Genomic DNA, 72,089 nt, shown 5'->3' with positions numbered 1-72,089 from the left:
CCAAAACTGAAAAGTAGCCCCTGATCATCAAAAAGTAGCTCTTAAGGAGTTAAAATTACTGCATTCATTTTGTTTTTCTCAGACTAGAGTTGGTAAATGTGTTTGATATTGTCAGAAAGTTCAAGTCTCTAGAGAAGCCCTCAAAAATACTATTGACTCATGACATGCAGCTTCCAAAACCTATTTAGATATTTTCGAAGCAGATTAATATCATACTATAAAGCTATTGTAATCACACGATTATTATCCAATATTTTAAGCATTTTAGCATTACAGTGGGGAACAAACTCAAATGCAAAACTCAGGAACTCCAAAATTTAGAATTATTCAACTTCTTGATGCTTTTTTTCAAATAGTAGATGTCCATACTCATCTTCTTTCACTGGGTTGACAATATCCTCTGGAATATGAAATACCCATGGAGCTACTTCGAACTCTTGTTTGGTGAGAAGGTCATTACCTAGGAGGTAAAAGGAATAAGTTACCCAAAATTGTTTGCAATTGACAGAAATTTCAACATTCTTGCTTCACTCCAATAGGAAGAATCTGCATGCAGCACTAATGTCAATATGAAATCTGACTCAGGACTTTTTTTTTCTGGAATTAAAAGGCAAAATAAATGTGATCAGCTACTCTCTGAGCTGATCTACTGGAACCATTGAAAATGGATAACTTAAACACTAAGGATGTGCAAAATAATAAGTTTTCTCTAATCTGGGAAATAATAAAATATGTTGGTATATTCAATTGTGGCACATGCTGGTAGGTCATAAAGACTGGATGGAGTCCATTGAAGGCAAATTACAGAATATTTGGAAGAACAAGTCTGTGATGTACATAGACCTTTTCATGTTTTATACTTTTTAGTTCAAAATATGATCAGAATATATGTAGAGTTCACTAAATGACAAAACATAACAAATTACTTTGCAAGCTGAAGAATGCAAATAACAATTAGAGAAAATCGTATCTGTTTCTGAACATGGCAGTTTAGAACCTGATATTGTCATTATTTTAGCAACAGGTCTCATTACAAACTGCTATTACCTTACAGTTTGATATCACCCCTAATTACACGCATTTAATTGCTGGATATCTCTTGTGTGAAATATGTCAAATTAATCACTGCATTGAGAATTTTCCTCAGCCTAATGAGAATGTAAATGTGTGTTTACTCAACATTGATAGGTAGCTCAGATGCAATGAGATATCTACATGAAATTTTAAAACGTGATTTTGTATCCATTTTTTGGATCAAAACTGCCTACTTTCAAATTTCACGCTCATTATTTCAGGGAGATTTCATTTCAGAGAAACAGGATGGGTATATTTTTGAGAAGTCCTTTCTTTTACTACTTCTCAAATTTGAATCCCAACATGATGGATGAACATTAGGTTATGTGCCAAAATCTGACGGTAATTTCTGGAATCTTCCCACTGGCAGGCAACAGGCTGGACTCTTCAAAAAGCAATGCAAATAGACAAAGAGAAAAACAGGAGTTACTGTGGAAAACAAAGAGATCTCCCTCAGCAAGCTAATGTCACAATGTTTGTTTTTCGATGGGTCAAATTACATGTGTACTTAAAAACAACCGCGCAGAATACTCCCACACTTTCATGTTGCTTGTGGATATCAATCCGATGAAAAGAAAATTCTATTTGCTATGGATTCTTTCACAAACAATGGTTCTATGTAGTGTCTTCCAATTTATAAGTAATCAAAATGCAGTGACACAGACTATTTTCTCATTGGCATCAGTTTTTGTAAAATATATTTTAAACATTATGGTACATGTTGATTATTTGTATTGCTCTAATTTTAAAGATTTTCATTTGTAGTTTTGTGGGGCACATCGCAATGTATGACTTTGACTAATATTGCTCAAATAATTAAAAGTAGAATGTTCGTTTACCGTCAATATCAGCAGTGTGGAATGGTTGGATAGCATCATTTTCATTTGTTTCGGTGATATCTGATAGCTCATTGAGGCTGATTGATCCATCTTTGTTCACATCATACATTACAAATTCACTTGGTATCTCTGTGGGATATATACAAAGTGTGAGTTTGTAAAACAATAGTGTTTTCACTTGTGTTTCTACTTTACCATTAGTGTGGACAATTACAGTTGACTGTAAAAATCTTGATTCATTTCTTTCTTGAAAGGATGACCTCATGCAATCAGAAACACCACAGGAATGAAAGTTATGTGAAAATGAAACCCATTGGCCTCTTGAATGGATGTGAAATATCCTCTGGCATTATTCGAAGAACAAGGGAGTTCTCCGGCCTAATATTTATTCCTGGTCACCAATGCTAAAATCAGATGATCTGGTCATTTAGCTCATCATCATTCGTGGAAGCTTGTGGTGTGAAATGTGACTACTGTGTTCCATTCTACTTCCAAGGTATTTTGTTGGCTGTGAAACATTTTAGGACATCTTGAAGAAGTGAAAGATTCTCAGTGAATGTAAACTGTTTTTAAATTATGCAGGCAAAATGTGCACAATAATTCAATTCAACAATTCAAGCAACATTTTCAGATATGTAAATAGTTGATATGTCCAAAAATATTTTTGTCATTATTTCCAATTTTATGGCTTCAATTTTTCCTATACTCTTTCTAGAAATTAATCTTAAAGTTGACATTCTCCCAGATGCATAGACGTGGATGTCCTAGTGAATGAGTCAAAGAAGACTAGTATGCAGATACTGCAAGTAATCAGGGAACCTAATAGAATATTATGGTTTATTATGAGGGGAGTTGAATGCAAGAACAGGGAAGTTACGCTTCAGTTATACATGGCATTGGTGAAATCGCTTTCTGGAGTACAGTGTACAGTACTGGTCACCGGAAGGATGTTTATGCCTTGCAATCAGTTCAGAGAAAGTTTACTAGATTCATATCTGGCATGGGTGATTTGTCTCATGAGAACAGGCTGGACAGGCTAGGCTAGGCCTGTATCCCCTAGAGCTTAGAAGAGTCAGAGGTGACTTAATTGAAAAAAATAGAAGGAATTCTTAAGGGAACTCTATAAGATCCTGAGGGGTGGATGCTAAAAGGATTTACCTCTTGTGGAAGAATCTAGAACTAGGAGTCATAGTTTATTAATAACGGCACCCATTTAAAAGGGATGATAAAACATTTCTTTTCTCTGAGGGTTGAGAATATTTGGAATTCCCTTCCTCAAAAGGCAGTAAACATAGAACCTTTAAATATTTTTAAGGCAGAGCTAGATAAATTCTTCATCACCAAGGGGGATGAAAGATTATCAGGTATTTGCAAGAATCTACAGTTGAAGTTTAAATCAGATCAGCCGTGATTTAATTGAATGGTGGAGCAGGCTTGAAGGGTTGAGTGGCATACTCTTGTTCCTTGTTTGTATATTTGTAAAATAATATACCATGAACATAAGACTAGACCCACAAAAAGATGTAAATAACTTTCTCCATCCAAACAAATCTCCTCAGATTTCAGATTAAAACATATGGATGATACCCATCTCTGTAAATGTTGAGCCATACTTGCTCAGTAAACTGGTCACAATCAGACGCAATTGGCCATAATCTGGTTTGATCTTGCATCTAGCTTAGCCTGATCCTCCTTTTTGGAATGGGTGAGAATTTCAGAACCTCTACCTTAAATTGTTGATTCCATGTGAGGATAGGTTGAACAACAAACTATATTTGTCACAGAATGACCATAGTTTATAACCACTATTAAAGGCATGAGTTATTCATTCTTTCCTATTTATTTTATCAGTTCTTATTTATTTTTCAACTATTTTCTTATTTTCTCTTTATTATATTTACTTAAATATTTCATTTTATAATAATTCATCCATACATTATACTTTATTCATTAAGTAGAAGGTCATGGAGAAGGTCAATCCCTGCTGTATTCTACATGGCAACATTCAAACCAATCAGAGTCCACCTATCTGTTCTGAGTTTTTCAGCTGAGGTTGACAGTTAATATTTCCGGCTGCATCTCCATACCAACAACCGTTCAACCAATAAGCATCTACTTATGTTGTATTATGGGTATTTGATTTTCAAATTGAGTTTCTTGCACCTCAGTCATAATGAGTGCTGGACAAAAAACTTTAAATTCATGCCTTGTTTTACCAGTCTTTTGTACCATCAAGCAATTATTTACATAATCACTAACACTCATTTTGCTGATTCCTGCTTATTCCTAACTGCCCTTCTCTAATTTACCTCCTCGTTGGCTCTGTAATTTGTGTTTTTTTAAGAATTCTTCTTCACCTAATCCTGCATTCTTTTGCATTTTAAATATTTCCTATCCTCTCTTTCCTCAGTGTTATTAATTCTATGTTGGCTTAATTACTGCTCATGTCTATTTCTTGTTACCAATGTCCTTCAGACACAGAGACTGTTGCTGGCAATGCACTTTACTGCAGCTGTGCAAACAGGAAGCAATGGGCCAGCTGTGAAGATCAGTGCCAGGACTGCACTTGGACCTACAATAAACTCATGGCCTCAGTGCCAAGCTGGAATGAGGCCAAGGCAAAGTTTTCCCAGTACACCGAGTAATGAGTGTCTGTGAACAGAGAGAGAAAGAACTATGATTGCACCTCCAAATCCACTTCTTTCTGTTTCTGTCAAAAATACATGAAAGGCTCCTGTTCTAATCACTGACTTTTTGCAATATCTCCACTGTTCTTTCATATATATTTATATTCACATGTATTCACATATTCTCAGCACATATTTAAGCCCCGGCTGAGAAAATATGGGTTTCCTTTGCTCCCTTTATCTTTTAAGAAAACACTTGTCAAAGCATCATCTTTGGGTTCAAGTGATCTCAATCTCAGGTGCATTTTTGTTAGTAGTGCAGAATCTAACCAGTACTTTGGATCCACAAAGCGGAGATACAGGTATGGTGCAGTGATGGGCTGTTTCCTATAAGGTACAATAATACCAAGGACTTAAGAAAACAAGTTCAGAGGTCAGCCAGCCCTTTAGTAACATCAACCCATGACCACGTGAGTGTTAACAGGCTGTTTGTTTTTGTTTGTAGAGTATAAACCTTACACTTTGCAGAGTGGTGACTTGCTCTGCTCTCCTGAATAAGCTTTTCATCGATACTCTGGATTTGACTACATGGTTCACTAAATACCTTGGAATTTGGACCAGCAGTGAGCAGGCATGTCTGGTGCTGTATTAGTCTCAATGGGTGTGAAATGTTTCATCATTGCTTAATCACGAAATGGTCCAGATAGTAGTGAAATATCATAGCATAAACCCTGCATAGGGTTATTGTAGCACATTGGGAATATCCCTACCTTAGAGGTGAAAGGTTGTAAATTCAAATCTCACCTGTTCTCTGCTCTAGGGATATGCCATGACATAGTTGTATGGTTGAAGAAAATATTTGTATTATGTGGAAGTTGTAATTTAAATGGGCTGTATTTGCAATTCAGATGCCAAAGGAGTTATAGATGTTATCTGACTCTCACCTGCTGACTGTGGATTAACTCATATCTGACTCAGCTGAAACCAGAGTGACACTTTTACAGCTTAATACTCAAGTTAATTTACAGCTAATTTATATTTTATAATTTCCTTGCCGTTAACTTTAAAGTGACACATTACAACGTCTGACTTCGATCTTATCTTCTAAATTTAAAACGGGAGTAAATAAAGCGTCCAGATTTGAATTCCACTGTACCCACACATCACTGGCTTCCCTTCCCAGGGTGTGAAAATGAATGCACATTTTACCAACAATCTGAAAGACGCCAGGCTCTTGTGGGGACGGCTTGATTTCCTGTAGTGGGGGACTGAAGGTTTCTTCCTGCTCGTTAACGGGGAGAGGGGTTCCGTAGGCAAGAGCCGCCCAGGAGACGGAAACCAGCCAGAAGTGACGGAAATTCATCGTGAAATCTGTAAACAAAAAACAACTGGAAAGAGTGTAGCCTGAGACTTAACTTTTCTCTTTTCTCTGCCTGGGCCCTCTGGCACATAGCAATGATAAGTGTGTTGGAAGCAGTTCCAGCAATTCTTTCCAGAATGGTTCAATCAGTTGCCGAATGAAAGGGCGAAATGACTTTATTTCCAATCAAAACACCAGCAGACAAGTGAAGAAGGGGGCGGGGGATGGAAGTTAACGTTCTTAGATTTTCGACTGCATTTAACTTGTCTTGAAAGCGAGATGGACTGAGGTACACATTTATGAATCTTGCCGAACAACTCGCAAACGGGGACAACACAGAGGGAAGCTATTCGGCCCATCGTGTCTGTGTCACCTCTCTGAAAGGACTGTTAAATAATCCATTTCCCTTCCCGTTACCGGTGTCCCTGCATTCTATTCAAAGAACTACAAGTGAATCTGCTTCTACCACAGCTTCAGGGAGGACAGTCCTGATCGTCAAGCATGTTATCTTCCAGGTTTTTGAGCAGATTTGTCGCTTGAGTTGTTGACTTGCTTGCCGAGCTGGTAAATTTATTTGCAGCCATTTCGTCATCATACTAGGTAACATCATCATTGCGCCTCGGGTGAAGCTTCAGTGTTCTGTCCTGCATGCTATTTATGTGTCTCAGTTTGCTGGAGTGGGTGGCATAACTTCCAGATTTGTTTCTTAGTGCTTGGTATATGGGGTCCAGCTTTACATGTTTGTTAATGGAGTTCCGGTTTGAGTGCCAGGCCTCCAGGAATGTGCGTCTTTGGTTGGCTTGTCCTAGGATGGCTATGTTGTCCCAGTCGAATTGGGGTCCCTCTTTGTCCAAGTGTATGGAAATGAGCACTGGTTGGTCATGTCTGTTGGTAGCTAGTTGGTGTTCCTGAATCCTGATGGCTAGCTTCCTTCTGGTTTGCTCTATGTAATGTTTTTGGCAGTCTTTGCATGGTATCTTGTAGATAACGTTGGTTCTGTTAGTTGTGGTTGTCGGATCCTTTATTCTCATCAATAGCTATCATAGTGTAGCTGTAGGTTTGTGGGCTACCATGATTCCTAGGGGCGGAGTAATCTGGTGGTCATTTCAGATATGTCCTTAATGTATGGTAGGGTGACTAATGTCTCTGGATGTGTTCTTCCTGTTGTGGTCTGTTGTGCAAGTATTGGCAGACTACGTTTTTCAGGTAACTGTTGTTTCTAAAGATGCTGTACAGGTATTCTTCCGGGGCTTTGCGCAGGTCTAGGGTGCTGCAGTGTGTTGCGGCTCACTTGAACAGATGATAGCTATTACAGTTGAGTACCTGATCCATAAGGTTGGCCTTCCTGTGTATGCTGATCTGGAGCTCACCATTGGCCATACGTTCAACCATTATGTCCAAGAAGGGAAGTCTGTTGTTGTTCTCTTCCCGGGTGAATTTTATGCTGGTGAGGATGTTGTTTATGAGTACAGGTTTGCTCCAGTTTAGAGCATTTGATAATAACAAAGGGGTCATCCACATAGCGGATCCATAGTTTTGGTTGGGTGATGGGAAGGGCTGTCCATTCCAGTCTTTGCATTATAGATTCCGCTATTAGTCCTGATGTTGGTGATCCCATGGGTGTTCCGTTGATTTTTCTGTATATCTTGCTGTTGAAGGTGAAGTGGGTTGTGAGGCACAGATCCAGTAATTTGAAGGTGCCGTCTTTGCTGATGTCTGTATCCCTGGTCTGCCTAGTAGCTAGTCATAAACAACATCCTCACCAGCAAAAATTCACCAGGGAAGAGGAGAACAACAACAGACTTCCCTTCCTGGACGTAATGGTCAAACGTATGGACAATGGTGAGCTCCAGACCAGTGTACACAGGAAGGCCACCCTTGTGGATCAGGTACTCAACTACAATAGCTATCATCCCAATATGCGCAAACAGAGCTGCATCAAAGCCAAGTGAGCTGCAACCCACTGCAGCACCCCGGACCTGCGCATAGCCCCAGAAGAATACCTGTACAGCATCTTTAGAAACAACGGTTAGCTGAAAAGCGTAGTCTGCCGATACCTGCAGAACAGACCACACAGGAAGACACAACACATCTAGAGACATTAGTCACCCTACCATACATTAAGGACGTATCTGAAATGACCACCAGATTACTTTGCCTCCTAGGAATCATGGTAGCCTACAGCTACACTATGATAGCTACTGATGAGAATAAAGGATCCGACAACCACAACTAACGGAACCAATGTTATTTACAAGATACCATGCAAAGACTGCCAAAAACATTACACAGGGCAAACCGGAAGGAAGCTAGCCATTGGGATTCATGAACACCAACTAACTACCAAGAGACAAAAACAAAGTTGCTGGAAAAGCTCAGCAGCTCTGGCAGCAGCAATGAAGGAAAAAAGAGTTAACGTTTTGAGTCCAGTGACCCTTCCTCAGAACCCTCACTGGACATGAAACATTAACTCTGTTTTTCCCTTCACAGATGCTGCCAGACCTGCTGAGCTTTCCCAGCAACTTTGTTTTTGTTTTTGTTTTTGTTCCTGATTTTCCGCAGTTCTTTCGGGTTTTTAGCTACCAAGAGACATGATGAACTATCATGCATTTCAATACACATGGACAAAGAAGGCCACCAATTCTTCTGGGACAACAGCCATCCTAGGACAAGCCAACCAAAGATACACACGATAATTCCTGGAGGCCTGGCACTCAAACCAGAACTCCATTAACAAACATGTAGAGCTGGACCCCATATACCAAGCATGAAGAAACAAATCTGGAAGTTATGCCACCCACCCCAGCAAACTGAGACACATAAATAGCATGCAGAACAGAACACTGTTGCTTCACCAATGGCGCAATGATAATGTTCCTTAGTGTGGCGACGAAATGTCTGTGAATAAACTTACCAGCTCGGCGAGCAAGTCAACAACCGCACATTATCTTCCCTCTGGGCTCCTTTGTCCATCACAGTGTTTTCAAACAACCAAAAATTCTGCTGGGAATCATGCCCCAGAGCTACAGCCCTTCAGAGACACATGTGGAGCCCAGGGGTAGAACCAAAAGGGGGGCTGGTCGCCAGTTTACCCTCTTACCCGAGTTCAATGATGTTTAACATCACCTCCAGTGCAGTCACTCAGAGTGCAATCATTTAAATGGCACCCCTTAATTATGAAGAAACCCAAGGCTAGTGTTTACTCTTTAATTGTGAAGGCAGAGTTTATATATATATATGTATATACATGTGTTTGTGTGTGTTGGATCAGTCCTATAATTGCTGCTGACACAATGATCAGATTTAACTTTCTACACAGAGGCTGCTGCTCCATCTCACAGACTGACAGAGAATTGATGTTCCTGTCTGGATGTACCCAGAGCTCTCAGGGAGACTCTCTCTCTCACTGCCTGCTCTTAACACGAGTATCCGAGACACTCCGAATCGACAACCAACCGAAGGGATGTGGAAATCACAGGGGTTGGGGGCGGGGGAACGTTAAAACCGTCTTTAAAATGAGCCAACAAATACAGAAAGGGGATTGATTTCCCCCTCTTACCAGCTGCTGCCTCAAACTTTTTTTTTGCGAGGTGCTGTTTTTTAAAGACAGGATTTCCAGCTCGCTGCGAACACAATACCCGGCGATAAACGGCCTGTTCTAACTGCACAGTGAGCTTTAGGCTCAATAAGAAAGCAGCTGGAAAGAGACGGGGGGTGGGGGGTGGTGGAAAGTGTGTACGATCTCAGAATGACCCCGAGGCCAAGAAATGCGAGCGTGAACTCCGCCTGGGGGGAAGACAGTCTCTGCAATAGGATCATTTAGACACCTTTCTCCATGTGGCTCCGCTTGAAGAACGTGCGTTTGGAACCAGTCTAACTTTGCTTTGTTGCCTTACAGTGCGGCAGAGAGACCTTTGGAACGCAAACATTTCACTAGTTCAGCTCATCCACCCACTTGTTAAATTTTGAACTGCACAATTTTTAATAGCGAGAGAGAAAAACCATTTATCGATTGGGGGCAGGATAATTGAACAGCAGCCGCCACTAACTACTACCTGCTCCTGGGGTGATGTTGGATTTTTTTGTTTGTTTCCCAAACAGGACCCCCTAGCAGCTCCAAAATTCTGGCCTTGATTCTAATTCTGCACCCCCCGCTCCTTCTGTACGTGCCGAACAAATTCCAGAAGCACAAGGTGGGGTGGGGGTGATGGTGTTGGGGAACAGTCCTAATTTTAGGGTGAATGTACGCGGTCATACGGTTGTAATTTAAAACTTATTCCTCTCTGTCTCTGTGGAAAGAGGGAATTAGGTCCTCTTGCAGAACGAGATTTTGTGCCAATCATGCCAACAGCTGCCGGTGATAAAACATCTCAAACTTCCAAACAATTGGTAAGGTTGTTACTTTGCAAAGTAAAATATATTTCATATTTCATTCCTTTGACTTCAACTTTTTGAATGTGACTAGCGTTTGTAGCTTTAGAAATGTCAATGTTATCACACACCAAATTCTCAATTGGCCACTTTGCAAATTACTTAAAAATGAAAATCAATAAATTGTTTTCTAACGACATTACATTTCACACTGTCCTGAGAGTTGAGTATCCCTCAGCCTGATTATACTGACAGAATTGTTAGATTTTCCTGAAAATGGATCCTCTTTCTATTTTGTAGCTAACACGTGTAACAGTTTTGACAGCCCAAACCAACACAAACCTGCACAGCAGGACCTGTTAACATTGTTGGATATTCAGGGAGTAAACATATAGCTCCAATGTTTTGAGAGCTGCAGGCACCTTAGGGGAATGCCTTGATCAGAAAGGATGTAGTTAGACTACAGGATGTGCAGTCCTCACAGCACTATAAAATATTATGTCAGTTAGAAAATGGCTGGAGAATTTTCACTTTTAAGTAATATGCAAAATTCGGGATTTAATGTATGAAAACATTGGTACGTTACAAACAGCAGTCTCATTCAAATTGTGGAGTGTGCCTAAGGTGTCAGTAACCGTACTTCCCATCGTTGTCAGCACTATCTACACCAAAGGATTTAAAACCTGTAGATGTACCTCTACTCTTCCCACAAAATTTCTGCCCCTCTGTGTACCACCTTCTGCAGCATCAAAGAAGGAAATGTTGTGTAATATATTTGGGTGATTTGGCAGACAAAGGATAAGTAAACAAACAAAAGATTGATCCAGAAGAAATGTAGCTGATTACATTCCCACAACCTCCGCTCCATAAAATTGAGATCATTAAAACTCTACTGCTGAAGTCCTTATTTGCACCAAATCCTATTTATAGATATTTTTGATCAACCTGTTCAGAAATGTGACGTCAACCTCTGGAGTGAGTAGAACTTGAACACAGGCCTTTAGACATTACCACAGTTCCACAAGACCTAGTCCAAGTCTTGATTGTACTGTGGTCACCAAACTACTTTGGTTCCAAGTTAGACAACACCTTTTTTAAAAAATCCTCATCTTTGTTTTCAAATCCCTTTGTGTCCTCCCATCACATCCCTCCCTGTAATCTCTTCCAGCTCCGCAACACACAGGTAATTGCGCTCATCTAATTCTGGTTTCTTTGGTAACCTCAATTTTAATTGTTCACCAATTCTATACCTGCCCTCTGGAATAATCTTTCTAAAATGTCCACTTCCCTCCTCCTCTTTCTTCTTTCAAAATACTGTTCTAACCTACCTGTTGATTTTAGCTTTCTGCTATAAACTTTTTTTATGTATCTTGGTGTGTAATTTTGTTTTATAATGCTCCTTTGAAACACCAAGAAATGCGCTATAAATTGTCTTGATTGAATAGCTGCTAGTTATGCAAGCAGTGAATGTGGGTGTGAGACTGAGTCCAGTGCTAAGTGTGTGAAGGTGAGGTAAATGATATGAATGTAAAGTTGGAAGTTGGAAGTGTTTGGCACTCATGATAGTGGGCTCCTTACTAGTGCATGCAGCCAATGAACAGTGTAGAAGCACTGTCTGCCTGTAACAATCATGAAAATGTGCATGTAGCGTTGGGTTGGAATCCTGCTTTCGTTGCAATGAACAAGTTACCATTAATTACACATCTCAGACCCTAACCATATTTGAGGTGTATTCAAGTTAACTTCCACAGCTCCAATATCCAACTCTTTGGGACAATATCCGCATTCATTTATTCCATAGATTATAGTTTCACTAGTAACAAAAACAGAAAATGCTGGAAACACTCAGCAGGTCAGGCAGCATCTGTGAAGAGAGAAACAGGACTAATATCTAACTAAAACTGGAAGTTAGAGACTTCATTTATAAGGAAATACAGAGACAAACAAAGGGCTTGATGGGGCAGGATAAGGGAACAAAGTTTTTCTCACATCACCCTTGCTTCATTTGCACATCACTTTAAATCCATGTCCTCTTGTTCTTGTTTCTTTTATGAATGGGAACATCTTCTCCATATCTACTCTGTCCAGCCCATTCATGATTTTGAAAACCTCTATCAAATCTCCTATTAGCCTTCTTCTCTCCAAGAAGAACAATCCCAACTTCTTCAGTCTGTCCTCATAACTGAAGTTTCTTATTCCTGTAAATCATTTTTGTAAATTGCTTCTGCATTTTTAAAAATGCATTCACATTCTTCTTATATTGTGGTGTGCCCAAAGCTGTGCACCTTGCTTACCTATCATGCATGTGCTCATTTTCCTGTATTGTCTTCCAGATAGACAACACCTCTGTTAGAACTGGGCAAAGAGGTCTGTGGAACGGGAAGAGGACTCTTGTCCAAAGAAATGGGCATGGAGGTAAAGACGATGGAAGAAGAGTTCGATGTCATGTTGTGCCCGAAATTTGTTAAGGTCGGGATGTAGAGGGATAAAGCTGAGACCTTTGAGATAGTAAGAACTGCTGATGCTGGAGTCTGAGATAACACAATGTGGAGCTGGACGAACACAGCAGGCCAGGCAGCATTAGAGAAGCAGGAAAGCTGACGTTTCGGGTCGGGACCCTTCTTCTGAAGAAGGGGAGGGGAGGAAAGTTCCAGATGGCCATGGATATCTCTGAGTTTTTGCATCTTGTGAGCCTTGATGCCTGAAAGAAAAAGAAAAAGTTTCTTGTTAGCACGGTGAACGAGCTGGAGGATGAAGTGAAACTGTGGAGTGGTGCAGCCCTGAACCAGTGTGATGCGATGCTGTTGGAGAGAGAGGTCGAGAGCGTGCATGATGCTGCATGGCACTGAGTGTGGATCTCAGAACGCCGCGAGAGCAGCTGTCTGTGGAACGTTGAACATCACAAAGATATCTGTGATCCTGTCCTATTCCGGCCCCCACCCACAACTCTTTCTTCGACATATCGATGATATCATCGGTGCTGCTTTCCTCTCTCGTCCGGAATTGGAAATGTTCATGGATTTTACTTCCAATTTCCACCCTGCCCTCACTTTCACCTGGTCTATCTCTGACTCCTCCCTTCCCTTCCTTGACATCTCTGTTTCCATTTCTGGGGAAAGACTGGCCACTAACATCCACTATAAATCCACTGACTCCCACAGCTACCTGGACTATACACCCTCGCAACCTGCTTCCTGTAAAGACTCCATCCCATTCTCTCAGTTCCTTCGTCTCCTTTGCATATGTTGAGATGAGGCCAACATCGACGAGGGAGCCTCCGAAATGTCCACCTTCTTCCTCAACCGAGGATTCCCCAGCACTTTTGTCAAAAGTACCCTCAACCAGGTCCGGCCCACCTCCTGCACTTCCATTCTCAGCCCGTCTCTTCCCTCCCACAACAGCGATAGGGTTCCCCTTGTCTTTACCAGCATCCACATCCAGGAGATCATCAGACGCCACTTCTGCCACCTCCAGCGAGATGCCACCACCAGCCACATATTTCAGCCCCCGCCCCCTTTCTTGTCCCTTCAGGACAGCCTGGTCTATTCTTCCTTCACTCTCAACACACCCCACAGCCCCACGGCACCTTTCCCTGTAACCAGTGAAGGTGTAATACCTGCCCATTTACCTCCTCCCTCCCCAGTATCCAAGGGCCCAAACATACTTTCCAGGTAAAGAAACACTTCACCTGCACTTCCTAGAATCTAGTCTACTGCATTTGCTGCTCACAATGTCCTCTCCTCTACATTGGGGAAACAAAGCGTATGCTGGGTGACCGCTTCACAGAACACCTACGTTCTGCTCGCAGAAAAGACCCTGAGCTACCTGTTGCCTGCCACTTTAACACACCACCCTGTTTCCTGGCCAACATCTCTGTCTCAGGCTTGCTGCAGTGTTCCAGTGAAACCCAGCACAAGCTGGAATAACATTTTCCATTTGGGAACCCTGCAACCCTCCCGACTCAATATTGAGTTCAATAATTTTAGGGCCTAAACTCTCCCATATCCTAGCCCCCTATCCCACACACCAGGCCTTGTTATCACATAGCCTGCCATTTCACACTGCCTAACATTAGTCACTAATACTGCCTATGAACAGCTAGTCACTCTCCTAGCTGGATCATGATCAAATCCTTTGTCTATCCAACTGATCTTCTGTCACTTTGGACTCTATCCCCAACCATCGTTTACTCCCTATCCTCTCACACTCCCTATCTTCTGCATATAAACCGATGTTTTCCTAGCTACAGTCAGTTCTGAGGAAGGGTCACTGGACCCGAAACGTTAACTTTGATTTTTTCTTTACAGATGCTGCCAGACTTGCTGAGCTTTTCCTGAAACTTTTGTGTTTGTTCCTGATATACAACATCTGCAGTTCTTTCGGTTTCTGAATGACTGATGCCTTTTTTGTGACTTTCTCAAGTGAATGTAAAATATCTCATTGTACTCCTTCCGAGAAGAACGAGAAGTTATCTCTAGTGTTCTGACCAACAGTTATCCAGCCAACTCACAAAACAGAGTATTTGGACATTAGCATATTTTATGTGGGAGCTTGCTCTTCGGATTGCCACTTTTCCTACTTTTCAGTTATGAACGCGTTTTAAAAATATCCATTGAGTATACACACTTTCAAATGGCTGGTAGTAGTGAGAGTTGCTGTAAAATACCAGTGTTCTTTCTTTAAATTAGTTGGTGGTGTGAAAAATACTATGCATGAAACACCTAAGTATGTGATAGTAGCAACAGAAGGTAATATCAGAGTTTGGCAGTAGTATACCAAAGAATCTGACTACAGGCAGTCCCTGACTAACCTATGCCTGATTTACAAATGCTTGCATTTACAAATGGGGTCCCATATTAATCTTAATTTTAAAGATCTAATTGCAAATGTTTTCTTGTATGTGCGAGCGACTATATTGTATTGTGTTTCTACTTGGCTACAAATCAACTTACAAATGTACTCGAGAATGTAATCCATTCATAACCCGGGGACTGCCTGTATCAGCTTAAGTCCTCAGTTTTATTCCTTCTTTCAACTCAGTAGCAGTGGCTGTATTAGGAGCAGTGATATTTTTAGTCTAAATAATAAAAAGTGTGGACCTAACAGTGTTAGTGTAAATTTATTATGATTTATGCAGTTTTAGTACAAAAGAGAACATTTCAGGTATGTGTCCTGATTATTCACGTTGGTTGTGCATTACTCTGTTTGGATAGGGGAAGAATTTAGATCATTGGACTTTGGATCTAACATTGTGTTACATGATGGAAACTTATGGTGAACACCAATATACAGTGAAGTCAAGTGTCTGTACATGTATGATATGCTGAACAGTGCAGCAAACAGCTTCCGCAAACTTGGTTTGTCAGCTTAGTTTGCTGAATTTGAATAAGCTGTTTACCATCCTCTGGGAATGGTTCAACGGACTGACTTCAGACAGCATTGAGACAAAACCACTTAATTGTAATAAACTGATTTGTTTTTAATTTCCTAGTGTAACAGATCCGGTAGGACAATCTATCTTGGATGTTGCCCACCATTATTTTGCTCATCCTTAATGTACATCGTGTAGCAATAGATTAATAGAAGATGTATCAGACCTGACACTGATCTTGTTATCATTCCTTATAAACCTAAGCCTTTGTCAACAGGCATTAATTAATCAAAATCAGGAGCAATATTCTTGTGAAATTTCTTCCAATTTTGCCTGAGTTCGGTGAGTCTCATTATATTACTGTTCCTAACAGTGTTACAGCTACTGAGTTGAGCGAACTTAATACAAGTGAAAGACCAATCTTGGGATCTTTCTACTCTGTATGGCTCAGCATCACACTTGGTGGTACAATGTCCATTGATATTAAAGTCATTTGGATAGGAAGAAAATCGTTAAAAGTGGCTTTCAAGAAGGGCTTTATCTCAATCTATGACACCAAAATTGGTGGTGTAATGGACAGTGAAGAAGATTATCTCAGAGTATGATGGGACCTTGAACAGATGGGCCAATGGGCCAAGAAGTGGCAGATGGAGTTTAATTTAGATAAATGTGAGGTGTTGCATTTTGGTAAGGCAGGACTTATACAGTCAATGATAGTGTCCTGGGGAGTGTTGCCAAACAAATAGATCTAGGGGTTAAGGTGCATAGTTCCTTGAAAGTGGAGTTGCAGGTAGACAGAGTGGTGAAGAAGGCATTTGGCATTCTGATATTGATTAGAACATTGATTATAGGAGTTGGGAGGTCATGTTGTGGCTGTACAGGGCACTGGTGAGGCCACTTTTAGAATACTGCATTCAGTTCTGGTTGCCCTGCTATAGGACAGATGTTAAACTTGAAAGTATTCAGAAAAGATTTAGAAGATGTTGCCAGGTTTCAAGAGTTTGAACTACGGGGAGAGGCTGAATAGGTTGGGGTTACTTGCCCCTGGGCATCAGAGGCTAAGGAGTGACCTTAGAGAAGTTTATAAAATCATGAGAGGCATGGATGGGGTGAATAGCCAAGGTCTTTTTCCTAGTTGGGGGAGAGCAAAACTAGAGGGCATAGATTTAAAATGAGAGGGGAAAGATTTAAAAAGGACCTGAGGGGAAACCTTTTCACGCAGAGGTTGGTGTATGTATGGAACAAGCTGCCAGAGGAAACGGTGAAGGTGGATACAATTACAACATTTAAAAGGCATCTGGATGGGTATGTAAATAGGAAGAGTTTAGAGGGATATAGGCCAAATGCTGGCAAATGGTACTAGGTCAGATTGGGATGTCTGGAAGGCGTGGACGAGTTGGACTGAATGGTCTGTTTCTCTGCTGTATGACTCTATGACTCTATTTGCAAAAATTGTGCATCTGGTGATAATTTATTGAAAATTTAACTTAAGCTTCTCACTTTGAGTTGGATAAAATTCTTCAGATGAGAGGATTCTGACATTTTTCCAGTAGTGACACATTAATGAAAGCGCCAACTACAGCACAGATATGATGTGAAGACATCAACTCTGGTTTTGGCTGCAAAAAATATTTTGCTTCAGGTTCAGCCTTATGTAAGGAAACTAATCAGATTTTTAACATAGATATACCTCCATGTAATTACAGTGTAAGATAAAGTTTTTATTTGCTTTCCAAAAAATTGACAACATATGTATGACAATCATGCCCTGGTATCATAACACCATTTAGAACTTAACTACACCATTTAATATATACGTCGAAAACTGTACATTTGATCAATTTAACATTTATAAATCTACAAAACAATACTCTTTTTACTAGACTCATTTTATATTGAATATATTTTATACAAATTAAATACATAGCTGACGTTTAAAGAGTAATTATTTGTTTGTGTTAAGAGTTATTGCAGTGTTAAGGTCTATGATGGAAGAATTGTTATTTCTTTGACAAAACTACATTAAATAAGATGCAGACATTTACACTTAATTTTTACACACTTGCTATACAATAACATTTTGACAGATATAGTTGTAATAGTTCCTTTAAAAGCAACTGATGTTTAATCAATGCACATGTACTTTCTATGCTTTTACTTAGAATACATTGTACAATATACTAAATTTTCTTCCATGGTTCTGTTTCCCTGTCACATTTGCGTAGCTGCCATAGACACAAGCTGATGTCTGTCTCAAAGTAGAAAATTTTTGAAACACTGCCTTGATCTACTGCTACATGATATTATGAAATCAATAGTCATTTACCACTCCCTGCATTATAAAGTACACTGTTAATGCCCGGATCTGGATCTTCAAATGTAGCAATTTCAAAATATTTGCTTTGACTACCTACTCAATACAGGCTGAAATGAAAGATAATGCTCAGATTAATAAAAGTTTTATACTAATATTTAAGTATATTCAAATGCTTGCCTAATAGAGATATAACGGCTGCTTTTCACCATAGGGTATTTGAAAGCAAAGAAAATGAGGATTTGGTGTACTTGAATAATTCATTAGTCAAAGCTGAGTTACAATACTAATGACTTGGCTTTAGCACCAAGTAGTAATTTGGTTAGAGATAGTTGAGCAAAGAAGTTCGGGAAAATGAATAAATGACACAAAACTAAAATTTTCCAACATCTAATGAACAAAAATCTAGAGAAGCCAGGACAGTGATAGCATGGGGCACCCTCTAAACTGCATACTGCACTTTCTCCCTCTATCATTCCCTCTACATGTGCAGCAACATCTTGTCCTTCTGTCAGACTACTTACATTTGCTTTTGCATTCCCCATTTCCACTGGCCTAGCCTCTAAACCTGTGCTTCTTATGCCAGTCTGTATGATCTGTGCTGTCAATTGTTACTGCAATAAATTAATGTTCTTTCTACTTGCCCTCAGCAAGAGACATAAATGAACATTATTAAAGGTTGGGACTATCTTGGACACTAATTTAAATTATAAAATGCTATTAACAATATAGAGAAGAATTTCTTTCTATTTATTCTAGTATTAATATTTTGCTTGCTGTGACTGGAAAAAAAGTGAATCCTCACATTGGCATCTGACAGTGTTACTTGGGTGGACCAGGAGGTGAAGAAGAAAACATGGGGAAAGAGCTGAAAAAAGTGGATGTCAAGTGGACAGGGAATTCCTACAGTTTACAGCATCCACTATCAAGAATGTAAATGTTACAGGAAGAAAATTAAGTACTATTCCGGAAAATATGACAGGACCATTCAAGAGTAGATAAGAAAATTCTATGATTTTATTGCAAAACCATAATTCTGATTAATGGCCTTCATGCTATAAACTTGACAGACTGAATATGTTGACGTGTATAAAATAATCACGTCTACATGGTCATAAAATCAAAGAGTTTTAGGTCCCAGAGGGAAGCTATTTGGCCCATCATGTCTGTACCAGCTCTTTGAAAAGAAAACTATAGTTTAAAAAAATGCTAACAGTCTGCCTCTATTGATGGTTCTCTGCCAAAATTACATTGTTATCAAAACCTGATCTGAAACATTTTTTGTTAAGCATTTTACTGATGTCCATCAACAAAGGTTTAGAGCCTGTATAACTATTGATCATATTTGTGATAGGAGGTAGGTGCACAATAATGTAACTACAGTCCTTGGTCTCGATCAACCGGTGAAAGATTCATTTTCTGGGCAGTGTTAGTATCTTATATTTAATAAATAATCTACATATAGGCTTCATCGCTTGGAGTGTTGCCATGCTCAGGCTGTTCTGGTCCATTCTCCCGGCATTTTGTGTCCTCAGTTGGTTGAGTCATAAGTCGAAGACGCTATGAGCCAAAATAATAAAAGTAAAAAAACTTTTAAAGGCTTGGAATGTGGACAATAATGGTTATTATTCAAATATTATGCATTAATCTCATGTCAAGAATAACAGTTCTTTTGGAAAACCTTGGAGTTATACTAACAAAAATGCAAAGCTACTGTTCGTTTTGAGCAAATAGCATCAATCTTATAATTAAATAAAAAAATTTGAATGGAATATCTTGAATGTGATGAATCTTTCCATCTGTTTAATTGAAAATAAAATAAAGAACATATTTTCTAGTTGCCATTTACACTTCATTCAAGTGATAAATGAAATGCTTAATTCAGTTCAATAAAACTTGATGTTCTAAAGTGGCCTTAATGATCGCCTTCAATGAGCGATCGAATCAGGGAAATGTTGTACTGCTGAGATTATAACAGACTCTTCAAGCTCAACTTTTCTTGTCCTGGGTCACCTCCTTTTTCACTTTAGCTCAGACTGAAGGATCAACTGATATGCAAGTGAATATGCAAGAAATACTGCAGAATTCATACCCTGTTCACATTCACCCTTGTACTTACATAAACAAGTTATGTAAATGAATGGAGATTTAAAAGGCCAAGTCTCTAAGGTTGTGAAAGTGAATGACTGATTGCCCTGAAAATTTCCATACCAAGTAGGACACATACTTATCATTAAAGATGTGCAACTACATTAAAAAAACTTTAACATTTTCTTCTGTCACCAAAGAGGAGATGCCAAATATAGGTTATTTGGAGGTTTTACAGGATTTGATGTTTAACAGATGTATTTGGATCGAGGTTCATACAACAGGAACAAGGAAGCCAGCTTTATGTTTAAGTTTTAAAAATAAAACAATTAACAGCTGGAAAGATAAAATTCATAGATACTTGCGTAGGATTTATAATCTAATGAGTAATTCTCCAGCAATTTTCTTGTTCTGATCAGGTGTTATTGTGTCTTTCTATCTCCTGCAATGCTTTGTATTTTAAGTGTTTCTTGTTTATTTCAGAATTTTGGTATTTACAGTATTTTGATTTTCTACTTTTCAATCTGGATGCTTCTTTAACTGATTGAATCCTGGTTATTTTTTAGAAGTTAAGCTCACAACAAAATGTGTCGAATGTGGCCCATTAGGTGTTTTCACTTACCTGTTTTAAAGAGCCCTTTGAAGTGAGGAACAAGTAACCCATATAGCCAGGAATTAATATCATGGATGATAAAGCCATAAACCAGCCCACACCTTGGCCCCACTTGGGAAAAACATAACTTCCCATCGTAAGTGGTGTCATTTCAATTGCGCTGAAGAGAAATACACCCTGGGAAACAAATAATTCTAGTATTCATACAGCATCCTATTTTATCATGCAAAAACATTACAAAACACTTCACACACAATGCATTTATTTGATTTATACTTAATGCTATTAAATGGGCACAGTTCAACAAAATCTTAAAGTAAAAGTATAGAAAGAATTGCATTTAAACAGGTTCTTTCATGACTACAACTTGTCCTGAAGTGCTTCACGACAAATTAATTATTTGTGAAGTGTCGTCCCTGTTATAATGTAGGAAATGTAGAAGTCAATTTGTACCCAGCAAACTCCCACAAATAAATGTCATCAGTGGTCCCTTACAGACGAGGATGACTCTTCCACTCTCAGGGTGAATTTGTAGGTGGCTGTACAGACCAATGCAGCTTCTGCAGGCTCTGTTACACATGGGACAGAAGGTGTCGTGGGAAGGGATGGATGGGGCATGAGTGTGGCAGCATGCGACGCTGTTTCGCTTGGCTTCCACTTTTACCCCACGGCAAGGCTTGCAGTGCTTCCCGGATGCTCTCCCTCCACTTTGGACAGTCTTGGGCCAGAGATTCCTGGGTGTCTCTGGGAATGCCACACCCCATCAGTGAGGCCTTGAGAGTATCACTGAAGCATGTCCTCTATCCACCTGGGGCTGACCCACCGTTTTAAAGCTGGGAGTAGAGCACTGGCTTCGGAACTCTCCTGTCGGTCATGTGGGCAACATACCCAATCAATCTTAGCCAATCAAGGGTGGTCAGTGTCTCAACGAGATAAACTATTTGCACGATATTGATCTAGGTATAAATACTGGGCAGAAAACTTCTTTGTCCTTCTTTGAAATAAAGGCCCTCAGCTTATTGTCGCACCACAAAACAGGCACTAGTTGTTCTCACTGCCAGCTGCAGTGCTCCTTGCAGTCAGGTATCCCTGCAATTGTGCTTGGCAGGCTTGAACCACAAATTATATCCCTTGTTCCAAAAGGATGCTGATGCTCTGCATTGTCAAGCACGATCTGCCAACTTTCCCTGTTACCTGCTTTGAATCAGTAGCATGTTACCCAATGGGCAAGACCCCCTCCTTCATTATAAAAAAACTATCATTTACATAGCACCCTTCAGGTTTATCAAAGCACTGACACCCAGTGAATGACCTTAGAAATGTTTTCACTATTCTAATTTAGGAAATGCAGCAGTGAATTTGCTCCCAGCAATCTCCCACAAGCACTGTGATAATGACCAGATAGGCTGCTTCTTGTGATTTGGACTGAGGGTCAGTTCACCTGCTCTTTTTGCCATGGAATCTTTAAATCCATGTGAACATGCATTGGAATATAAACATGGATTCAAACACTGGACTCAACAAATTTCCTCAGGTGACCATGACTGTTTCCCCTCTGTGATTCTGCTCCTTTCAGCTAGCCTGTCCCAGTTTAGTGCATGCAGCCTGTGCGCTTTCATGAAAATCACAATATCCCCCTTAATAAGTGCGTGATGAGTTCTTTAGTAATGTTAATTGGCCTAAATAATGAATCAGCTACAATCTCGGGCTTGCCTCCTGAGTCCTTGTGAAACTGGACAATGCCAGGAAAAGTGTCAGGAAACCTGTAAGTCACTTAGTGCCTGTAATTTCACCCTGTCCTCCTTCGTTCTTGCCCCAGCAGAATCCAACCCAATCCATTGTATACACTGCTCTCAAACCATTCCAGTGACTGGGTCAGTCCTGAAAACATTTGCAATTTATGGCTGCAGACCTTATGACTGACCTGTGAAGTAATTTTTGTGATGTTTGTAATGGAACACATGAGCAGTTTGTATTTATTTAAAATGAATAATTTGACATCAAGATAGCAAGCTTTGCCTTACCCCCACAATAATTGGAGTGAAAAATGACCAGCAGAGTTTCCACCAGAGGCAAGGTCTGTGGCCAACCATCTCCCCAATGTTGTCAAAGAACCTGTTCACTCCTGAAGGAAGAAAATATTAATTTACTGGTATTCACATAGTAAATAAGCAAATACATGAAGCAAATTCATATCCATATAGAAACAAACACACTCAACAATAGTTAATTTGAGTGTAATAATTAAATAAGTAAAACTTCTGTTAACTTATTGAATAAATAAATATAGACAGTATGCATTCTGTGTAAAGGGTAGAATCAATATGTGAATTAAAACCATGAAAATATTGTAAAATGTTCTGCAACTGAATACAATATTGCTAACATGGTTTTTTTCCCCAACAGTGCAGGATAATTAAGATGTGATCTGAAAACTACGTGGGAGCTTATCTGCATGTTTTATGGCACATAATTTATTGCTGGGCATTTTTAAAGTATTGTGGACAAACCAATTTAGCATAATGACATTCTGAGAACAGATGGGATTTGTAAATGGTATAGTTTAAGCAAACGTATTTTTGTAGAGACTGGATGTCAAAGTATATTCCTCAAATATACAAATAGGTTAATCTTTCATAGTTGACTGTTTTTGAACAAGGTGCACTTGAAATGCATGTTTATAGTTAGTTTGTGAATGAAATAAACTTCTTTTCAGTTACTAATAACTGACCATTTGAAAATTATGGCACATTCTTTGGATTAATTATCTATTATTCTTTTCAAAGTTGCCCAAATATATTGCTCAGTTGTTAATTTCAAAAGTCTTCCAGTTTGACTGCACAGTAGTTCAATTCTCTCAGGTCATCAATAAGTGTCTAGCTGCTGTAATTGATTATTGCTGGCATCCTTTATATTGCCCACCAATCTAACTGTTTCTCTAAGCCCTTGATGCTTCTCTCATAGAACAAAGACAAAATATGGACTTTTCTCTTGTTTCACTGGTGGAAAGATAATGTTAACATGTATCATTTGTAATCTCCCACTGGGTATAAATGGAATCTCAGTTGAGGTAAATCTTCTTTTCCAGCAAATCATGAAACACACAAACTGAGGTGAAAATTAGTTTGTCAGATATTCTAGTCCTCGTGACAAGACAGTATTTCAATATCATATCATATCTTTCCATTGCTTTTTATTCCCAATAAACATAGGGAAAGCCAAGAAAATCCCTGAGATGGTCCGCAGCTGATTAGATGTATTTGAAAACCAATTAGTTTCTGAGAATTTGTTCTTAGATATCCATTTGCAAAAAAAAATTGTTTCATTCAAATGAATTTCATGTTTGATTGGCAACCATTTTTAATGCTCTCCTAGGAGTTTGCAGCAAGCAGCAGAATATTTTCCCATGAACCAAATTAGTAATAGGATTATTACTTTAAGGTAAGACGGGTGAGCTGTTTAAGAATGATCTTGTCACACGTTTGAAAAGCATAAGGATGCAGACGATGTCTGAAAGTAAATACTGGGCAGTTTTATGTTTGACAGACCACTCCTTGAAGATGCAGAACATCAAATATACTGTGATATGATGGTATGCAAAAAGTAAAAGGTAAGATAAATTCGCCATGGTCCTACTCTCCCATTAGAGAGAGACAACTGGTGGTGGTTCAACCTGATGGTCACCATGCCTCAAGCAAGGAGAGAGGTTGAGATAGAGTGTCTTTTGTGCTAACCTCAACGAGTGTAGAAATTAAGCTATGTTGTCTAGTGCTGTTCAGTATTGCAAAATAGCTGTCTAGCCAACTGAGCTATACCACAAGTACTGAGTTGAACACTTTTCTCATGAGATTTTTGGTTGAAATACTGAGTCGGCTACTGTTTGAGCCTTCATTGTTACTTTAAAGTTTCCTTAAGTTTAATACAATGAAAAATAATTCAGGTCACCTTGCTGAGTATTGCTGGAGGAAAATCTGACAACCGTCCAACTCTAGTTAATTGCTTAATTGTTCTCATGTTGCTTGGCTGTTATCCCTGATGAGCAATGGTGTTGACAATTTCTAGGTTGTTACTAATTTGTTGTCTTGTTCCAGATTCAGAAATTTTCCTCAGTGAAAGACTCATCTGCCTTATATATTCAGTTTTATTCCCATCTATTAGGACTGAGCCACTGATCTCTTCAATTCTTTCTCATTTTTGTCTCTCCCAGGCTGTAAAACTTTCTGCAGGTGTACCTCTTTCTTCCAAAATCCTAACGTAATTGGGACAGTCACAAAACAATTCTGTCCAATTGGCAGCTGAAACCATGTTGCTTTTTTATAATTTAGTTTCTTCAAACCTCCTTTTTTTAGATGCAAGTTCTGTTTTGTTTCTTTCTGTAAACCCATTTCTCTTCTGTTTTTCAGCAGAAAATAATCCCTTGCCTTTCCCTTAACAACACAAGCAATGAAAAGGAGATTGCTCATGTTTTCCCATTAAAATGACTGAATATTTCACGCCATTAACAACTTCTTGTTAACTATAAATTCAGATGAGTAGTCATCGACCAGAAACACTGATAATGTTTCTCTCTCATAGATGCTGCTGAAATGATTGAGTATTACTGACACATTCTATTTCTAGTTTGAAGATTGATTATCCTGATGGTTTGAATCTTGTCTTGTTCTTGGACAGAGTTGAGTAAAAGAGTGGAAAATGAAGGTTGTGTTTAAAATCTGCCTTGGTAAAAAGATTGCATTAAGGCTAAGTGTCCATTGAAATTTCTAGTTCTTTTTTCACGGTTCTACCACAAAAATTATGAGCCACTCTGTCCAAAATGTGCAAGCACAGCAGACAAAGCAATAAGCGCTGATTAACATTCAAACATTATTCGCGGTGAACAAGGAGCCTCAAATAATGCTTATACACTGCCGTAAAAGATGAAACACTTGCTTCTGTCATTTGTTGCATTTATGGTTACTACAGCTATGGAATAAAGATGGATATCACTAATAGATTTCCTCATTTACAATGTAAGATAGCTGATAGCATCATATACAACGAAAGAACTGTAATAATTTGATGACAGCTGCAGATAATTTAATGGAAGCGTTGTATATTGGTGCCATTTTTATGACTATAATCTTAGAACTGCAATTATACTGAAGCTGCCATTATTAGGCTATTAGCTGCACAGCATGATGCACTGTTAGCATCAGTTGAATCTGAATTACATTGTTTCTGGTCACATTGAGGTCAGGTGCCATGCAGTGCTGCATTTTTCCTTGAACTTACGCTCATCAAGCAATTTATTTCAATAGCCCTGAAAATATGTCACAGAATACCAGGGTACAATTTGCGTTGATTGTTTTTTCTCCATTCTTTTTACAGTGCCAACTTGTTTATTTGTAAACATATTAATTTCTCTGCTGTTGTAAGAACACAGAAGTAGACTTTTCCACCCCAGAAATCTGTTCTGTAATACAATCAGATCGTGCCTAGTTTGTACCTCAACTTCATTTACCTGCCTTTGTTCCACATCCCTGACTAACTTTAATTAATAAATATCAATCAAACTTAATCCTGAACATTTTAATTGACTTGGTATCCATAGCTATTTGGGGTATGAGTGCCAGGTTTGTCCAACACTTTGTGTGATAAAGTGTTTTCCTGATTTCACTCCTGTGCCAGTACCTAGAAGAGGGATTGGCGGCAATGAATGTACCCATCAAATGTTGTTAGGCTGGCAACCAACATTATAAGAATTAGTATTTAGCATGTGACTGTACATTGAACTGACCTACATTGAAGCTCAGCACCAATTCAAAGTAGCACAAGTGAGCATTTACCCTACAACACTATAATCACTGTCAAGTTGTTTTGCTATAGTAGCAAAATGCCATGAACCCAGAGTGAGATCCTCACTATCAATATGAAGCCAGGTTACAATGTAACTCCTGATTTACGTTAAACAAGTAAAGCAACTCAAACTGGTAAACACATCCTGAGACAAGCTTCAGGTAGTGGTCTCAGAGCTTGCTTCTGTATGTTCACACATGAGATAGCGTTCTGATCCCTGGGCTGTACTGCCACCAGTATTGATGCACACTTGGATTTCAATTGTATCCATGTAAAGTGGTAGCAACACTGCATCTTGGAAAATGCTCAAAGTAGGAAGTCTGAAATACATTCAAAAAGCTCAAAGCTAGCAGTCTCAGAATTTAACTGGTTACAAATGAAATATACAAGTTTAGTTTTAGATCTGTACAGAAAACTGTACAAAATGTATGCAGGTATTGTACATTGTAGATAGTTCTGTATTCTCTGGAGTTTAGAAGAAAGTGATCTAATTGTAACATACAAGATTATAAAGGAGTTTTACAGCGTAGACATTTCATGTCATAGTCATAGAGATGCACAGCACAGAAACAGACCTTTCGGTTCAATTCATTCACAAACACATGTGCAAGCATCTCCTTACAGCATATTGCACATGCTCTATGGTGTTAGCAATTACAGCCTCAATACAACCAAAGTACAGGTATCTGTGTTTTTCCATTTTGGAGATTGGGTAATCCTGCAGGCCCTGACCAGTCCAGGGATTACAGGTAATGTCATCGGAGAGATATAAATAGACCAGTCAGGGCTCTGGACTATCCTCAGTTGAAGCTGTCCTCCCAGGTCAGTTTTAGGGTTGGGCTATGGTCTGTTCTGGGGATTTGGGTGGTAGACATCAAGGGATTTATCAAAAGGCATACTGTGTTGGGGAAAATGGGAAACTCAAGTGCGGAGAACGGAGCAATTATGTTGGGACGCAGAAGGTATAATGACTGTGAAGGGAGAAATCCAATTATAAATGTAGGATCTTATATAGCATGGGACTACACGAGATACAGCAGGAGGGAAGTAACTGTATTTTCACTATTTTCACAAGTCACTACCAATGTGGCATCATTGGGGGAAATTGTGGATTACAATACTGGGCATGCTGATGAGGTAGGCCAGGGAATGAGGGAATAGTGATAATTAGATAAAATGGTTGGCTGGGAACAGGGGATGCCTCACAGTAGATGGGGATGAGAGAACAACAACACATAAGTTTAGGTGAAAGGCAGGGGGAGGTGGAAATCTTGACTTTCAAGAAGGCCTGGAACTGTTTCTCAGGATCATGACTTGGGCACCATTCCAAATTTAACCAAATCTCAATGACAGAATAAGGATGAAAAATGGCTGCCAGCACACTCCCAGTGGGTGGAATAAGTTTGTTTTGTTTGTTGGCGTGCTCCTTTGGATAATGAGCGGCCCTTCAAGGGACAATTACATTAACCAGGCACCCTTAAACATAATAAGACGTCTGCCATTAAATTGCTCTGCATGCACAGCTCATGCATTGACACATATTAGAAACCTTAGTCACAAGCTATCATGACCATGACGACAAATTATTTCTACTAATCTTTGTGAAGCAGAAATGGCCACAGGTGACCTTTGAAGTGTCACCTGTGTTCTTAAATTTAACAAATTGCAAATCTATCACAGCTTTGCAAGAAGGCAGAGCTGTTCCCCTGTCACAGCAAAATGTAACTAGGTGAGAACTTAGGCCCTTATAGTCAATGTTGTGTTTCATGGGTAATTATGGGGGAGGGTTCCAAGAAGTGGTATGCCTATCACAGTTACTATATCTCAAAATATTTGAGTGACATGGCTTGTGCTGCATACACCTGCATCAAGTATAATATCACAGAGACCCATGTAGAGGCATTTCATGGCCCTCTTTCTAGGAGGCCTCTATGTCATTTTGTACAGCAGCCTGTGTGTTTGATATGACTGTCAGGACTCACATCCCTATAAGGTGTTCGGTTTCTGATATTCCCATGCAGGTTCACTGCAGTGTCCCTAATGGGTCCATTAACAGCAGGTGCTATCATTGCTGTCGATACGTTGAAGAGCGTCAAAGTGTTAGCAAGCCCAGGGCCAACAGCAACCTCCAGCAAATACCGAACGGCTTCCACATGAAGAAGCTGCAGCAGAAGATCCCCCTCAGGATGTGGAGGAATTTTAGAAATCCAAGAATGTGCTGACCTCGCTGTCATTTCCTCCACATGACTGAAGCTCAGCGCAGACACAGACTGAGCATGCCCTGGAGCACCATTACAGAACACTGTCATCTTCTAGAGCGGCACTTGTGCTCTGAAGGAGTGGGAGACCATCCCATCCTTTCCCAGATCTGCATCAGGTATCCTGGCAGCTGCCATGATGCCAATATTCTTGATATCTCTCAAGTGCATGGCTCATGTGAAGGGCTAAATGCCATACAACAATAGCTACAGGGATCCAAGGATTACCCTCTCCAAACGTAACTGATGACTCTTTTACAAAATCCACTGGCCAAGACAGATCATAGATCCCAATGCAGCCCTGTTTTCCACTAAGTCCATTGTGGAACAGCCAATACAGCTACTCAAGGAAATTCTGATGCTTGGATTGATTTGGAGAAGCCTCACATGCTGTGCTCTGAACAATTAGGGCAGGCGATCAGGAAATATGATGGATGCTGAGGAGCTCAGAATGCAGCAGCATTCTTCCAAGGAGCAAGATGAGAACATTATTTGTGAGGGACATCACTTTCACCATGATACAGCAATGCAGCATTGTGCACATCAAGCCTGACTTAGCTGATACCCACTTCCAAACGATCTAATTTGGGTGAAGGCATTTGCTGAATGTAGATTTTTTTTTGTTGGAAAGGCAAACATGCCCTGTTTATGCACAAAAGAAAATGAAGCTTCTTAGTTAGGTCTTTCTTCATCTTCCTATTGTGCGATGAAAGTTACCTTTATTAACTTTTTGAAGGCATTACGACATTGGCCGCTCTCACATTCAAGAATGACAACATTGTCTGTTCTGAAGGGATGTATGAAAGAGCTGCTTCACTTTGACCATGGTATCTACTTACCTGGTCTTACAGCTAAAATGACAGTTGATCAGACCATGATGTTTTAATGTGAATATATATTTGCAGATGCAAGATTCAATTTACAGTGCAGGGCTATCTACGTGCACTCAAAAGGTTGCTTTTTCCTTGAACTCTCCACTATATCAACAGACAGCTGGTTGGAAGGTATCTGCTCTGTACTGGAGCCTGTTGGCCTGGAAGACTTGGGCAGATGACCCCAGTGGTGTTTTGGCTGCAGGGCATAGAAGTGCTGAGATTGCCCTGCACAGATGCAGGCTCACACTCCTCAACTGTAAATTTCACAGGGTTGGGGAAAACAGTTTGGAGGTAAACGAGCTAGGTACCTCTGTATTGTCTTTCGAGGACATTCACATAGTGAGGGGAGGGGAGGTGCAAGGAGCTATGTGTGGTCACTCCTCCATCTGAATATCTGCTGATACTACGTTGACTCTTTGAGAGGAAGGACTATCTGGAGTGAGGTTGAGGTTCCTTATCCCCCCATTGGCTTGCTGCTGTTGCTGATCACCAATGACTGAAGCAATGGAGTGCAGCTCGGTGTGTATTTCCAACAACCACTAAGTATTCTGCTGAGCCTCGCTTTCCAAGGCAGTTGCCAACCTCTCTATGGAGACGGACAAGTGCATGCATGTTCAAACCAGCATGGTTCTGACAATGTCAATGAACTTATCTAAAGTTTGATCCAGTTTACCAAGTCTCTCTGACAAACCTTCCTGTTGATCCTTCTACTGTCGGTGCATTTTATGAAGCTACTAATGGTAGATACCATGGAGTCATCTTCTGCCTGTGATTGATCAGGTGCCTGGTCTCTGGCAGCCCTCTGAGTACCAGTGGTCTGGGGCATTTCTTCCTCAAGCACCTGTGGCATCCATTAGATTGTGCTCCCAAGTCTATTCTATGTAAAGTACCCACCAATGCGCGAGTCTCTGAACTGGTGGAGGATGCAGGAGTAAGACTTGCTAGTGCATCCTTCTTCAGGCTTGGAGGAGAATCTGTTGGCTGAGGGATTTGTCTCTCCATGGCAGAAGCTGTTTTGGTGCTGCTCGTGCCTGCATAGGAGAAGAGAATGAGTTGCACAATAAGGATAGTAGCTTGAGCAGCTTAAGGATATGTTTACAGTGGTGGTAATGGGAGAGTAGTGTATTACATTACAATGAAGCTCAATTGATTTCTCAACATAGACATATCGGCATCCCCATCTGAGCAGTGTCAATTTTTTCCAACTGGATCAAGGATTTTCTCCTCATAGAGGTTGAGGAAATGAATGTTCCTCATCATGCCATGCATCTCTGACCTTTTGTACTAGTTGTGAGACATTTTCTCCTGCAATGAGCTAAATGGAGGGATTGAGTGAAAGGAAACTGGCTAGAAGAGTTGTTAATTGTGATTCAAGAACAGGAGGTGTCTCACATGAATGAGTAGGAATTGCAGAAAGCAGGAAGGCTTAGTAACTTGGGAGGATGAGGTGGGTGGGAGCTATTGAGGGAAGATAATGCATGCAATATTGCAAGTGGTAGGGCATTAGTCTTGGTGGGAGATGTGTGCTGCAGCACAGTGAGGTTGAACATGAGGTAGCTGAGAGAAGATAGAGGACGTTCCTCTTTGTGGCGTGCAGAACGTCATTGATCTTCTTATGCCATTGCTGCACGTTTTCTGTGACTCTTGAAATGACACTGACCTGGGCAGCCATCTCCGTCCATTTTGGCTTCCTCAGATATTGTGCTTTCCATTGGCAGTCCTGAAGAAAGAGAACATCCCTCTACTCCTCCAATTTTCCAGTAGGACCTGCTGCTCCCTGCTTGGGGAACCTAGGTGCCAAATTGCTTTCTTAACCATATCCTCTCACATTGTGATCAAACAGCAGAAGGTCCCAGCAGTGATGAATGTTTCTGTCTCTGGGAGTGCACGATTCAAATAGAAAGATGCTATGGAGGCTGGATGTATAATTATTGAGGTGAGCAGTGGAAGGCTGCATGAGAAGAGTTGACATGGCCCATGGAGGGAAATCATTCATTAAACTGACACTCAACTAGAATTTGAGATAATTCAACCAAACGTTTTTTTACTTCTCAATTTCTGTTGGATGTCCTTCCTTATCATCTCTTTACTCATTGCATTACCTTCTAATATTCCAGCTGACATCAGTCTCTTTAATGTCATATGACACAATGCTGGGATTTGCATTATCCTAGGCTTTGGATGCATTCCTGACCAATTGTCCGTCCTGCCTACATCAACAGAAACTTGAATAGTGGATTATTGTTATGCTAACATCACCTGCCACTACAACAGCCCAAACCTATCCAAGAGAAAGTATCTTTCCTATTCAAAATGCATCTAATGTCAAAATTTGTCTGTATTGTTACCACATATACTCAATGAGATATCTGTACCTTTGCATAAAAGGAAACTATGTATTTATTTGAAAGCGGAACAGATTCCTGTTGTCACTACAGCAAGAAAAAAAATTTGGATTTGATTTTTAGTCTAAACTTTCATGATTAAACAGGCAGAACCCTGTTAGTTTTTGTTTTAATTGACAGAGACTTGAACGTCTTTGGGGTACTGAGATTGCATATGCTCTGAAGATCCAAAACCTGTGATTAATTCAAGCTCTGAGAATGGAAATCACAACAATAACCAAGGGATTGAGGCAGATGATTTTGTTTTTGGCATTGAGAGATGGCATAGATAAATTTAAAGGTAGTTTTTTTCATGATTGATTGACCTGTTATTTACTATGGATCAAATTTTAATTTGAGGGTATTTTGTGATGGTGGGCAATCATCATGGATACTTAAATGTATATATAGAGAACAAATCATTTTAGGTATGGAAATTAATTTTAAGATTCCATGACAAATATTCAACTGTACGTTCTTTTAGTAAGTATGAAATTTGAACTCATCAGTGTGCTTTGTGCACTTTGAACTTGTCGGACACTAGGTAAAGTATTTACCTCTATAGCTACATTGTCCAGAAAATATTCAAAGATATTCTGGAATTTTTGTCCAGTAACTTATGCATTTTGGCATTTTCCAACACATCCTGCTGCATTTTGGCAATTTGTGGGGAAAGAAAAAGCATTTGACCAGTTGCATCTCTTCAGATAATTCAACATCAAGTCAAATTTTCCCACAGCTTAATGAATAATGATTTAATACTAGAATCAAAAAAGCAACAATTTGGCAAGAATCCTTATGGAATACTATTCATGTTGCTTGTAAGATGTAATTCAACAGTGGTAAATGACAATTTAATTCTCAGCAGATTTGTTATTTGTTATCATAGTGTATGCCGTAAACTAATTTGTTCATGATTTAAGTGGTTAAATGATGTTTAGCTCTTGGAAAATTGAAAGTTGAAGCAGCATCAATATCCAATTGAACTGTTAACAGAATGTTCTTACCATCCAAAATAACCATATTCTTCTAAAATGAATATACAATTCATTGCAGAAATGCAATTGGATTTCAGAAAATGGTGCCCATCAGGAAATGAGTACCAAATACGTGAAGTAAAGGCAGATATGTAAAATCAGTAAAACAGCTTGGGTCAGGCCTTCAAGATGTGCCCAGATGTGAAACAATACTACATCATAACTCGAATAAAGTGTGAAATGTTGATTGACTTATGAACGTTATCATTTATAATGGTAGCAAGATACCAGATGAAAAGCACAAGATTAAAAAAGTTAAATTGCCAGGCCAAGAATTGTGTAGTCCACTGTATTCTGTAGTTTGTCAATCAAAATTAGACTTGTTGGTCATAGTATCTGGGATTTTTGAGTTTGTTACAGAGCGTTTTTTTCTTAATTACTCAGGTTTGGGTTTAGAGGATTGCACATAATGCAAATTGTCCATATTCTTAAACAGGGAAAATCTTGGAAATATTCTTGCAGGAAAATAAGGCTGTAATATCAATGAGTTCATCTTTCAGTGAAAATTCAGATTGCCATTAGTCAGTCAATAAACAATGTTTTGTTTTACGGAACATTTAAAATATCTGACGTTGATTTTTTTTCTGGTTATCTGACATTGATAGTCTGCATTGGCATCAAGTTCATAGTGGTTGTATATGGCATCAATAGCAATGTATTAATCTGTCCATTTGTTTTAATGAATTGTAGTCAACAATGGTCCTCTTGGTTCAATTTCCAAGCCAAAAAGCATCATCGCCATGTTCCTGAAGAGAAGTCTGTTATACTGTATTTAGAAATTCTATTCCTATGTAAATGAAAATCCTCATGTTGACGTTTTTCCATGTTATACGCTTTAACAAACTTACTTATGAAAATAAAATGAGTGAAATGTCATTTACCGCAATAATGGCTTATATATGCCAAAACGGACAAGACCAACTGCCAGCTGTTAGTTAGTCCTGAGATATGCAAAAATGTAGCTTCCCTATCAATTTTTGAATGCTATCCCAAATCAATGTAATGATTGCTGTGTTGGATATCAAGCGAACCATCAAGCTTTTATGTTAATAATTTGGAGTAGATTACTTTGCATGCTGAGCATATAAATGTTTCCTGATTTGTAGTGATTATAAGCTAGCACCACAGTTACAAACAACTGTTTGTATAGTCTTCCTCTGATCTGCGGTAGTACTGATCAAACTGTTCGTGGAAGAGAGTGCAAACTCAGTTGCTGTTTTGACAATGTCATATGATGTACTCTTCAGGCTGATTGAGACAACTTCATGGGGGAACAAGGACATAAGAAGAGTTGCAAATAGAGGATGCATCAACGCAGTGATTCCAGCACAAATATTCAATGCTTCCTGCAATTTTCTTCCATGTATTACATGTCCAAAAAACAATTTATGAGACACTAGCCAACAGGTATAGTATTGATGCTATCAATTATCAATGCCTGATTGCCAATTGCAAATAATATTCTGTCATTTACACTGTGGATATCTAAGAGTATGTTTGAAAAAGATGATTAAAATGTTTCAGAAAACAGATTTAACTGAGTTTATCTCCTAAAGGTTTGAATTTATTATAATCTAATGAATCACGTAACTCTTCAAACAATTACAATTTCTTTAGAACACAAATTCTATACAATTTCACCTAAGTAATGAAACTATTGTAAAATTATGCAAAAACAGTACACCTTGGGAATTGAAGTCTAGGATTTTTCTAACCAAATTTAATTACATTATACTTATTCCATGTGACTCTTGTGAAAGGAAATACAGAACCTTAAATGTTTGATATGTGGTTAGGTATTACTTTGATTTTGCATTGAAACAAACCCAATTGCATTGCTCAATTTTGATTCCCAAATTGTTTCAGTAACATTTTTCGGAGTATTTTTGAGCAAGATCTTCAATGATGTGACCCAATATCAAGCTATCTGGTATCAATCTTTTTCCCCTTGTTGCGTCAAAAGGCTGAGATGCCTGGTGAAACAAATGATTGTGAACACATGATCACTAAAAGAAAAGATGCTGGTATCTTTCAGTTTAGCTCAAACACTTCCAGCATAGACGTTTCACAATATGAAAACATATTAAAAAGAATCATAATTCTTACCATAGCACCAAGATATTGAGATGGTCTCGAAGAAAACAAGAAAGAGCAAAGACATTCCGCTAGCAGAGTAGTAGTCAAAAAGCTTAAAGACATACAGACCACCCTGGAGGAAGAAAATGATAAGACATTGCTTAGATAACTTTTAATATTTAAGTCCTTATGATACTTCAGCATCCCTTAATTGTGCACAGTTGTGGATTACATTTGGCATCCTAACTACATCATTTAATTGACCTTAAATATAAATGATGTATTAACTATCCTAGCAATAGGTGCTTCTTGGATAATTCTGATTAAAATTAAAGCCTGTAATATGTGCAAAACTTTGGATCACATAAATAAAGTTGACGTGATTTATTTTATACACTATACCTGACACATTTTAAACATGCTTTGACAAAGCTTAAATGCCTACCTCTGTGGTTGCATGCATATTCTGCAGATGCCTCCGCAGTGTTTAAGCATAGACACATTATTAACTCTATATACTCATTCTTAGTGACGAACAATGATTAATGGTCATCAGTATTCTGATTGTTTATCTCTGCAGTATTTCTATCAGACAACAACTTCAAAGGAATTATACTCCTACTAAATTTTATTCTTCAAACATTTCAGTTTTTAAGTTAAGCAATTATATACAGTCTTGATAACAAGTTACTCATTGAAAATGCAGTAAAATAGATTTGCCAAGTCAGTTATGACTAATTATGCATACTTATATAATTAGTTGCCATATAGTTATACGACAATTCTGTACTAAATATATATTCTATTATAATCAAAATAACTCAATTCAAATATCAATACTAGCCTGTTTGTCCCAACTATAGCAAATACAACATACTATTTTCTTGATGAAATTTCGTTTGGGCATTCAAAACTTAATTTTCTCAATGCTCTTTGCTACAATTAGAATCAGAAATCAGTGATAGGAAACATTTAAATAGGAGATAGAAAGAGGACAAACTAGGTACATTACAGTGAGCAAAAATGAGGAAAAAGATTGTCCTGTCATGAGTTCTGATCTATGTGATGAATCTATATATCACAAATTGGAGTACCATGGATGAATAGGGAGGTTATATAAAGTTTTAAAATAAAGGAGCAGAAAATAGTGTTGCTCAACAAGAGCAACTTGAATGAGAACATTTCAAAATTAAAAGAGGATCAAAGATCTCTTGCTGTGGCTCACTAACAAGTGAATAAAGCCAAGAAAAGACAAATAGAGCACTTGGTTTTATATCCAGGGGCACATAATCCAAAAGCAAATAAGTGATGTTAATTTAATGCTTATTGATGAGACCCTTTTGGAGTATTGAGTAGAATTTTAGCCACGGTTACAGGAAGGATTTAAAAGTTATTGAAGAAATTCAGGGTAATTTTACTAGGGGAGCATATTGGAGATATGGAGAAAAACTTAAGAACTTAGGGCCTTTCACCGAAACTGAGAAGGTTGAGGGACCTGAGCAGGATCTTCAAGATTATTAAGAGTTATGATACAGTAAATCCTAGTAATTGTTTCCATTGATCAGTGTATGGAAACAATGTGGAATAGATCATTTCTGTTCTGTACATTCTAAAATGAAGCCTAATGCATTTACTTACCTTTGGTTTCAAAATCTGGCTTATGCTTTTGAATGTTTTATATACAGATTTTTTTAATGTGAGATATTGCTTAAAGCTTTCGCTGCACTGCCTTTGGTTCTGAAATCTGAACTCTGTATCAAATCTTCACATATTTGAACTAAATATATTAGATATAAGGCGAAAATCATGTCTCTACATTGTCCAAATCTTGACATTAGTCTCAGAAGAACAAATGGTATTCTACAAATGCAGTGTGACTACATCCATATAAATATCATTGTTAGTCACTAACTGACTAAACACAACCAATTTATGTATTCTGAACTTATACCCATTAAGGAATGGATTAAGAAAATACAAACACATTTTATTTTGAATCCTCATGGGAAGGGAAATTCTTATTGCTCATTCTGAACCAGTTAAAAGGCAGTTTAATAATTCTCTACAGATCCAGTTATACATTTAAAACTAGCCTAAATCTAAATTAATATAAGTAACATTTATTAATTTTGACAATTAATTAATTCTTTATTAATATCACAATATTTAAATTAATGTCAATAACCATCTTATGATATTTTCAATTTATATCACAACTGGGTAATCTCATGGTTTGTGGTTCAGCTATTCACGTTTTAGTGGATAGAACTTTCTGAGATCCCTTGTCTTATATATTAATGGACAGAAGAATTGCAGCAAGTCTTCCTGCTGTTTTGAAGGCCAATGGGACAAAGCTCTAAGAATGTTATGCTATTTGATTCATTCATCAAGTGAAACTGTTACTTTAGAAAAAGTAAAGTGGTACAGATTTGGCAAAACAATTAAGTCTATATTCAGGATTTGTTATTTTTATATATTTATTTAAATTTGAAATAATCAATGCAAGGCTTGCCACAGAATTGTTTATTTGAAATCAGATGATACACATTTTATAATGATACCGGATAAAGTGTTGCCTCTTTAAAATGGGAAAGTTGAACTGCAGTGACTAAGAGATAGTGATTCAGTTAGAGATTAATTGTTATTTGTGAGATAAGTGGGAAGATTGCCCTGATATGCACGTGTTGCAGGTAGCATGCTGGAGTGTTTTAATGGGGTCTTTAAGTTCCACTAATTATACAGCTCAATGGCAATACAAAGGATGCAATTGTATGGTGCATACTCTATTTGTCCGTTAGATTTTCAGGTGAAGTCTTACATATTTAATAGGAATCCAACTTTAAAGTAAAAGTGAAAGGAGTGGGCACTCATTGTCAAGTCAAAGGTATTCACAGAATATTATTTTTAACCAATCTGTTATGATACACCTCTGTGGCAGGTGGGATTTGAAACCAGACCTTTGACCTAGATATGGGAGCCCTACCACTGCAACACAAGAGCCCCTTGTCACTGTCACCATATGAAGTGCAGCAATAAACAAGGATGTGTAACCCAATGACATTTTTAAGTTGCTATCCTATTTACATTGAATGGTTGAAATTAAAATTGACTCTGTGATATACAATAGATCAGAAATTTGTGAAAAATATAAATTTCATACATGAATGTTGCAGACTTGCTTTGTTTAAGCTGAGCCAATATCGTAGTTGAAACAAACACCATTAAACTATCTGTTGCTCTTTCAAATGAAAATCAGCTATATCTAGAAATTTCATCTTTAAAATCATTTCATTGGAATTATTGTAATTTACCTGGGTAATGTTGGAGAGTCCTATCAAATATGAAATAACACAGACTGCCGCAATGAAAATTTCTCTTCTTCCTCGTAGCAATTTGGGAAACTCGTCCACCAAAGCAGTTATAAAGCCTTCCACAGTGCAAAACTAAAAATGAATGAGTATTAGTGCTTCTTAATTAATTAATTTTGCTGTTAGACTGATTAAGCCCTTGTTTGGAATCAGCAGTAGCCCAGGTATAAATGCAAAACTTATTTACAAATATAAAATGAAAGACACCAACTTGGGTGTTCCCCTATTATCAAGTCATTAATCATCATAGCTTTTTGACAGCAATATTTTGGAAATTAGTTAGTAATCTGCAGAGGAGTGCATTTTACAAATGGCAGAGTTCTGAGTAGATAGGATAATAAAGAAAAAATTCTGGAGGAAATATTTCCTTTGTTTCAATCCAATGTCTCCCTTTAGTTTTCCTAATGTTTCAACCTCATTTTTATTTACGATTTATTTTTTCTTTTGCTTCCATTGAGTTGCAGTATGTTCTCTAAATAAGCTACTGATCTTTAAACTTATTCTACTGTTAAAGTACTTTTTCTTCTCTTTTAATTTTCCCCATTTTTTACACAACTTAATGACTATCCCCAACAAAACACCCTCCAAGCAAAACTGTGCAAAGCTGCAAATTGGTTATATAGCATTTGTATGACAAGTGGAGAGAGATGTTCTGAGAAATATGTTTATATAGGAAAGTGAGCTCCCTACTGTTATTTTCTGATGTTCTCTAAATTTTATACCTGGTTTGACATGTTATCTGGAAACCTTGGTCTGTGCCTAGACAATGAGAGGTGATTAAGACTAACTGAAGGTTGATTTGCTCCTCAGACTCCTGGAAAGGTTTCAATTCTTCATTCAACTTCTTCTTCTGCTAGCACCTGAGTTAGGCAACTCACTGCATGAAGAGTGGCACATGTAAATTTCCATCTAACTACTCCATTATGTACTCAATGTGTTGGTATATGAACCTACTGCTGAAAAATCAAGGTACAAAGTTCAGCAGGAGCAATATCAAACAATACGAAAAGAAAAAAAATGCAACTTAAATTCTATTTTTTAAATGTTTATTGTCCATTTATTATTAAATTCATTTACATTAAAAATCTAGAGGCAAAACAATTTTATTGTCTGATTTGTAGTTGAATGTCCAGTATACTTTCCTACATGAATACTGGCAAATGCTAGAAAAAGATTGCCTGTCTCAATCACTCTTGCTATTAAATGTTGACCAAGTTGCTGCATTTGCCATCCGCAAAGTCTGTCTCTTCTTACCTCAAATGGAACCTTTTCAACCAGTGTACCAAGCATGAATTTATTTAGACTGTTTTTACAGCACAGTTTTCAATGGAAACTTAAATTGAGAAGAGAACAATTCTTCACATTGGCATATTTAGACAGACTAGCTTGGACAACTGTTGACACATAAAGCATTGACTTTGCTAAGAAATGCAATTTTTATTACAGCTCTTCATCCTAGAGATTGCAGCAAGAACACAGCCAGGGGCTAATCAGTAGCGTTACCCATAGCAACAGGAGGCTGTTCAGTGCTGTTGTGTGGCTGAAGCAAGGCTTAGATATGTCTGCACCTGTCAGACACAATCAGTAAAGGCACTCTTGGTGTTTATCCTGCTAAATCATTAGATTCACACGGAATATTTCAAGCAAATGGTAGGATGCATCTCTGACTCAGCCAAGCAGCTCTACATTTTAATTCTGTGTTGTAGTATTAAATGCAATCAACCTGATTTTCATTGGGTGTAAAGTGGTGCTTCTTTACTGTAAATATAACCATTCAAAATTGTCCAGATAGCATACCTTTAAACATTTAATTGCTTGAACAAATGTTAAGTGTTATTAGTAACAACTGTTCAGAACACGAATTAGGAAGATGTACAAAGATTCTCGTTGCACTTCCATTTATTTTCCAAAATGTTAATGAACTGGAATTGATTTTTCAAAAAAAACCCTGAAAATTAACTCTATTCAAAAATGAGCAATCAACAATTCTTATTACTGACCCAACAGATATAACAATTCTCAAAGGACTTGGGCTGAAACGTACCTGGCTGTCAATCCCAAGCATCAGTAACATCGAGAAGAAAAGAATAGACCACAGTGGAGATATTGGTAATTGCGTCACTGCCTCGGGGTATGCTAAAAATGCCAGACCAGGACCTTTGAAAATAAAAGAATGTGTAATATTATCTGCCTTACTTTCAAGATCAAACATATTTATGTGATTAAGAATATATATGTTCTAGCATAATTTTTGTGATCTAACATTCAGTGTGGGCACACACTGTTAAAATGAAATAAAGGCTTTAGAAAGAATTAAATGAAAGAAGACTGACTGTTCGCAGACCACATACAGATTCTGATGAAGACTCAAAGTTCATGCCAAGGAAAGGAAAGTACTTTTAAACTGCAGAAAAAAACTATAAAACTTTACAACCCATATTATTCTCTAGTGGCTTCTTAGCTATTTTCTATCTGATGTGATATATTTCAAATGATTGTTAGGGAATTCACTGGGAACCATGTACTATAACTAATTGGACATTGCACCTCATTCAAGACTTCCTAAAGAAAACCATTACATCAGGCCCTCTATGTCTGAATTCAACACAATAGCTTACAGGTACTGAACACACATTCACCCTGACAGATTTAATACACATCTGAGATTGGTGACATCGCTGAAATAATAGCAATAGTATTAATTTCAGATTTGTAGACTGAGATCTTTAGGTCCTTCCAGAAGCTTAGCAATAAAATGTATCTGAAAATTTCAACTCCACCTTTTGTTATTCTATTTTCACTTGGTCTTCTTGCATTAAAGGAGTGTTTCCCTTCATTTAACTCATTTGCAAAATCTGCCATGTGGCATTTTTAGGTTTAGTTTTATTTACATGACAGCATCACGAGGTCAATGCTGGTTGTTGCTTCCAAGATCCACATGCCAGTGTTGTATCTCCACATGCTATTTGACATGAAGAATTGTGCAGGAATGACACGTTTGGAATTTGTCTACCTCGTTGAGATAAAACAACGCACATTTTGCAATTTCAATGTAGCGCCTTCATTCACTGCGGCATTATGGACTCTAAATTTTAAGGTTCAACCTAATATCAGGGCTGTCGATAAAGGTTGTCCATTGTTATACAAGCTAGGTCTTGCCTTCTGGATATTACTGAAGACTTCCAAGTCTATGATCCCCGCTTCGATAAGCAATGGTGTCCCGGATTTCAGTGCAATATTCTTAGAGTTGATGAAGGTTGAGGAGCATGTGTTCAGACAGATAGAACACCTCCAGCTTCTTCAGATTGATTAATAGGCCAAACCGCTTCACCAATATTTTGTGAAAATGGACTCCAGCAAATTGTCGTCTGCGTGAGCAATAGTAAGAGCGCTTAGATCAGAAAACTACATCCTCTTCCGTGACACAATGAAGATGACATACCTATCAGAGTAGACTTTATCCCATTGGGCTTGTTGCCATTTGTTGAGAAGGAGCTGCATAAACCAAGACTTGTCCTTTCCTTGAGTATTTATACGATGAGGGATGGAAGAACAGGAGGGCAAAATCAGAAGCTTATTATTTTATCACCGGAGGTCAAAAACCAGGTCACCCGATGTCGCTTTTCGTGGGCGGGTAATGGGGAAATCGTAGTATCTTGTCTACAACGACCAACATTCACCGGCATCAGAATTGGCACCAAGGATATTACCCGCGCCTTTGTTGCTCTAAGAGAATCAAAGTGGGTCTAAATGTACACATTGGAGGTGAGGTTACCCTGTGAAACAACGTAAACACGCTGTAACATACCTGAAGCAGCCACGTCCGCAATAGACTTCTTTGTCACATGTGCCATAAAGCCCACGATGGAGAAAATAACAAAACCGGCAAACATACTGGTGGTGGAATTTATGCAGCAGACGATAATTGCGTCCCTGAAATAAGGGAGAGATTAAAAAAAACATTGCTTTTGTCTTTAAAGGTTGTAACATTTATTGTAACCAATAGTATTGAGGTGGACGTGAATGGAGCGATGTCATGCAATAGCGGAAGCTGGGCTCCCGCTTGTGATTCCACAAACTGTTACTGATATGTCAGATCATATGAAATCATATCATCTGGGAGGACAGCATACCTCGACTGGCTCAGAAGGGGTCTCAATATCAAAGGTCACTGTGTGCATCCAAATAGTCGGTACTAGCAATGGTAAAGACTGGGGAACAAGTCATTTAGCTGCCTCCTGTCCTGCAGTTAGCTCTTGGAATAGTTTTATCTTAACTGTGAGGTAGTTGGAAATAAGAATTCACTGATAATTTCAGATTGGCTGTTTTCTAACAGGTCTTCACCCGATTCAATGAAATAGATTGGGGAGAGTAAGACGCAGGTATATGCAGCTGCCAATAACGCAGAAGCCAAATCCAACCCCAAAAGATTGAGGTCAGTTTGAAGCGAACATTATAACAGTTTATCGTTATAATAACAATTAATCCAACATGGTAAACCAGCGATGGATGTGTATTAAGCACTGATGTTAAAGATCCAATTTTCTCAAAGCATGCCCTCAACAGCTTTTTTTTTAATAACGTAGTCCAACTAGCCATAACGAAGTGAGACAGTCATGTATTAGCGGGGCAAACAAAACATCGGGACTTCGCTTCCACTGGATTTAACCTTATTGCACTAAAGATATTATTCCACCTCACAGGTTATCCAGAAGATTTACCAGCGTGTTTTCTGAGCTGCAAAGTTTCCACTAGAAGATAATGTTGGACAGGATAGGAGCGTTTTCGTTGGAAGCGGAAGCTAAAGGAAGATCAAACTGAATTGTGTAAAATCATGAGCAGTTTGGAGTCACGGAGTCATCGAGATGTACAGCACAGAAACAGACCCTTCGGTCCAACTCGTCCATACCTACCAGATATCACAAATTAATCTAGTCCCATTTGCCAGCATTAGGCACATATCCCTCCAAACCCTTCCGATTCAGATACCCATCCAGATGCCTTTTAAATGTTGTAATTGTATGAGACTCCACTACTTCCTCTGGCAGCTCATTCCATGCACGCATTATCCTTTGAGCGAAAAAGTTGCCCCTTAGGTCCCTTTTAAATCTTTCCCCTCTCACCTTAATCCTGTGCCAGCTAGTTTTGGACTCTTCTACCCTGGGAAAAGACCTTGGCTATTCACCCTATCCACAGTCCCTCATGATTTTATAAACCTCTGTAAGGTGACCCCTTCGGTCTTACGCTCCAGGGAAAATAACCCCAGCCAATTCAGCTTCTCCCTATAGCTCAAGCCTTCCAGCCCTGGCAACAGCATTGTAAATCTTTTCTGAACCCTTTCAAGTTTCACAACGTCCTTCCTATAGAAGGGTGACCAGAACTGAACACACTATTCCAGAAACGGCCTCACCAATGTGCTGTACAGCTGCAACATGGCCTGTCAAATCCACACTCAATGCACTGACCAATATAAGCAAACATGCCAAACGCCTTCTTCACTATCTGTCAACCTCCACTTTCAAGGAACTATCAACCTTCACTCCAAGGTCTCTCTGAGTGAAGAAGAACACCCTAGTGTCCCTGGTTTAGAACTTCAGAATTAAGCGATCATTGATTTAGATAAAAGAGGTTGAGAGGGGAATTTTCTCACCCTTTCAAAGGAGGATAGGCAGAAAGCCTCATAACATTTAAAAATTACGTGGACACTCATTTGAAGTGTCGTAATCCACGAGGAAATGGACGGGAGCTGGAAGATGTGAAGAGAATGGTGATTTTGTTTTGGTGGGCGCACAGTGGGTGGATGATCTCCTTCACTGCTGGAACATTCTCTAAACTTCTACTCTGTACACCATTGAAGCAATTTGGGTAATAGTTCATGGACTTATTCCCAAGGAAGGGGTGATTCAACAGACTCTGTGATAAAATGAATTATCATCAAGAAGGGGACACCCCTCCTTCGGGAGGTGGCGGTGAGATGGGGAGAAGGAAATGCTAATAGTAAAATTCGGCTCAAGATCATATTTTCACAACAGCAAAAGAGTCATGAAGTTAGAACTGGAGAGATCGGTAAAAAAACCACAATCGCCAACAGACAATTTGTATTTTTAAAAGGAAAGCATTGTAGGGCAATGGGGAAAGAGAAGAGTGAGAAGTTCTTGTAGAAGGCTGTTTTAAAGGGCTGCCACTGGCACAATGGGCTGAATGGTCTCCTCCTATGTGGCGTGATTCTGAGTCCATACCAGTTTGGGTTTTTTTTTTAGTGAAGAATGACGTCAGTAATGTGCAGTCCATAAGATGAGAGGTATAGGGCAGGATTACCTGTAAACATTGTTGTGGAAGGTGTTGTAGCTTCCAAGCGCCACCAAAGAACCAAGACCCAGGCCGTAAGAGAAAAATATCTGTGTGGCTGCATCCAACCATACCTGAGAGATAAATTGTCCAGGCAGTAAATGATAACTATTGTGCTTTCATTTCTCTCTTTATAGGAACCGCGAGCATAACAATGGCCGTTGACATACCTCTGAGTCTGAAAGGCGGCTGAAATCGGGGGTTATATAAAATAAGATTCCTTCTCGAGCTCCAGGCAGTGTTACTCCGCGGAAAAACAAAATGAGCAGCATAACATAGGGATATATTGCTGAAAAATAAACTACCTGTGGAAAGACATGAGTGTTCAAGATTATGGAAAAGTTTGTGTTTCTTTTAACATACTTCATCTACATCAGGATTTGATTCATAAATCTTTCTATTGCTACGTTTTAAAAGATTACTACTAGGATTCGTGCAAACTATGTCACTGTGTGTGTTTATTGTGGGGACATTTCCTTCAAATATTAATCCTGTCGTGATGTCTTTATTGGATTTATTTCCCTGTTCATTCTAGTAGGACACTTTTTTTTGTAATCCCATTGAGAAGACAACTCTTAGGTCTAGGAGGAAGAGAAAAATTGGAATTTATAAAAGATATGCACACCGCATTTATTAAAACTAACGATGGCGATGAGCGGGGATCCGGGATCTAGATGTGATCAAGGATGTTTGGATTGTTTCCAAGCTCTGAAAATTTTCACTGCCAATTTTTAATTTATCTTATACCCGCTGCACAGAGAATGGCTGCTTTTAACAAAATCCTTAGAGCTTTCAGAGCGACAGGGAGACAGACCACTGTTGTCAATCGCCGTAGTTTAAAAAAAAATCAACACGGGCTCGATGGGCCGCTTGGCTGCCTTGGACACCCAATGTGTTTGTGGCGCGGTGGTAGTGTCCCTACCTCTGGGTCAGGAGTCCCACCTGTTCCAGGGGTGCGTGATAAGAGCGGGTAGATTGTCAATATCTAAACCTGGCCACTCTCTACATGTTCCAAATGGTCAGCGGAAGGCATGGAGGAAGCATTGAGGGCTAATGATTTCGTGTCTCAGCTGAGAAGCTAATGCCATCTGGTTGCAGTTAGTTCTTAGTGCCCCCGGGGCTCACTAACGACGCTGGAGAACTGTTCTCTTTCAGTAAACAATCACTTTACCTTTCCTGTCCAGCTGACGCCTTTCCAAATACAAAAATATACCAGAATCCAGGCGACGGCCAGCGTTATTGCAAGAGGAGATCGGATTTGTCCAGGCTGGTCCAGTCCATCTGTTAACTGGTGCATGTTTCGTCTGTGAATATAGTTATGCGTATCTCAATAATATGTTTCATCATTGACCTACCATTTCTGTAACAGTTAAGTTTAATTCGCAATGTTAAGACCAAATTAAAATCCAAACATGTAAAAGCAATCTTACTCCCAGAATTCCACAATGGGGCTGGTGATGTTAGTGGCATTGGTCATACTGTAGTTTGAGAAACAGCTCTCTGTGTTCCAGATGTTACCACAGCTTTGCCAAGGAAGTTCCTGGTTAGGATAAAACACGGTACAATTATTTTTCGTTTCTCAACAGCTAACCACTTGAACCTGGCATGATCACCAACGAATCTTTCCGGTTTGCAGCCTTTATTTTCTAGTTCATTCCAAACTACCTCCCCAGATCCCCTCAGTTGTCAGTCGCTGCTTCCCATCCTTGTTGACAGCTTTAACATTGCCATACGGGACCGTGGTAGTGTCACCACCTCTGACGCCAAACGCTCTAAGTTCAAGACCCACCTACCGCCCAGATATTTTACGCCATGTTCGAACAGGTCGATTTAAACACTAATTCGCGGTGTTTGACCGCCGAGGTACTTCATGTTCTAGGTCCACAGTATAATTAACAGCCAAGAGAATTGAACTCGACAATAAACAGAAACAACTTACTGATGTGAATGAATTATACAAGTAATAAATGGCCCAAGCAATGATGACGACGTAGTAGATGTTGAGCCAGAATGAGAGGACTGCAGCAGCCAGACCTACGCCTGCAAACACAAGAGATATGGCGAAATCCGACATGTTAATCAGAGCAGGTCTCACACAACAGGTTGTACCATTCACGCCTACAGTGTGAAGAAGCCTGTTAACCAAAGCGGCCGCGCCGGACAAGGGCCAACAGTATGAAATACCTGTACACAGTCTTATTGTCATCGGGAATAGCTTCTGGGAAACCGTAGGTGTTTGTGGCTGACTTTTTCTCTTTAGCTCAAACTATACTGGCTCCAGCGATTGGAATGTGTCACTGAGAAACGAACATCAACACTTTGTGTGCAGGCTTTAAAACAATAAAGACTTCAAAAGTAAACCCAACAGAGTGGCTTGGAAGCGGTGACGAAAGCATTACTGCCGCCGCTCTTACAGAGAGAAATCACTCCTACTGAGGTTGCAATGCTGCTAAATAGAGAACACTGAGCTAGAAAAGAGCGGTAGAGTGTATCTCTCAAGAGCAGCGCTGTGTTTGATTTCTACATACTGACCAGGCGCTCACGCCGATGCTGCAGACCGTACCTTTGAACATTGGCGCCAGTCTCCAGATACCCAGTCCACCGACAGATGTGTATTGGCCCAACGAGCATTCCAGGAGGAAGATTGGCATCCCAGCAAAGATCAGGGTCAAGAAGTAAGGGATGAGAAAGGCCCCTTTGGAGAACAGTGAGCGGGATTTTAGATATTGATGGGAAATAGGAGACCTCTTAAATAAGGATCTGGCTATATACAGATGCTTCAGAAATAACGTTACATGAATGAATTGACCATGCCAATTGGTACACAAATCAACCCGATACAATACGTTGAATTATTTTCCCGCCCCTAAACGATGTATTGGATTATATATACCTGAAATTGACTGAAATATACCTGAAATTTTACATTTTAAAAACAATGCAGAATTGCATATCTGGCAATATTCTATACGACACAAAGCTGTTGATATTTGATGCAACATTGACTTTGTTGCCTACAATTCAAATCCAGGAGTGATGGATCATTCCTCTTTACGGTTTAAAGTACTGGTTTATTTATTATGAAGTGAGTATTTTTGTTTACCTCCACCGTTTTTCCCACAAAGGTAAGGAAACCTCCAGACATTTCCCAGACCGATGGCATATCCAATGCAGGAGAGCAGGAAGTCAAATTTCCCTCCCCATTTCTCCCTCTCGGGGATGGTTCTGGTCTTCTGCACCTTCACCACCAGAGTTTTCGGCTTGTCGTTGGAGGTGGGCGCCTCGTGGAGCTCGGTGGAAATCTGCCCGTCCGGGGTCTTCGCGCCGTTGCTCGCCATCCCTTTCAACTTGGGCGCCGAACGTCGGGGAGTTGGTCGGAAATTTTCAGCACCGGACCACGTGGAAAGCAGCTTCGCGGTTCTGTCTGACCAGCTCAAGGGGAGAAAAGCTAATCAACTCAGATCCTAGCGGTGGGAGAGAACTCGGGGAGGCGGGACAGAGGGGTCGGACGCGATGGAGGTGAGCAGCCAGACTGAACCAGACCGAGAGAAGCTGCAAAAGAGATAAGGAAACGCAAGGCTAGAGAGTAGGTAACAACAGAAACAACCAAAGGCACGTGTTTCTCACTCTGGTTTTGCTCGTGTTGATGGAACTGGGAGACATCACGTCATGTTAGAGTTTCTCGGAAATCGATAATCACAGCACAATCCGCGCTGATCTTCCTCCAGCATAATGTCACCCCAACTCAACATCGTTTCCCATCTATGGCTGCCTACTAAAGATAACGTGAAACTAACACCATCTGGCTACAGCATCGCCGATCACCGTCCACACGCCCACAAATCTGTCCCTCACTGCCGTCTACACATTCCAAAAGTGCCCCTTCACTCCGAGCACTGTGTAGGTTCCTCGCAATCGACTTGTCGCTTCCTTAATCCCTGTGCATTCTCCTGGACATTCCCACAAAGTGATAGCGGTTACATTTATGCAGAGCCCAGTCACAGCTGCGTGAACTCGGGGAGCCTCGAGCTCTGACATTTACTTGTCAATCTGCCTATTCCTGATATGGGTAAAAATATCCCTTGTCGCTTTGAATTGGTGAATGTAAAAAGATCGCCAGCATAACACTACCCCCTCCCTCCCCCAACCATCCTACTCGCTGCTGAATTTCTGGAGACGAAGTCGCCTCAAACCTGGTGTCTGGACTCTAATGTCTTAGAAACAGAAATCAAATTCCCACACACACAGGTACATTCTGGTACATTCAAAGTTTTCTTAACGGTATCCACGTATAGGGAAGCTATCGCTACATAGCAGCACAATGTGGCGCGGATTCTTTCAAATAAGTGCGATTTTTGTTGTGCTTCAAGTCAGCTCGATTCAATTCAATTCAATTTAGCTTTATTGTCATCTATAGCTATCTGTTACTCCTCCCACCCCCTCTCTCTTTTCACACATACATATCTGGAGGTGTTATAAGGATCAACCATCCACTTACTGATGCACAGCGCGGGCTGAGCCCGTGTTTACTGCTCGAAGTTGTCCTTTGCTCCTGTTGAAGACCAAGTCTTTGTTGTTGCTGCTGGTTTTCAGTGTTTGCGAGCCCCGGAGCTCAGAACAATGGGCGCATTCCCTGTCCGACAGTGTGCTGCTGTGGATGTGCTGCTGCCAGTGCACGGCTTTAGCTTCGCCGAGCGGAGAGAAGCGGATGGGCAGGGAGCAGAAGGGATGACACTCCCGCGCAACTCTCTCTGCTCCCTCCAGCGACAACGTAGCGTGCGGCGCCCAGCCTGCTGCCACACTCATCTACACAGCGTCAATGTCATCTCAAAGTCACATCCACTGAGAGAGCAGTGGGCTTCGCTTCGCTGGCCCCTTCCCCCTCCTAACCCACCCCCTTTTCGCTCCAGCTGCAATTGGTGCTTGCTGGCTACTTCAAAACATGCTAACACTGTGCAGAGGCTACACATGATGGGCTGTAGGAGCGCCAAGTGGGAAGTGTTAGCATTTTTAATAGGGCGGCACTTTATTTTGAAGATTGAATTCTGAACACTTCCACACATGACATAGTAACACACACCGCTGATGCTTCTCCAGTAATACCAACAGGAACTGCTTCCTAACAATTGGAATATTGCGATCTATTCGAATGAACGTTCAAAATACACAACTGGGATGATGTGACAACAGTATTTGCACTTCGTTTGCTTAACTCTTTGTAAGAGTGAAAATGAACAATTAAATGAGAAAATGGTCGTATTTGTTACGATTCACATCTAATATTCCAAACACAAAACAAGATATTAATTACATGGCGACAAGAAACAAGAGGTCAGAAGGGTTAGCGAGTGAGACTGGGCCTAATTTGAATGAAGGGATGGGACAATTTACCTTGTCCTCAGGGCAAGAAAAGTTTCGGTCAATATAAGGGTACAAAACACAGTCTCCCAGTTACAAAGATAACTCCCCAGAGCGATTAAAAAAAATAAACATAAAACGTCAAGTTCTGTGTGAAAAGCCGTAAGAATTCACTTCACCACAATCCAAAATTTCAGGGTAGAATTTGGAATCCAAGCAGGAGTAGCTAAGAAGCAGAGTCAATAGGACTTTTCCTGGAGGTAAGAGATAAACTGAAAATAGTTTTTCCCAATCTTTTTAACTTCTGCACGTCAGAGGAGAAAAGGCCATGTTTTCCTAAAATGTGGAACGCAAGGCTTTACTTTCCACTTTCAATAAATGGACGAACCTCTCAGGAGAGGAAAGAGAAATCTTATTTTGCAGTTTCACCCCTCCCAATAATAATTCATATGACCTTGGAAAAGTGTGTGTTAACTGTTATAGCAGGATTAGATTCATCCAAAATGCTCACAAAATTACCTCTATAACCCCACCTTAATAATAACTACTTTAATTAAACTGGACAGAAGAAAGGTGATCACAACTGTACTCCTAAATCCAGGAGCACACGAAGAAAATGTGTATATCTGATCAAACACATTGATGTCCTTAAGCAAGTGTCACATAGATTATCGTATAAAATTTTATTTACAAATATTCCAGTTTAATGTAATTCGGGTGAATGACATATGATAACTAAATCGTTTGAAACAAAGTATTTCTTTCTTTCTCTCTCTCTCTCACAATCATACAAATCATTTAAGGTTCATAATGAAGATGATCGTACTCAGGATAGTGATTGGAAAATGGGAACAAATAGCTTCAAATGTTACGGGAGATGCATTAAGAAAACGTTCAATGCTTCCATCCTGATAAACATTCGTAATAACTTTGGGTTATCAACTGTCCCCTATTTCTGCAGGTTTTCAGTTAACAAATACACGTCAATGAAACGACGTGGCCTGTTCAGAATAAATGTCATGTCTTTAACTGGGAGGGGTTATAAGCTCCAACCAGTAACCGCACACACTGTAATGCTGGCCTTGTATGTTCAATACAGCCCAATGTTGCTTGGATGTGATGAAAGCCGGTAGCGAGACGAGAGCACCTCTTCACTGGGAGGGGGGAGACGGTATTTACATATAAACACTCGGCAGGTGGAGGCAGCTTTAGGCAAACCTATTCACATGACATTAGTTTAGAGAAACATGCCCGTGCAATAAAATATGATTGAAGGGGGCTGAATCGAACCTCAACTACTCAAGGCAGCTGTGGGTGAACCCACCGTTTGCGGTTAGATCTTGTAGCTGAGGCAATTGTGGCAGCATTTGTCATTTCACTGCTGTTCTTCCCTAGTACTGGTCACTTCGAGATATAATAAAAGCGATATTTCGAATTTTGCAATGTGTCTGATTTGATTTGAAGATACTTTTACACAAGGCGAGCGCAAAAGCAGTGGTTCCCATTGGAAATGTGTTTGCGCTGTCAGAGCCTCGAACACATTCACCGCTCTCACGAATGGAGAAATGGGTTTTGACGGTCTTATCCTAATTATATAGAGTTCGACACTGTTAGGGTCGAGAATGAATCTACCCAACTCACACTGAGATGGTTATAAATTTCTTATTGGCCTCAGGTTAGCGTTCGCTATAATCGGAAACTTTTTACTCATCGGTGTGTGGAGCGACGATACACGGCCGTTGTAGCTCCGGGCGATCACTGTTGCACATTTCAGACCAGACTCGGCTAAAACACAAGAGTGACACAGTTCAAATCTTTCAACCTGAGTCAAAATGCCCCTGTTTCTGACCTAGACACTACTTCCTCGGATGCTGAGTCCTGTTCCAGATGAATTTAAAATAGATGTTGCAATGGTCAAAATGTACATCAAAGTTAATTTTTGTTTCGTGTGCTAAACAATAAACAGCCTCATTCGGCAAGAAATATATGCCAGACTATGTTTCTGTTTCTCACATATAATCCCGTGTTAAAATAACGATTAGTTAAGTGGTTTTGAATTTAGAGCCATATCCTTCGGCCAATCTTTCCACCAATATCAGAAAACGAGTGATTTGCAGAAGTTCGGATTTCACTGGCAGTCTGCTTCTGGGTAGCAGTTGGATGAGACTTTCTCACAGTTATACCCAGTTGTGACAATATTATCAGCGCAATTTAGAATATTACTTTTCCTTTATCAGGGAGGAACCTTTGCATCCTCTGTGACTTGGTATTAAAATTGATTTCACTGGCAAACCAGATGAGACACAGCATACAGACATCAGCGACTTGTGGTGAACACACCAGATAATGTAAATACCTGCAGGTCTGGCGATACGTGTGGAGAGAGAAATAGAACTAATGTCTCAGATCAATAATCTTTCATCAGCTCTGAGCACCAGGCCCACTGAGTCTTGCCAGCGTTCGCTATACTTTTTATTTCAGGTTTTAGGCATCTGCAGAATCTGACTTTTGTAGCCCAGCAAAGTGACGGAAATAGTTGTGTCAGTGTGTGCTGAAACCCTTAAGATGTTGTCAAATGTCATTTTTTACCAAGGTGTTCATGAGCAATTCATATCTTAAATATCTCATGCAGAGTGCTTGAGAGGTTCTATAATCTATAGCGGAGAGGCAATGGCCTAGTGGACTTATCGCTGGACTGTTAATGCAGAGATCCAGGTAATGTTCTGCGGACCCAGATTCGAATCCACCATCCAAATATTTGGAATTAAGAGTCTAATGATGACCATGAATCAACTGTCAAAAAACCCATCTGGTTCACTAATGGACTTTAGGGAAGGAAACTGTCATCCTTACTACATATGACTCCAGTCCCACAACAATGTGGTTGACTTTAAACTGCCCTCTGAGCAATTAGGGATGGGCAATAAATGCTGCCTAGCCAGCAACACCCTCATCCTGTGAATGAATAAAACAAAATGGTTAGTTCAAGTGTGTGGACAAGTCATAACATGAAATAAGGTAAACATAATTCATCCTATGGTCATTGTTGTCCTGCCTGACCATAGAGCTGCATTTATCATTAGAGAGAGGGAGGACAAGTAATGCTTAGCCTGAGGGTCAGTATGCTTCAGGCCAGAGGAGAGGTTAAGAAATAGAACTCTTCATGTAACCTTGGTCAGTGCAAGAACTGAACACATCCTGTTGGTATCACTCTACATGCAAGCTTGCCATCTTTCCAACTAAACTAACTGACCTCCACTAAATGACTTACGACTGATATGACACACTTTCCAGTCTCATTGTATCAAATTAAAACATGCCAATACCACACACTTGTGGGGAATATAATTAGGGCAATGCAAAGCTTCAAGAAGTGCATTTTGTCCTTTTTATATGAAGAAAAGTTGAGACAGAGGTAACAAGTGGTCTGCTCAAAGCCAATAAAGTTAACACCTTGTGAGACCTTAGGTTAAAAAAATATAAATTGGAACAATCGAAGCAGCCTGAATGGGTGGGATCTAGTTCCCACAGAGCCAAGGTTTTTACTTTTAGCTTTCTGCAGTTGCTGGGGTCTTGAAGGTGGATGTGGACACTTTTATTCATTTTTCTATTACAGCAGGGTTCTCTTCCTGCTGCTACAATTGCATGGGAGACAATCTATTTTATTGAATTCACCTTTGTCAAGGGTACGTTTATGGGATGTTACTATATTGGAAGTTAATTAGTTGTAGTTAATATATATGCTATTTCATTGAGCATTTCAATGGAGTTACGGTCAAGCCAATCCTTTTATTTTTATTTTGTCTGTATTTTAACTGTAATGTAAAAGTAAAGTATGTTTTGCTTAAAGTTGAATAGTTTGACCAATGAAGTTGCGTCTGGAACACAACACCTTACACGTACCTTTAAAATAAGAAAACGTTGGGGTCTGGATTATCTTCTCAATATATTTTTGGGGGTAGGGGTTGGTCTGGTCCATAACAATAACACAAATGCTCAAAATTTCTCAGCAAGAACATGAAACACTGGCTAATTTGATGGGTCTCTCAGTCACCCTCACAGAACCACAGAACAGTTACTGCCCAGAAGGAGACTATTTGGCCCATCCTTTCTGCACTAGCTCTTCAAACAAGCAGCAACACCCAGCGTCAATCTCCTGCTTCCCCCATACCCTCGCCTTCTATTTCTATCCTAATAATCATCCGATGCCGTCTTGAATGCTTCCACTGAACCTTCCTCCACCACATTTCCAAGCAGAGCATTGCATAGCATTCTCCAGCCACTGATAAAAGTTCTACCAGCGTTTAAGAGTTAAGTACAGGATTAATGTTTAGACAATGGTGCAGTTTCATTTTCTGATTTGAGGGAACAAGAAGAATCCCCACCGTTTACATGACAGTGTTTTGGCCAACATGCGATGACTAGCAATTATTTTTCTCATCTTAAACTTGTCCCTGCTGTGAGATTTTTGCACCTATCCTCATTCGAAATCTACGGTGGAAAGAAAGATTTTGTTTTAATGTGTAACACTGCTTCGTCGAATCATTTCCTCCTCCAAATAAATTGACATTCAATTAATTAGAAAACCATTCCGCTTTCCTAATTAGTGTTTGTGAGGATTAACGCTGATTTATTTAGTGGCGCAGGCATACGGTATTTGATATTGGTCCAAAGTAGCCTATTGTGATTCGACTGAATACGTGATAGAAAACCTTTCAAACAATGTCGAACATCAAACAATTTCGGAGTGATAATCTCTGGCAGTCATTTTAATTTGTCAACACATAGAAAACGTGACCCATCTTAGCGGGAAAAATGGTGATAAGATAAAATTTCTAACATGATTTTCATGGCAGAATTTTAACAGATCTGAAGTTATGACGGGGTATGGACACAATCGATTTTATCAAGTTGGTTAATTTCTGCAATACCTAATATGGTTTCACATGATTTACATCCTAACGTATTCCCAGTGATTGCCCTGACAATATTGTCAGCGGGTACCACTCCAAAGTAAAGACTGTGCCTTAGTGCAGAGGGTTGATTAACTGGGATTGAAGAGTGGTTTCAAAAAGATAAGCGCCACTTGGCATCATCTTCCAGGATTGATTCCAAGTGAAAACTTACTGAACAGATTCACACACAACATTGCACATTTTGCCGCTGGACTTGCGCGATGAACCTGTCGCATCAACATTGTCATATTACCACTCGGAGACAGAACACCGAATCAAACTGAGGGTTTATGTACCATTCAGTGTTCTGACCCGTTTGGGCGGTCCAATCCCAGGCTGAGGATTTCAGACATACTCCTGAGCTGAATTTGAAATATTGGCACAGAGGAGTAGAAGCCACGAGAGAGGTAAGTGGTTAAACGTGTGTAAATCCTGCCGTAGCAACTTAGAAGGAATGCAGGTAAAGGAGATTTTACTTGTCTGTAATCAGGTTATCTAACTGCACTTCCTCCCATTACAATTGGAGGCTGTCCACACGCTTGGGTTTTGTCTGTCCTTACACGGCACAGAATATATTTGTTAGAAATGCGAACGTAACTTTAATGATAAATAATACTGATCAAGGGAAAATCCACATATCATTCCAAAGGATCCATGCAGGTGAGAACGTAAGAACTAGGGACAGGAGGATGCAATTCAGCCCCTCTAGCCTGCTCCATTATTCAATAAATTTAGGCTTGGCCTCAACTCCACTTTCCTGCCTGCTCTCCATACCCCTTCAACCCATTACTCATTAAAAATCCGTCTATCTTCCAGAGAAGTAATTTCTCTTCATTTCCGTTTTAAACCTGCTACTTCTTATGTGACCTTTCATTCTAAATTGCCCCACATGAGGAAACATCCTTTCTACAACTGCTTTGTTAAATGCTTTCACATTTTATATTCCTCAATTAGATTTCATCTCATTCTTCGAAGCTCCAGAGAGTATTGGCTTAGATTGACTCAAATCTCTCTTCGTAAGACAAACCCTGCATCTCTGGAAGAAAATTTTGGAAAATATGACTTTACTTTTCAGAATTAACCATAATGTCTCTGGCTTACAGTAGAGGCCAGGTTGTGTTACTCTCATCACACTGCTATCTTGTGCTCATTCTACCTCTGTTACTGTGCCCACCTCCCACCAGTGCTCACGCTCTGCCACTGTATCTATTGCCTACAAGATCTTCCCTCACCCGCTGTGGGTTCTGTTATAATTTAAACTCAAATCTGAGTTCCTCTGGAAACCACCTTTTTGACCTCTGAGGACAAGGGCACCAAGGCATTAGAGGAAGCATTGACAAGTTTGCCTCCTGCACCCACCACCAGCTCAGGTACCAACACCTTGTTCTGAATATCAGGCTTACAAAGTATGGGATCATAATCTAGCGAGTACCTTGCTGTGACAGCTCTGCAGCTGATGGAGGATATGATGCTCCAGGCCACTGGCACTTTGGAGGGCTGCCAGAGAGTAGGCACCTGCTCAGCCCCAGGCTGGAGAGGATCTTGTGGTTTTGGCAATCAGAGACTTCATCCACAGAGAGGAACGGGAGCTGTAATTGGTATATGGGATATAATAGCATTTATTGCCTAAAGGCTGTAGCTGTGCAGTGAGTCATGTGATTGTCTATCTCCATGGATAGGTTGGCAGCTGGCATAAAGAGCCAAGGGTCAACCACTCTTAGGGTCTTCTAGAGAGACGCACACACCTGCACTCCATTGACCAGCCATTGGTCCTCAGGAGTAAGAGCATGGCAATGGAGTTGGAGAACCTGGCAAGAACTCCAGGCGTACCTTCCTCACAAAGAGACAGAGTGGTGCCAGGATGCAAGCAGCCATATCCCCCTAAAAAGTCCCCATTCAGGACTCTCCAGTGGTGGCTGCGCCATCCATTTCCATTCTGCCTTCCTCCACCCTTCATCCCTTGGAAGTTCACAATGAGGAAGGCCCTCTGCATGTCTGGGTCACCCAGACGCAAACCCTCTGGAGTTACCTTACTAACTCTGCATGACCAACACGCTCTTCTACCAAGCAGATTCCTTCCATCCCAGCTGCAGAACCAGAGAGCACATGTGGAGGCACCTTTGAAAAAAGGTGTCTTTCCGCCCTGTAAAAGACATCCCTAGTTTCCTGAACTTCATTGTTTGTAACCTCCAGTACTTGGTCACTTAACTTGTCATTCACATTCTGGTAGCCTCACTTACCTCAGGTTATTAGCTGGGTATCTCTTGGTCTTTCTCCATCGTTGATAAAGAGGTTTAAAGGCATGCTTAAATAACTAAAATAATGCTCAGCAATTTGATTTTCATGCTCCATCAGAGATTCTGCTGTGTGAAAGGGAGGTTGCATGTTGTTTACATGTGAGTAAAAGCATTGAAATTGGGGTGATTTACACATGGGAACATGGTCAAAAGTTTCAGTTACCCACAGCAAAAAGTGCAGCAGCAACACCTCTCTAGATATTTAGTTGAAATCATGATGTTTTACTTAGTTAACTTTGGGATCATGAAAATAATTTCATATACTTTGACCCTGGCAGTTTCATTTGTCTGTGTTTACCTCCTTCAGGGAATTAAATTAATTGAGGACATTCTTTGATAGTGTAGAATTTATCTGGTCTGTTGGTACGAGAGGTCTCAGTGAGATGAATGACCTTTTCATGTTCATTACTTCATGATGGTTTGCATAAAATAGCCCAGTTTTTTGTCTATTAATTAATACAATCAGTGCATGGTAATTACGAACATTTAACTACATACTACACACTTTGGTGTAGGTTAATGCTTGTATTGATTAGCTCAAGTAAGTGAACATTCTAGACAACTTGATCATTGTTTGTTAACCTGTAGTATGAGCTTTATCAGAATCAGAAAAGCATCACTGATTAAATTGGGTGCTGTGTAGAATAATTCTGTCATGTATTCATATGTAATTTTCTAACTGACTGTATTCACATTAAAAAAAAGCTAATTTTAATAAATATGCACTTCTGAACTTCTCCTTGTTGATGATTATCATATCCTACTGCTACAGCACTTTGACATAGAAATAGATCACATTAGTCCTAGTTGGTGCACTCCCTGTTTCTCTCTTCATTGTTTATGATCAGCTGATTCTTCTTATCTTTGTTGGCAACAACAGACCCTACCTAACAAGTCAACCTCAGCCTGGGAATTACTAATACATTTCTGGAAGCAGTCTTCTTCCAGGTCTTCTCCTGCACTATTCAGTGAGGACCTTTTTATATTGTTCCAAAAATGTTTCCCTGCATTATATCAAGCTTCAACTGTCAATCTTTGCTTCCTGAATCTGGCTTTGTACTGTCTCCATCAGGTCTTTGCTCTGTCTGTACTGCCAATTCCCATGGATTTTGTGGAGTGTTTCATTGCAGCAGAGAATTCAAATGAGATTGTGCATCATTAACATGTTACTTAGCATGCTAAATGCATTAATAGTGTGAGTGTTGTGATTGGTCAGAGCAAAGGTGAGTTGAGAGCTTATACTGGATCATAGAGGAAAACACAGTTTTCTTGGCAAAATGTAAATACAACACTCCTTTCATCTGTGTTAGTGCTATGCCCTAAATTTATGTCAGGCTGGGTAATAACTCAACTAACTCTGTGGTATTGCAAAAGCTATTATGAACTCATTAATTTCGTCAAAAGTAACTTGTTCTTTTTTGAAACAAAAGATACAAAAGGTACTAAATCAAGGCTTAAATTCTGAAGTTGATAAATGAAGAAACTAAAAAGAATTCATTGCCATTGACCACTTTACTTCTGCCTTCCTGTAACTGTGGAGGCAAGTAAATGAATTTAAAACATACTTACCAGAAAACAAAAACCACTGTGGTAGTTCAGTTGTGCTCTTTTTCTTCCTGGCATAATACAAGAACTGTAAGCATTCAAAGGGATTAATGTTTAGTTCTCAGCATTATTATAGTTGTAAACACAATCTGGCAAATTAAAGATGCATTTAGCTATATCTGAATGTAGAAATGAAAACATTGCTGTTATATAACACCATATGGCATGTTTCAGAAAGATTTCGAATCAAATAACAGATAGTGATTTATTTGAATATCATAACCTAACCTAATTAAACAGAGTCAGCATGGCTTCATGAAAGGAAATTGTGTGTCTGATTAATTGGTTTTTTCAAGGAGGTCCTAACCAGCGTGGATAGAGGGGAGCCAGTAGATGTATTTGTACTTCCAGAAAGTGTTCGACAAGGTACCTTATAAAAGGTTAAGTCATAAGATAACAGCCAAGGTATTGGAGGCAGTCCATTGGCATGGATAGAGAATTGGCTAAGGGGCAGGAAACAGTGAATGGGGATAAGTGGTTCTTTTTTCAGTTTGGCTACGTACAGCCATTGGGATTTCATGGAGATTAGTGCTGGGACCGCAACTGTTTACAATATATATATATATTTTTTTCACTGGCTGGGCAGCATTTATTGCTCGTCCCTAGTTACCCTTCAGAAGATAGTGGTGAGCTGTCGTATTGAACTGTTACAGTGTCTATGCTGTGGGTTGACCCACAATACCCTTAGATATTTGGACTTTGACCAAGTGACAGTGAAGGAACAGTGATATATTTCCAAGTCAGAATGATAAATGGCTTGGAGGGGAACTTGCAGCTGGTGGTATTCCCATGTATTCACTACCCTTGTCATTCTAGATGGTAGTGGTCGTGGTTTTGAAAGGTGCTGTCAAAGGATCTTTGGTGAATTTCTGCCAAACATCTTGTAAATAGTACACACTGCTGCGACTGAGCATAGATGGTGGAGGGAGTGGATGTTTGTGAATGTGGTGCCAATTAAGCAGGCTGCTTTGTCCTGGATGGCTTCTGAGTGTTGCTGTACGTATGCAGGCAAGTGGAGAGTATTCCATCACACTCCTGACTTGTACCTTGTATATGAAGGACAAGCTTTGGGGAGTCAGGAGGTAAGTTACTCATCACATTGTTCTTAGCCTTTGGCCTGCTCGTGTAGCCACTGTGTTTATGTGACTAGTCTGTTGAGTTTCTGAAAGGTATTGCATTGGATCTCTGCAATAAACTTCATCTAGTATTCCATTGACCTGGATTTTGTAATGAGTAGAGAGGAAATGTTGTTTACTGCTGACCACAAAGGAAGTTGCTCATAATGATCTAATGAGCATTTTAGCATAATTTCCCCCTTTCCCAAAGATAGTTTAAATATAGCTAAAAAATAAGTCAAACCTATCCTGATGAACACACAGTTGTGGGCTGTGGTGGCAAGGTGTTTAGCCAGGGGCTGAGACAGAGGGTCATGTGTCTGCATAATTTAAAACGCCACATACCAACTTTACAGCACCCTGTGACATGGGGAGCAAGGGCCCACCATTCAATAAGTCAGACACAAAAATTCCCTTGCTAGATTAGCTGAAGTCTGCATGTGAAAGCAGTTGAATGATTGCAGCAGGGTATTGTCCTCAATTATACCAGCTTGCCTGATTATTGAGAACAGACAGCGATCTGCCTCGATAGTGCAGTTGGGAGTTCTACTTCTTTCAAAGACACCATGCAGAGCTCCTTCTAAAGCAAGAAGACTTCTTCAAATCTTTTTGCAATGACCTAGTGTTAACACGGGTAGGATGTGATATCTGTTCCAAATTAACTGCTCCACTTGTAAACAAGGAAGAAGTATGTTTTGGCATTTGCAGCTGTGTATGAGCAATACTCTTCAGGATTGGCTCTGGTCACTCCATCAGGGGAATAGGCTAGAAAGGGTGTCCTGAAACTAACCTGATTCATTCCAAGTCTATCTGGAAAACCACTCTCATCAGGATCACCCATAAAGCCTGAAACCCACTCAAGAAAAACCAATACAGGATCTTGGAATATCAAGTCATTAATAGATAACTCAGAACAACTTGTGAGATGAACAGTGGCAGCAGCCCATGATATTGCAGCCGAGATAATGAACATGTTGTCCTTAGCCAGACCATCAAGCAGATAAAGAACTTGGCAATGGTTATAGTTTCTTGCGGTAAAGTGAAAACATATAAAGGACACCTGCCGTCTATCATTGACCATCCCACTGTTTAGAGATGACATCCAGCCAGAGTGCAAATTTCAGCTATTGGTCTTCATAAATGAGCCAATTCTCAGTCTACAGTTATTTAGGCATTTGGGGCAAGATATCACATGAAATGGTAGGACCCAGTATACAAACATGTTTCCTTTGCTTTCTTTCTCGCTTCCCACTCTCACTCAATATTAAGATTTCATGACTCAAAGCATGAATCAGCTTGACGAACAAATAGCCACTATTTTAAATGATGATAAAAAAACTGCTTCCAGTCATTAATTTCAATGTAGTCGAGCTTTCAGAAATGTTTCGGAGTGTCTTCATAGCACTTTCTTTGTCCTCTCCTGGAATTTTTACCACTTGAGAGAGTTAAGAAAAAAAAGGACACGAAGGGAACATTCTTTTTGTCTACCAAGCTAGAGTTCAGTCCATTGACACTTGCAGGAGTTTTGCCCAAAGGTTTGAGGAGTTTGCTATAAGCATACTCTAATAAAGGCAAAATACTACAGATGCAGGACATCTGAAACAAATACAGAAGAATGCTGGAAAAAATCAGCAGGTCTGGCAGTATCTGTAGAAACATAAACAGAAACAGAGTTAATATTTTGAGGCTGGTATCACTCTCCCAGATCATGGAGTCATTCTATCATACGGCATGGAAACAGACCTTCGGTCCAACTCATCAGCAATGACCAGACATCCCAGTCTGACCAGCATTTGGCCTATATCTCTCTAAACCTATTTATATATCCATCCGGGTGCCTTTTAAATGTTGTAAGTATACACACCTCCATCACTTCCTCTAGCAGTTTGTTCCATACACGCACCACCCTCTGTGTGAAAAGTTTTGTCCTCAGGTCCTTTTTAAATCTTTCCCCTCTCACCTTAAACCAATGCCCACTAGTTTTGAACTCCCTCACCCTGGAAAAAAGATCTTGGCTATTCATCCTATCCATGCCCCTCATGATTTTTAAACCTCTATAAAGTCACCCTTTAGCCTCTGATGTTCCAGGGGAAAAAAGCCCCAACCTATTCAACCTTGTAAGTATTTTCTGCACCCTCTCAAGTTTAACAACATCCTTCCTATGGAAGGGCAACCAGAATTGTACGCAGTATCAGATTTTGAAGACATCTGTTTCAGATCTTTTACTCAAAAGAATTGCAGTCATATTATCCTGAAGTAATTATAGGATTGTGAAGAAGTTTCTTGGATATCCAAATATTTAAAGCACAATCCACAGAGCCTTGCATCTTATTGATTTAAATTTGATCAGTTTGATGGGTGCAGAGTTTCAAGTGTTGTTTTTGTTGTTTTTCTTACATTTGAATAAAGGTGCACCAGATTTGTAAACCTCTGCTGAAATACAATTGGCTAACATCTGTTTCATTGCTTGTTGCAACTTTCGCATTGACAGAGACTCATTCACGGATTCCTCAATAAAGAATAGAGTGGAGGGTATTGGTGCCACTACGGATTCATGGTTGTAGAGTTGCTGAAAGTTTGCTCCAGCTTTGATGGATAGCATTTCCATCCTTAAGAAGAGAAACATCATCCTGATTGTCTATTTATGGTAATGGTATCGTGGGTTTGGAAAGTGCTATTGACGGAGCCTTAGTGAATTTCTGCATTGCACCTTGTAAATGGTACATAGTGCTACTGTCCTGACAAAAGGTCACAAAGGTTGAAATGTTAACTTGTTTCTGTCTACGGATCTGCTGTGCTTCTCCAACACTTTCTGTCTTTTTTCACACTGCTGCCACTGCACCCATGGTGGAAGTAATAAATATTTGATGATGTGGTGCCTATCAAGTGATTGCTTTGTCCTGGGTAGTGTTAAACACATGACTTTGTTTAACATGAGCACCTTGGTTAGCTGTCAGTCTCTATGATCATGAATGGTTGGTGGCCAGATTTCAGTGATGTGTTGAACTCAATGATTGGGGCCATTTTGCTGTAGCAGCTTTCAACCACCTTTGCTGCTGATGAGCAGCACAGTCTTTCTTCGTCTATTCTGCCATTGATCAATTTTTGGACCGCAATTTATCTGGCACCTTCCTCTGACTTGTCTGCATTGGTGGCTCTAACAGGAGAAGGAGCAGCTGAAGGCATTGCTTGAAGGATTGTTAGAGTATCCATGCTTCTCTAGCATGTTAAGGTTGTGAATCACAGGAGAGTTACAGAATTCATGAAGTCAGCTTTGTCATCAGGGACAAACTCATGAATAAATTGCACGAAACCCCAGTGAGTACCTTATAACACTCAACTTTGAGCTCAAAGACAATCAGCCGGCCACCTTCATTCGTACTTATGCACCTAATTTGGACTCCAAGGAAAAAGTGCAAGAAACCTCTATTCCAAGCTTGATGTAACTTTGGCAGCTCTACCACCACTGTCAAGATCAAATTTTTCGGTGATTCAAATGCCAGGGTTGGGACAACCATGACCTTTGGCCGAGCATCATGGGAAAGCTTAGTGTTGGAAAGTCTAATCTTAACAGTGTACATCCAACCAAATGTACAATGCACCAAACATGGTCATTAATACCCTCACTGGGAAGAAGAAAGAAACATTTCAAGACACCCTGACAACAACCAAAATTGAAGCATCGGCACTTAAAGAACAATGCGGTAGTCATCCTAAGAGAATGAAAAGATGTGCAGATGACACATGCTATGCATGCAGATCAAGAACTGCTGGTCTGACCACAAACTCATTCATTTTATATTGGAACTCAAGGTGACAGACAAAGGAACTGAAAGCCACAAAAGGTACAGAGAAAATTTGAAGCCTCTGACTGGGTCAAATGACATCAAGCTCAAGAAACATCAAGTACAAATTAATCAGAAAAACAGGAATGAAAATAACACCATTAAATAATGTCCAACATGATTGGCAATCACTGAAATTCATCATGATTCAACAGTGCTGTTCTGACCCCTCTCGGAACCTTAACTTAAAAACAAATGAATGTCCCAATGACCAAAGCAAAGATTGACCCGACGATGATTTTGTGTTTAATGACTTTTTTACTGTAAAAAAACAAAGTAAAAATAACATTGACTGCACTTGCTGGATACCCACTAAATCAAGTGAAACAACTGGAAAGTTATTAATTTTTTAATGCAACTAAAAATCTAATATCATGGTTATATATTATACTGCACTCTCAGTAGAAATGCAGCCTTGTGCTTAAAGTCCCCAGGTCTTGCCTGGCTTTGACAGGATCTTTTCTCCCTGCCTCTCTAGGGTGAATCATCCAGGTTCTTGCAAACAAAATCTCCCTTCAGTCAATCTTGTGAGTATCTTGGAATGGACTTGCAGCAGTTAGGCACCCACTGGTGACTTTTGATTTTTCACTTCCCTCAAGCTTTGTTTCTTTGAACAAGGGACCCATTCTCACCAGCTTTCTGCTCTGAGATTAATTTGAAAACCGTTCTTTTCCCTTCCTTATGTTGCAGCACCTGTTGTGGATTATTTCCCCCAAAACTTTCCCACTGATTCTGAGGGCTTGCATGTTTGCATACAGAAGGACAGATATTGGCTCTGTTGTGCAAAAGGTTGCGCCTTACTTAAAATAAGATTTTGACTTTTGAAGTAATCTAACAAAGCCATTCAGTTTAAGGGCTACTAGACATGGACAATAAATACTGAGCTAGACATCAATGCCCATATCCCATGAATGAATAAAACAAAGACCACCAACACAACTCCGTCAAAACAGGTATCAAACTGGGATGTGTCATTGCACCATCACTATTGTTGATCTTTCTTGCAGCAAATCAATCCTGATAGTCACCTGCCAGGTATGGCATAAATTATTGGACTTATGGTAAACTCTACAATCTCAGTTGGCAGAAGGCCGAAACCAGAATAATTAACATTCCGCAAACAACATTCGTGCCACACAAGTACAAGGCAATGACCATCTCCAACAAGAAAGAATTTAAACATCAGCCCTTGACATTCAATGGCATTATCATTGCTGAATGCCCCATTATCAGCATCTTGCAGATTATCAGTGACCAGAAACTGAATTAGATTAGCCTTATAAATACAATAGTTACAAGAGTGGGTCAGAAATTAGGAATCCTGCAGCAAGTAGCTCATCTCCTGACTCGCCAAACTCAATTTACAAGTCAGGAGTGTGATGGAATACTTCTCATATGCTTAGATAAGTGCAGCTGTATCAAACATTCATGAGGTTTGAAAGCATCCAGGACAAAGCAACCCATTTCTTTGATACCGCATTCACAAACATATTCTACTTTCGACATGAGGTGATAGCAGCAGTCCTATCATTTATAAGATGCAGGGTGAAAATCCACCAAAGCTCCTTAGATAAAATCTTACAAATGCACAACAACAACTATCTAGAAAGCCAAGGGCAGCAAATATATGGGAATATAATCATCTGCATGCTCCTTTCCAAGCAATTCAGCAGCTGATTTGGAAATATATCTCAGTTTATTCAGTATCACTGAGTCAAAACCCTGGAACTCTTTCTCTAATGGCCATGTAGATCTATCAAATGGATTGTAGTAGCTCAAGAAGGCAGATCACTATCTTCTTCTCAAGAGCAAGTAGGGATGAGCAATAAATGCTCATCTCATGACCGAATAAAAAGTAGAACTTCTACACTGACTATGCATAAGATAGTGCTCATTCTGAGGGAGAACCCCAGCAGATAGTTGACATATTTACTGAAGCTGACCAGAGCATGCAGTTGTCCTGAAGATCAGTCCTTATCGATATTCAACAACTATATAAATTCCCATAATTTCAACTGAGATTTACGGTCAAGTGTTGTAATATGTAATAGAGTAAAGAAAGAAATTGCGGAGAAATTCAGTAGGTCTGGCAGCGCCTGCAGAAAGAGAAAAAGGTAACATTTCAAATTCAATGACGATTCTTCAGGACATAGGGAGGCTGGAAAGTGATGGGTGAAGCCCAACGCAAGCTGGAGGAACAACATCTCATTTTCCGCTTGGGGACCCTACAGCCCTCCGACTCAATATTGAGTTCAATAATTTTAGGGCCTAATCACTCCCATGTCCCAGACCCCAACCCCACACACCAGGCCTTGTTACCACATAGCCTGCCACTACACACCCCCTGTTGTTAGTCACTAACAGTCCCCATTAACAACTACTCACCCTCCCAGCCTGATCGTTAGCAACTCCTTTGTCTGTCCAACTGTCTTTCTCTCTCTTTGGGCTCTATCCTATCGTTTACTCCCTAACCCACCCACCTCCCTATTTTCTGCATATAAACTGATTTGAATTTAAAATACAAATGGAGCGTAAGAAGGTTAAATCCAGTACCAAAGTCTTGTGCTTAAACAAAGGAGACTATGATGGGATGAGGGAGGAGTTAGGTAAAATGGGAGCAAAACCTTTATGGTGGGTCAATTGAGGAACAATGGAGGACTTTCAAAATGATTTTTCACCGTGCTCAGCAGAAGTATATTCCAGTGATAAGGAGGAACTGTAGGAAAAGAAATAGTCAACCATGGATGTCTAAGGAAATAAAGGAAAATATCAGATTAAAAAAAAATACAAAAAAGCAAAGATTAGTGGGAAACTAGTAGACTGGGAAATCTTTAAAGGCCAACAGAAAGCCACAAAAAAAGTTATAAAGAAAAGTAAGATAGATTATGAGAGTAAACTAGCTCAAAGTATAAAAACAGGCAGCAAAAGTTTCTATAAATATGTAAATCGTAAAAGAGTGTCGAAGGTAAACATTGGTCTTTTAGAGGATGAGAAGGCCAATTTAATAACTGGGAATGAGGAAATAGCCGAGGCATTAAACAGTTATTTTGTGTCGGTCTTCACAGTGGAAGACACAAATAACATGCCGAAAACTGATGGCAAGAAGGTTATAGCAGGTGAGGACCTAGAAACTATCATTATCACTAAGGAGGCAGTGCTGGGCAAGCTAATGGGGCTAAAGGTAGACAAGTCTCCTGGCCCTGATGAAATGCATCCCAGGGTACTAAAAGAGGTGATGGGGGAAATAGCAAATGCACTAGTAATTATGTACCAAAGTTTACTGGACTGTGGGGTGGTTCCCGCAGATTGGAAAACAGCCACTGTTTAAAAAAGGAAGTAGACAAAAAGCAGGTAACTATAGGCCAGTTAGCTTAACCTCAGTAGTGGGGAAAATGCTTGAATCTATCATTAAGGAAGAAATAGTAAGACATCTGGATACAAATTCTCCCATTGGGAACACCCAGCATGGGTTCATGAGGGGTAGGTCATGTTTAACTAATTTGGTGGAATTCTTTGAGGACAATGGGGAACCTGTGGATGTGGTGTATCTGGATTTCCAGAAGGCATTTGACAAGGTGCCACACCAAAGGCTGCTACATAAGATAAAGTTGCACGGTATTACAGGTAATGTTTTGGCATGGATAGAGGATTGGTTGACTAGTAGAAAACAAAGATTAGGGGTAAATGGGTGTTTTTCTGGTTGGCGGTCAGTGGCTAGTGGTGTGCCTCAGGGATCAGTGTTGGGACCGCAATTATTTACAATTTACATAGATGATTTGGAGTTGGAGACTAAGTGTGGTGTGTCAAAATTTGTAGATGACACTAAGATTAGTGGTAGAGCAAAGTGTACAGAAGACACTGAAAGTCTGCAGAGGGATATAGATAGTCTAAGTGAGTGGGCAAAGGTCTGGCAGATGGAGTACAATGTTGATAAGTGCGAGGTCATCCATTCTGGTAGGAATAACAGCAAAATGGACTATGTTTTAAATGGTAAAAAATTGCAGCACGCAGAGGGACTTGGGTGTCCTTGTGCATGAATCGCTAAAAGTAGGATTGCAGGTGCAGCAGGTAATTAAAAAGGCAAATGGAATTTTGTCTGTCATTGCTAGAGAGATGGAGTTTAAAAACAGGGAGGCTATGCTGCAGCTGTATAGGGTCCTGGTGAGGCCACACCTGGAGTACTGTGTGCAGTTTTGATCTCCTTACTTGAGAAGAGATATACTAGCATTGGAGGGGGTGCAGAGGAGATTCACTCGGTTGATTCCAGAGTTGAGAGGGTTGGATTATGAGGAGAGATTGAGTAGACTGGGCTTATACTCATTGGAATTCAGAAGAATGAGGGGAGATCTTATAGAAACATATAAGATTATGAAGGGAATAGATAAGGTGGAGGCAGGGAGGTTGTTTCTGCTAGCTGGTGAAACTAGGACTAGGGGGCATAGCCTCAAAGTAAAGGGAAGCAGATGTAGGACTGAGGTCAGGAGGAACTTCTTCACCCAAAGGGTTGTGAATCTGTGGAATTCCCTGCCCAGTGAAGTGGTTGAAGCTACCTCGCTGAATGTTTTTAAGGCAAGGCTAGATAAATTTTTGAACAGTAAAGGAATTAAGGGTTATGGTGTGCAGGCGGGTAAGTGGAGCTGAGTCTCAAAGATCAGCCATGATCTTATTGAATGGCGGGGCAGGCTCGAGGGGCCAGATGGCCTACTCCTGCTCCTAGTTCTTATGTTCTTATGTTTTCCCAGCCACCATCAGTTCTGAGGAAGGGTCACCGGATCCGAAATGTTAACTCTTTTTTCTTCTTCACAGATGCTGCCAGACCTGCTGAGCTTTGCCAGCAACTTTGTTTTTGTTCCTGATTTACAGCATCCACAGTTCTTTTGGTTTTTATTGATTATAGGAATTGGGAGGCCATGTTGCAGCTGTACAGGACATTGGTTAGGCCACTGTTGGAATGCAATTCTGGAATCGTTGCTACAGGAAGCATGTTGTGAAATTTGAAAGGGTTCAGAAAAGATTTACAAAGATGTTGCCAGGATTGGAGGGTTTGAGGTATAGGGAGAGGCTGAATAGTTTGGGACTATTTTTGCTGGAGCATTGGAGGCAGAGGAGTGACCTTAGAGGTTTACAGAATCATGAGGGGCATGGATAGGGTGAAAACCTGAGGTCTTTACCCTCGGGTGGGGTAGTCTAAAACCAGAGGGCATAGGTTAAATGTGAGAGGGAAAAATTTAAAAGGGACTTAAGGCACAACTTTTTCACCCATAAGTTGGTGCCTGTATGGAATGAGCTGCCAGAGGAAGTGGTGGAGGCTGGTACAATTACAACATTTAAAAGGCATCTGGATGGGTATATGAATAGGAAGGGTTTAGAGGGAGATGGGCCAAATGCTGACAAATGGGACTAGATTAATTTAGGATATCTGGTAGGTATGGACGAGTTGGACCAAAGGGTCTGTTTCCATACTGTACAGCTCTAAAACTGTATGCCTTTAAGTATATAAGGAAAGTAGGAAGGAACTTAAACAAGGAATTAGAAGCGCTAAAAGGGGTCATGAAAAGTTGTTAGCAAACAGGATTAAGGAGAATCCCAAGGCTTTTTATACATATATATCTGTAAAAAGCAAGAGGGTAGCCAGGGAAATGGTTGGCCCACTCAAAGACAATGGAGGGAATCGATGAGTGGAGCCAGAAGAGGTAGGTGAGGCCCTACTTTGTGTCAGCATTCGCCAAAGAGAAGGAATTGGTGGAGGACAATCTCAGGGAAGGGCGTGACAAATTTCAAAGCTGAGTTGCTAATAAAAAGGAAGAGGTATTGTGTATCAAAAAGTGTTAAAGTCCCCGGGTCCTGATGGGATCTATCCCAGAACATGGAGGGAGGCAAGAGAACAAATTGCTGGAGCATTGACAGACATCTTTGTATCCTCTTTGGCCACAGGTGAGGTCACAGAGGGCTGCAGAATAGCTAATGTTTTCCCATTGTTTAAGAAGGGTAGCAGGGAGAATCCAGGAAATTACAGGCCTCGGGGACAAGATCTATAAGCATTCAGAAGAAATGGGATTATTAGCAATAAACAGCATGGCCTCGTGCAAGGTAGCTTGTGACTCGCTAAATTGATTGAGTTTTTTGAGGAGGTGACAAAGATGATTGATGAGGGAAAAGCAGGTGATATTGTCTACATGGACTTCAGTAAATCCTTTGACAAGGTCCCTCATGGCAGACTTGTACAAAGATGAAACCACATGGTATCAGGGGTAAGCTGGTAAAATGGATACAGAACTTAATCGCTGGAGACAGAGGGTAACAGTGGAAGGATGCTTTTCACAATAGAGAGTTGTAACTAATGGGTGTTCCACAGGGATCAGTGCTGGGACCCCTGCTGTTGGTGGTCTTCATAAATGATTTGGAGGAAAATGTGGCTGGTCTAATTAGTAAGTTAGCGGACGATATAAAGATAGGTGAAGTTGTGCATAGTGTGGAGGATTGTCAGAGGATACAGCAGGATATAGATCAGTCGGAGGCATGGGCAGAAAAATGGCAGATGACTTTAATCCGAGCAAATGTGAGGTGATGCATTTTGGAAAGTCAAGTACAGGTGGAAATTATTCAGTGAATGGCAGAACCTTTAGGAGTATTGATATGCAGGAGGATTTTGTTGTGCAGGTCCATAGATCACTGAAGGTGGCAGCACAGGTAGATAAAGTAGTAAAAAAGGCTATGGCATGCTTGCCTTCATTGGAAGAGGCATTGAGTATTAGAATATACAAGTTATGCTGCAGCTTTACAGGACTTTAGTTAGGCCACATATGGAATATTGCATACAGTTCTGGTACCACACTATCAGAAGGATGTGGATGTTTTGGAGAGGGTACAGAAAAGGTTTACCAGGATGTTGCCTGGTATGGGGGCTTTTAGCTGTTAAGAACAATTGGATAGACTGGGTCTATTTTCACTGGAACACAGAAGGATGAGGGGTGACCTAATAGAAGTTTATAAGATTGTGAATGGCATGGATAGAGTGGAAAGTATGAGGCTTTTTCCCAGGGTGGAGGGGTCAATTACTAGGGGGAACAGGTTCAAGATATGGAGGGGGGGGGAGTTTAAAAGAGAAGTGCGAGGCAGGTTTTTTACACAAGGGGTGGTGAGTGCCCAGAACACACTGCCAGAGGAGGTGGTGGTGGAAGCAGACACAATAGCAGCATTCAAGAAGCATCTGGACAAACACATGAATAGGAAGGGAATAGCGGGATACAGATCCTGTAAGTGAAGACACGTTTAGTATGGACAGGTAAAATGTGTGAGCGCAGACTTGGAGGGCTGAAGGGCCTGCTCTTGTGCTGTGTATTGTTGTTTTATCTTTGTTCTTGTTCTAGCTTAGCCTGTATAAACATTCCTCAAATCCACCCACCCATTCCCAATATCACTTTGGTAAACCTGTTGAATTGTTTCCAAACTATACACAGATGTCATATACAGCTGAAGCATAACCTCCTTATATTGGTATTCACTTCCTCTTGCCATAAACAATAACATTTTATTGATTTTACTAATTTCTTCTACCTGTATACTAACCTTTTGCAATCCATGACATGGATCCCTCTACATCTAACAGCTCTGTAATCTCTAATAATTTAAATAATATGCTTCTTTTACATTCTTCCTGCAAAAATGGGCAATTTCCCATTTTGTCACATAATAGTCCATTTTCCAGATCTTTTCCCACTCATTTAACCTATATCTATGCCTTTGCAACCTTCTTATGCCCTCTTCATGATTTATTTCTGATCTACCTTTGTGTGGCAAATTTGACAAACTTCACCAATGTCAGCAACTGAAATTGCAAAAGTTTAAGGTTCCAGCATTGATCCTTGTGCACACCATTTGCTACATCTTGCCAAACAGGGAAAAAAAATTCCTATTCTGTTTCCTGTTAGCCAGCCTATCTTCTATTCATGCCAAAATGTTTCCTTTTACATTATGAACTCTTATTTTCTGGAATAATCTTTGATGTGGCGCCTTTGACATTTCCAATGCTTTCTGGAAATCTAAGTACAGTATACACTCCTTTTTCCATAGTAC

General features: G+C 39.9%; 1 protein-coding gene across 1 annotated transcript; it reads right to left on the bottom strand.

Moving 5' to 3' along the window:
- Positions 1-19,411: 19,411 nt before the first annotated feature.
- slc6a1b (solute carrier family 6 member 1b) lies at positions 19,412-48,176 on the bottom strand. The gene is made up of 14 exons (XM_020516591.2): positions 47,942-48,176; positions 47,402-47,533; positions 46,778-46,878; positions 46,269-46,378; positions 46,010-46,142; positions 45,009-45,143; positions 44,809-44,912; positions 42,299-42,423; positions 40,535-40,647; positions 38,434-38,565; positions 35,153-35,255; positions 22,682-22,782; positions 20,667-20,834; positions 19,412-19,516 (listed from the first exon to the last, which is right to left on the bottom strand). The coding sequence occupies exons 1-14, from the start codon at positions 48,174-48,176 to the stop codon at positions 19,412-19,414; spliced, it is 1,797 nt and encodes a 598-aa protein (XP_020372180.1).
- Between the last annotated feature and the right edge of the window lie 23,913 nt (positions 48,177-72,089).

The sequence above is a fragment of the Rhincodon typus genome, chromosome 16, assembly GCF_021869965.1.
Source record: "Rhincodon typus isolate 14 chromosome 16, sRhiTyp1.1, whole genome shotgun sequence".
NCBI lineage: Eukaryota > Metazoa > Chordata > Chondrichthyes > Orectolobiformes > Rhincodontidae > Rhincodon > Rhincodon typus.
This window is presented reverse-complemented; position numbering and strand designations above follow the sequence as displayed.

Bases quoted from the DNA above. Each gene is read 5' to 3' on its own strand.
- slc6a1b (XM_020516591.2), bottom strand. From the start codon at position 48,176: ATGGCGAGCAACGGCGCGAAGACCCCGGACGGGCAGATTTCCACCGAG. The intron at 45,144-46,009 runs GTAAAGTGATTG...GTCTTTCCACAG, and splicing joins GCGTCAGCTGGACAGGAAAG to GTAGTTTATTTTTCAGCAAT. The intron at 22,783-35,152 runs GTAAGAATTATG...TTCTTCCTTCAG, and splicing joins CTCAATATCTTGGTGCTATG to GAGTGAACAGGTTCTTTGAC.